Source organism: Musca domestica, unplaced genomic scaffold, assembly GCF_030504385.1.
Source record: "Musca domestica strain aabys unplaced genomic scaffold, Musca_domestica.polishedcontigs.V.1.1 270, whole genome shotgun sequence".
Taxonomy (NCBI): domain Eukaryota; kingdom Metazoa; phylum Arthropoda; class Insecta; order Diptera; family Muscidae; genus Musca; species Musca domestica.
The window spans coordinates 502,599-574,687 of NW_026712287.1; the positions used below are offsets into that span (position 1 = coordinate 502,599).

At 35.6% G+C, this 72,089-nt stretch overlaps 5 protein-coding genes and 2 pseudogenes across 8 annotated transcripts; 6 read left to right on the forward strand and 1 right to left on the reverse strand.

Moving 5' to 3' along the window:
* The first annotated feature begins 7,142 nt into the window (after positions 1 to 7,142).
* On the forward strand, positions 7,143 to 7,890 carry LOC131803180 (glucose dehydrogenase [FAD, quinone]-like; annotated as a pseudogene).
* A 15-nt stretch (positions 7,891 to 7,905) lies between these two features.
* Positions 7,906 to 9,118, forward strand: LOC131803181 (glucose dehydrogenase [FAD, quinone]-like; annotated as a pseudogene).
* A 1,228-nt stretch (positions 9,119 to 10,346) lies between these two features.
* On the forward strand, positions 10,347 to 13,882 carry LOC131803179 (arginine/serine-rich protein PNISR-like). Its single transcript, XM_059124263.1, has 9 exons — positions 10,347 to 10,814; positions 10,910 to 11,162; positions 11,223 to 11,370; positions 11,465 to 11,605; positions 11,706 to 11,808; positions 11,985 to 12,041; positions 12,441 to 12,553; positions 12,611 to 12,896; positions 13,078 to 13,882. Exons 1-9 carry the CDS (start codon positions 10,487 to 10,489, stop codon positions 13,827 to 13,829), a joined length of 2,181 nt encoding a protein of 726 aa, XP_058980246.1. The 5' UTR covers positions 10,347 to 10,486; the 3' UTR covers positions 13,830 to 13,882.
* Positions 13,883 to 16,143: 2,261 nt separating this feature from the next.
* LOC101895725 (transcription factor Ouib) lies at positions 16,144 to 17,940 on the forward strand. The gene is made up of 4 exons (XM_005182553.4): positions 16,144 to 16,376; positions 16,448 to 17,181; positions 17,240 to 17,485; positions 17,558 to 17,940. The coding sequence occupies exons 1-4, from the start codon at positions 16,260 to 16,262 to the stop codon at positions 17,718 to 17,720; spliced, it is 1,260 nt and encodes a 419-aa protein (XP_005182610.3). The 5' UTR covers positions 16,144 to 16,259; the 3' UTR covers positions 17,721 to 17,940.
* Positions 17,941 to 20,938: 2,998 nt separating this feature from the next.
* Positions 20,939 to 23,271, forward strand: LOC101895899 (ras-like protein 1). Of its 2 annotated transcripts, none has more exons than XM_020036441.2 (4): positions 20,939 to 21,073; positions 21,724 to 22,025; positions 22,085 to 22,341; positions 22,397 to 23,271. In XM_020036441.2, the coding sequence occupies exons 2-4, from the start codon at positions 21,887 to 21,889 to the stop codon at positions 22,571 to 22,573; spliced, it is 573 nt and encodes a 190-aa protein (XP_019892000.1). In that variant the 5' UTR covers positions 20,939 to 21,073; positions 21,724 to 21,886; the 3' UTR covers positions 22,574 to 23,271. The 2 variants fall into 2 exon arrangements, with proteins under 2 accessions (XP_019892000.1, XP_005182611.1); XM_005182554.4 differs by having other exon boundaries at positions 20,953 to 21,140.
* An 8,766-nt stretch (positions 23,272 to 32,037) lies between these two features.
* Positions 32,038 to 36,838, forward strand: LOC101896171 (uncharacterized). Its single transcript, XM_005182556.4, has one exon. It carries the CDS (start codon positions 33,750 to 33,752, stop codon positions 36,108 to 36,110), a length of 2,361 nt encoding a protein of 786 aa, XP_005182613.2. The 5' UTR covers positions 32,038 to 33,749; the 3' UTR covers positions 36,111 to 36,838.
* Positions 36,839 to 65,442: 28,604 nt separating this feature from the next.
* On the reverse strand, positions 65,443 to 70,538 carry LOC101887606 (fructose-bisphosphate aldolase). Of its 3 annotated transcripts, none has more exons than XM_005191746.4 (4): positions 70,381 to 70,538; positions 67,354 to 68,167; positions 67,098 to 67,297; positions 65,443 to 65,814 (listed from the first exon to the last, which is right to left on the reverse strand). In XM_005191746.4, the coding sequence occupies exons 2-4, from the start codon at positions 68,150 to 68,152 to the stop codon at positions 65,719 to 65,721; spliced, it is 1,095 nt and encodes a 364-aa protein (XP_005191803.1). In that variant the 5' UTR covers positions 68,153 to 68,167; positions 70,381 to 70,538; the 3' UTR covers positions 65,443 to 65,718. The 3 variants fall into 3 exon arrangements, with proteins under 3 accessions (XP_005191803.1, XP_019895259.1, XP_058980245.1); XM_020039700.2 differs by lacking the exon at positions 70,381 to 70,538 and adding an exon at positions 66,194 to 66,268; XM_059124262.1 differs by lacking the exon at positions 70,381 to 70,538 and having other exon boundaries at positions 65,759 to 66,268.
* Between the last annotated feature and the right edge of the window lie 1,551 nt (positions 70,539 to 72,089).

Consider the following 72,089-nt stretch of genomic DNA (forward strand, 5'->3'; position numbering starts at 1 on the left):
TTCTACAGATGGACAGACAGTTGATTGGACATCACTAAATCGACATTGAATCGTTGCTGATATCCATATATACACTGATTAAAAGTGAAACACACTGACTTGGTTCATTTTTGCTTTGAATAAAACGAAAATGACAGTCGTTGACTTAGGTTTTTTAACGTTATCTTTGGAACAAAACACTTTTTGACACTGTGCTTTACAGAGTAAACAGATTTGCCATATGCGGGGACATTGGCACTAGTTTCGGCATTTTTTATTTTTCATGACTTGGTTCGGTATAGCAGTGAGCCCTTCATATGATCTGGACCCATTGCAGCTGCGATCAAGCATTGTCCGCTCTTCTCCGCGGATAGTGCTTACGTGCATAGACATAGACAATTTTTCTAGAGAAAATAGTGTCCATTTGAACTCCAAGCACCAATCTTGAAGCAATGCCGTCTAACCGGGACGTACCGTGTGCAATAATGTTTTTTGTACAAACTCCTGTGCTCCATATCAGTTGCAAACGTCTTATCGCTCCCCAATAATTCCAAAAATGTAAATATTTGACTAACGCCTGCCAAATGTCATATTTCTATCGCTTGCCATGACGCAAAAATGTAAATAATTCTTAACTTGTGTTCAATCGGCTGTCCAATTAATGTTTTAAACCCAATTCTATTGTTCGATGACAGCTTTCTTCCCATGGCACTTGCTACAATTAGCATCGTGCGGTGTGGTTGTACCACCCTTTATCATACCCAATGGCAACTTTTGAATCGAATAGGTACAATAGTGTAGAGCTTGTAACAATTTGATGACCTAAAATGTTATCAGAATCAAAACATTATAATTCCAGTAGCAAAGTTGATGATAATCAATGTAAAAAAACAGCGTGGCCTAAAAACAGTGATTGTTATAACAATCAATGGCTGTAGACCATTATTAGGCATTACGACGATTATTAATTACAAACGTTTCAGCTGCGGGAAATAAGACCGAGCTAATGATGCGCACCGTAGATTATTTATAACACACATCGTTTTGGTAGTCACTCAGGTCATTCGTATCGAGTGCCAATTAATGTTCGTTCATCTGTACGTTGGTACAAAGGTACGGGTATGTATTCGTAATGCGGAAAGTTGTACCAGAGCATGTATGTAGTTCATTCCATGTTACATATATCGTTGACCTTGAATTCGATACGAACGAAGGGTCATTACCCATCTCATTGGCAATAATGAAACTGTTTAAAATGACTGCATATACATATGTTTGCTTTGTGTGTGTCATACTCCCCATTTTATTTAATTAATCCGGAAGCATAATAAAATTCACACCAACTTACTAATTCTATGGAATTTTTTTGGTGCAAAGTTGTTTAGCGGAGCGGATTCGGTAGCGATTATTCCATAGACATTTTCCTACCCAGTAGTATGGCTAAAAATGCTTCTGTGTGCAGCAGTACAGGACAATAAGAAAACTTATTGCTATAATTGCTGATCGAAATCAATTTTTTTTAAATATTTATCAGATAGCAATAGAACTGAACTATGCAATAGTATGGATCCTTTTTGCATTTAGATAAATAAATTCGATTATAGAAACTACTTGTTGCATATTGCATGTGTAGAGAAATCAAAATTAGTAGATTTTGCCGTCCTAAGGGCTCAATTGTTGTGGTGTAAAACATTGAAATGAAAGGAAAATTAATGTTGCGTATGGCCGCATTACAAAAAAAGTAACATCATTGCAACTTTCATTGTTATGTCAAATACCAAAGTGACACATTAAGAACATTAAGCTCTCTGCTTTTACTGTAAACATATATTCTTTTAAATAAAAGCAATGTAGCCCTGTCATGCCCATTGGTACCAAATTCATATGTTAGAACACTTTTACTCGGGTCCGGAATTGCAAGAATGCAAACGTTTTTACTGTGGTAAACGATTTTCCCTTTATGATATAGAAAAATTTCCAAATTAGTAGATTCTTGCAGGTTCTGCAACAGACCATTTGTGTTTATTTAATTCTACTTAGATTTGCATATATGTTCTATCCCCGAACTTCAAGAATGTAAAACGTCTTAATACGATAACCGACTTTTCCCTTATGATATCGAAAAAATTGCACAACTTGTAGAATCTTGCAAGTTTTGGAAAAGAGCTATAGCATGGGTAGTGAATCGAAAGTGCCGGTGTTATGTTTGAGATAGATAAAGCATTTGAAACAAGCAGCTGGCATCCCTTATTTTGTTAATAGACCCTTTATACAAAAAGAGAAATCGTGCAATAATCAAAACAATTCAGTGCAATATTTACATCCGACGAAAATGGTAAAACTCTATCATAGGTTAAAGTAAACTTGACACTAGTTTTTTGTTTAAATATACGTGTATAACATTCTACTGTAAAAGTTGTGATTTTTTTGGGTTTTATCTTATATATGGATTCAACGTAGCAAGGCATAATTTCCGGTCCGCGTTCTTAAGGTAACGATGTCTTATTGCATATTATTATCAAACTCATTTCAGGCTGGAGACATCAAAAAGATACAGGAATTCAGTGGACGTGTAATATTAAAATAAATAAGGAATGGGGAGAAGACTAGATATTACTTTCTTAAGGTTATACTACAATAACAAGTGTAAGGTTTCAATTTTGATTATTCGGGCATTTTTCATTATTTTCTTAAGATTTGTTCAAGTTTACGGCTTCTGCTCTTAAGCTCATTATAATATTATTCTCAAGTAATGTTGGTATGTTGGGATGTCAAATGCTTATAACAACAACTTATGTATGAATAAAATTTACCAATATTGTGACTAAATACATTTTAAAGGTGTATGTAACATGTTTTCAAAAGAGAATATCAACCTTTTAATCAGTCCTCACTTTAATCTGTCTTATTATGACAATTTTGACAGTACAATCCATATAGCGTCTACTGGTATTAATTGAAACATGGGTCATAGATACCAATCTATTTTTTTATTTTATGATTTGTCACGTCAAATTGTTTTGTATTTTTGTTCCTTATTTTAAATAAACAACTAATTTTACATGTATTTATAGTAATTCTAACAGCAAACTCCATACTTTCAAAAACTCATCGTACCTTAATTCACCACACGCTGAGGTATATTTATTAAAACAAACATAAATGCCGTTATGGGATACCCTTTGTTCAACCCACTCATCATTTCTTTGATACGCTAATTTTTTCCCAAAACAATATAAAAATATGCGCAAAACAAAGAAGACAAATATTTTCGCAATCTTCGCCAGTTAGTTGTTTAATCTGGTTTAACACTTCTTGCAGCTTGAACTTGAATTTTTGTGGAATTTGGCCCATATTTCGGCAAACGTCACCGAACCCCAATCGATCGATAACAACAACACCAGATAAATATGTAAGGGCTATGTGAATACGTGTGTATGTACATAAAAGACTCGAAATACGAGCAAGCATCTCTTTATGTCAATCACCGTGTTGTCGACATCGCCTTCTTCTTGGAGCACAGTTCTCACAACAGTTAATAGTCGAACGGGTGTCTAGGCAGACGCACGCATGCGTCCAGCAGCTCTGTGAGATTAAAGCAAAATACGTTTAATTGCCAAAAAGAAAAAAAAATATAATAAACGATTTCGAAAATAAACGCGGCAAAATGATCAGAACGAAACAGGTAAGAACGCCATAAGAATACAGTAAGCGAATTAGTGAAACTGTTCCCGAAGGCATTGTAAAATAGATGCGTCTGATAACCCTATAACTTGTACAAATTATTACAAAACAACCCTAAAGATCAGTGAGTGAAAGTAAATACAACAAGAATTTCTGATAGTTGAGTCGCAGAGATATTGCAAATTTAAACGGAAAATCATTCTAATTGAGAGATAACCCTTATCATCAGCTGACTGGAAATCTTCTGTTTTGTGGTCGATATGAAAATGTTTAAAAGCGCAATATTTAAACAATTTTGTATACATTTTTCATAAACACTCAACATTGCCTTATACCATCAAATAAATACTAGAAAAAGTGAAGCGATTTTCTTTGACTGCATTTTGCAATGTGTGTGCGTGAAAGAGGGAAAATTATAGTTCCACACGTGAGGTAAATTTAGACCTTAGTCTTGTGTTTAGCATTAGTCTTGGTGTTTCCATCCAAGGAAGAAAGCACAAAAAATATTTCACAACTTTTACATTTCGACGGTGTTGGGTCAAAAAATAAATATTTTTTAACATCTATATTTTTTGTGTGTTTGACACCAAAAGCTGACAACAGTTGGCCTTACCGTATCACCTTGTAAATGCATCTTGGTACACACCTAATGAGCACAATCAATACATTCAATTGTATGGCTTATCATGTCATGTCAAGTTATGTTATGTTTGTGCATATATTTTTCCAATTATACGAACATTAATGTATTCAGTGATGAAATAAATCTGTGCAGATACATAAAACACGATTTGGAAATGAAATTATGATCATAGAGGGCAATAGAGTTCATGTATTAATTGACAAATGTGTGACGTAGGCGATCCGCCAACTACAGCAACTATTATAAAATCATAAATGAACAGATCATTATTGTGTTCCTATACTTTTTAATGGTAAAACAAGTCCTGTACTATTTTAAAGGTAAAACAAGTATAAAAATTAAGTTCCATTGCCTAAGAAAACAATTTTATATAAAAGTATCTAGATGTTCCGCTGTGAACTTTTTATACCAGTGACATCGAAAGAGAATGCAGTTAATGTTTAAAAACAATGAAATGAGTGGCTAAAACCATCAAATACTGAATATCTCGAGGTATGTATAGACTTCAGTCAAATTAAGCTCTGATTTAAGACAATTTCTCTTATATAACCAGTGTATGGTGAGTACAAGTGCTCAACTTTTGTTGAAAGCAATATAAGTGTCAGATTTCTTTTCAACAAATATGAATGAAGTTTCCAGAATATATCATATATCAATGGTATAACAAGCATATGGAAATTATTGGTAGAGAATTATACTAATATCGCCTGAAAACCTAATTTGAATGTCATTCCTAAAATTGCAAAATGAAAGCATTAAAATTAAATATTTTAAGAAGTATGCGTCGGCATTGTGAATTAATAAACCGAATACCAAAAATTAAAATTTGAAATTAAAAAAATTAGAATTAATTGAGTGTAAACACTTTGGACATATAACTCTGATCCATGGTAGAAAAATATAGGTAGATGCATCAACGCTTGGGAACATTGATATGTCATAAATTTTTAAATGTCTTTCAAATATAGGTAGATTTTAATTTGTTTGCTTATACGACGTAATTCGGAAGTTAGTATTTCAAACAATTTTTACAAATTAATAACTTTTCATTCAACATTTTCAATCCCAAAATTGGTTTGACAGTTCATTGTACCAGCAGCTGTGTCGATGCGTCTACCTATTTTCTTCTACCATGCTCTGATCATGGTAGAAATATCAGGTAGGAACATAAGCGAAAATTACAACAAACAAAGCAACTTTCTTGGAAACTTGATATGTCAAAGTTGTAATCAGGGCGAACTTATTTGAAGCACAAAATTTGGGGCAAATTGTTGTATCCAATCAAATTATACTTGTATTACGAAATGAAAACAACAAACTTGTATGTGGTTGTTGTTAGGTTTATTGTTCAAAAACACTTGCTGTTACCTGTATTATTCTATCACGGATGACGATTTACATTTATATGGAGGGTATATTACTTTGTCATTCCGTTTGTAACTGCTCAAAATACTCATGTCAGACCCAACCAAATATATATATTCTTGATGGATCATATCGGTCCACATTTTCGTATAGCCCCCATATAACCGTACCTTTAATATTCCTTATTTTGATGATCTCCTTTTTGATGTTCGTAACGGATACTTCAACCTAGACAGAAAATTCCATATGCAAGTTCTGGTCTTCAAATACGAAAATACTAAAACAGTTCCGTTAAAAAATGTCGCTTATATCACCGAAATACCGAAAAAAGGGAGGTACCATTAAATGGGGGGATATACGAAGACCTGAACCTGCAAATGCAATTTTCTGTCATAGGTTGAAGTATCCATTACGAACTTCAAATAGGTCGGGCCGAACATAATACCTCCCAACATGAGGTAAAAACCGTTATTGAAATGAGATCGGTAGCCCCTTTATATGGGGCTATATCCAAAATGCGAGTCGACATTGCCCATTTACAACTCTAAGTGGCTACTGACAAAATGCACAACATATGCAAACTTCAATCTCATTGCGGTCAATAGATAAAACATGATTTTGGTTTTGGGAAAAAAAACAATACAACCTATTGCGTATGTATTTAAGTCAATTCTAACTTTGGGTTTCGTTTTTCACAATTTTATCAAACTTATACTACTTGTATTTATTGTAACTTTCTTGAATACATCACTCAATTGTTCAAAGTGCGTCACATCTCCAAAAAAAATCTGTTTCGAGAACGCATTCTAACTTTTCTAACTTTTTTTATGTACATTTCAGAGTAGTTAGGTTTAAAGTCTCATTTATCATACATTATGTGTTCGCGACGGCACCTATTATATTACTACATGAAGAAAAGTTTTCAATCCTTTTTGCAGGTGGTAACATAAGCGATATTACGAACAGATCATGTATTCCATGGATATGTATTTTCCCTTAACTTTTGTTATGTTTTATATATCGAGATCTTTTGAAAATATTTCTTCAAATAGGCCTATTCTGGAAGTTTTGTCGATTATTTTGTGTCGATTTATTTCAATTTTATATTTTAATGAACTCGACTCGTTCTGCGTTGCAATCGAATTGTTAGATTAAATAATACAACATTGCTGCACATCTTATCCGGAAGACATGTTTAGTTATATTAGCTCTTTCGGTACGACACTGAGTGGATGTTGATAGTACATGCAATATATTAGTACATACGAACATACATATGTAAACACATTTGAATGGGGAGAACGTGATGTGCATTTTAGAATGTTCTTGTTAATCAATCAGTGGAGAATGGGAAGAGAAGACGATCAGAATAAAAAACATTCAACAATTATTTTGTTTTTTTCCTTTCAGGCTGTTGCACAACTGGTTTTTTGTAGTAGGGACACTTCTATCTTGCTGTAGCTGCCAAAACATTGTAGACTTGGTGCGAGATTTTGAAACATCTTTGTTAAACACTAAGTTGCCGGATGCAAACGAGTTTTAGATGAATATGATTTTGTTATAGTTGGCGCCGGCTCTGGTGGCTGTGTTGTGGCTAATCGACTCTCTGAGATCCGTAACGCCACAATTCTGCTTTTGGAAGCAGGCGACCAGGAAACATTTTTAAGCGATGTGCCCCTGACGGCTGCATTAACACAAATGACACGATACAATTGGGGCTACAAAAGTGACCCTACGCCCAATGCATGTCAAGGACTAGAGGGCGGAGTTTGCAACTGGCCCAAAGGCAGAGGTGTGGGCGGCACCAGCCTAATTAACTTTATGCTATACTCTCGAGGTCATCATAAGGATTACGATCACTGGTCGTCCTTGGCAATAACGGATGGAGTTATAGCGATGTATTGCCATATTTTAAGAAGTCGGAGCATATAGATATTGACCATTTGAGAGACTCCAAGTTTCACGGTACTAGTGGACCATTAAATGTGGCCTATTCTAATACAGCAAAATCAAAATTATTAAAGGCGTTTCTTAAGTCTAGTTACGAAATGGGTTACAATATTACCGATCCAAATGGAGAAAGTCTGTTGGGGTTTGGAAGAGCGCAGGCAAATATTCAAAACGGACGACGCTGTAGCACAAGTAAGGCATTTATAAAGCCAATAGTGAACCGAAGAAATTTGTCAATATCCATGAAATCCTGGGTAACCAAATACTAATAAATTATTCCAAAAATGTACATTCGAAGCCAAAGGCTGTTGGCGTAGAATTCGTAAAAAATCGAAAAGATATACAGTTCGGGCCAAGAAAGAGGTTATATTGTCTGCCGGTGCTATTGCGTCTCCCCAGCTGCTTATGTTGTCCGGCATAGGTCCTAAGGAAAATCTACAACGACTGAATATTCAGTTGTAAAGGATCTCAACGTCGGCTTCAATCTTCAGGACCACATTACTCTGAATGGACTAGTATTTTCTGTTAATGACAGCACAATAAATGACCAAAAAGTTTGAACACAAAAGACATTTTCCAATACATTCTACATGGACAAGGCCCATACACAATTCCCGGTGGCGCGGAAGCTTTGGCATTTCTAAGAACGCCTAGCTCTAAATTCGAAGCCGATTATTCAGACATGGAGATCGTTCTTGGCGCTGGTTCATTGGTTGGCGACTACATGGGCACGATGAGAAATTTGATCGGAATAACCAACACCTTTATCAAGACGTCTTTGAGGATTTTCGGCACAAGGTAGAAGAACATTGTACATCGTATATATTCAATATATATGATAATCTATGCTCCAGGAAACATTCGGGATGGTGCCAGTTCTCCTAAGGCCTAAGAGCAGGGGTCGCATTTCTCTACGAAGCACTAATCCATTTCAATGGCCCAAAATGGAGCCGAACTTTATGCAGGACCCAGATGACATAAGGGCCATGATTGAGGGCATAGAAATGGTAAGAGTATTATATATGATCACACATTGAAGTTTATAATCTATATACTCCATGCTAGATAATACAAATAGCCCAAACCAAATCGATGAGTCGCATTGGTACACAGTTCAATACAAAAAAGTTTCCGGGTTGCGAAAAGCACACATTTGCCAGCAAAGATTATTGGAAATGTTGTCTACGACTTTATGGATCCAGTCTACAGCACCAATCAGGCACATGCAAAATGGGGCCAGTTGACGACCCAGAAGCTGTAGTGGACCAAGAGCTGAGAGTACATGGCTTAAGTAATCTGCGAGTAGTAGATGCTTCGATAATGCCGACTATTCCTGCTGGTCACACCAATGCGATTGTTATAATGATTGCCGAAAAGGCGTCAGACATGATCAAAGATTTTTGGCGTTTAAAGACCAAATAATGCAATAACTAGTCTAAGTAAAATGTGATATTATAAATTACTAAGTTACAGATATAAATGTTTATGTTTAATATATTTATAATACAGATTCCGAGATAACTACAAAGTATTTCATGGAAGTTATCAGTCTCTGAAAACTTAAGAGAAGGGGTGATTTTGTAGCTATTATCTTTTGACAATCCTGATTTAAACAGCTCACGTATGTTTCGTGTTTTGTTTCACAGTCAAATATATTCGGTTTGATCTATAATTCAACCATGAATTATCTTACGAACAAACAACGCTTTTAAATCATTGAATTTTCTTATCAAAATTATTGTTCTCTTAAGAAGGTTCATCGCGCGCTGATGAGGAAGCTTTATTTATCACAGAACCAGCTGTAATTTATTATAAATGTTGCCACCTAGATCGTGCTATTTAACGCCTTCAGACTATTTTATGAGGGACTATGGTAAAGCTCATGTCTATAAAAACGAGTCCGCCTCTATTGACGCAATGAAAAAAATAACATTAAACCACTTATTCGTGAGATACCGGCCGAAATGTTGGAAAGAGCATGACGAAATTAGATTAAGTGGATGGATCTTTTGAGATACAAAAATGGAGATTTCATGTATATTTCTGAATTGTGTTTTTTTTTTTTTGTTTTTTTTTTTTTTTTGGTATTTCCTATCATCAAGAAAAATTATCCATGTTCTGTCATCCAAGGTAGATCGCATTACAAACTAAAAATACTAAATACCGAATATCCGGAGGTACCTACTTACCAACTCACAGGGTGATATAACGACTATTTCAAGGATTTAAAATTTAATTCCCTAATGTTTATGAAAATTAATATTGAATAAGTTGTTCAAGTTTGAGGCTAACAAAAATCGAATAAATTAAACAACTTTGACATTGCTTCTTATTCAATGGTTTGAAATGCTCCTATTACATAAAAGCGAGGCTCTTTCATTGTTTCCAAATTCGAAAATAAATTTGTTGTTAAATACATTTGCGTATATTCTAACCCCGCATTAATGGATATTTTGAATTACTGTTGTATTCCAAGCTGCTAACGTACCTACAACTTTAAGCTCTGCCGGCCAAACTTCTAATACCATCCACCTAAATGTAAATGAACCTTTTAAAAATATTAAGCCCAGAGTAAACAGACGCACTTACTATTACCATGAATGTAGGCAATGGGACTAATATGACCTTGCCAGAGAAAGGGGAACTAATACATACCTTGCCACTGTGCTTTGGCTGCGTGCAGTGTAGTTAACATCAGTTCGATTGACATAACGCCCAACTAGTTGGTAACTCTAAAACGGCTTGTAAACAAATGTCATGTCAACGTCAAATTTTTTCTTATACATGCAAGAGGCATTTGAACAAAAATATACCAAGGGAAAAAATTGTAAAAATTGTGCTTTATAGAACAGTTGTGTGAAAGCTATGAACGGTCCTTATCAATTCATAAACCAGGCTGCCGTGACAAGCGCCATGGCATCTGGTCAAAATATTGATTGGGCTAGTTTGGCACAGCAATGGATAAAAATGCGAGACAGTGCTTTAATTTCGGGCAATGAAACGAATGCATTTTCCACACCTACAACAAGATATGAAGAGGAAAAAGGCGAAGCTGATATGGATATGGATGAAGATGATCAAATAGAAAAAACCTCAGCTCCGAAATATATTAGTGATTCCATTATGCAACAAAGCGTAGAAACGGGTTCCACCGCACCATGGTACATGGATAAGACCAATAGAACAGATACAGGTAATTGTCGAAGATGTTATATTATACCCAGTCTTTGCTTCATATTACGAATCTTTAAGATATTTTTCTAAAAAAATGTTTTGCTTTACTTGCAGTTGGAACAGATCCTGAAACCGCATCGCAAAACCAATGGGATAAATGGAATAAACAGCATACTTCGAAGCAGGCACATCAAAATATTCAAAATAGACGGCAAGTTAACCAAACTGTACACATCCCCTCGCTGTTGAAAATGAATGTTCCTCATCCGAATGAAATACGCTGTTTATCCGATCCTTCGAGTGATTCGAACAACGCTTCCAACATAATGGATGCGGCTAAAAGAAAAGGACTGCCAGCGTGGATAAGGTATCAGAGCTTGACGTTTATAATCTGAAATAAATAACTTATTGTAAGGGAATATTATAGGGAAGGTTTGGAGAAAATGGAGAGAGAGAAACAGAAGCAACAGGGCAAGTATCAGATAACAGAGAATGAAAAGTTCCCTACTGGAGGCACAGCTTTTGCAAAACCGACATCATCCAAGGAAAGTGAAACAAATGAGCTCAAGGAAATGGTAAAAAAAATTATTTTTTTAATTTAAATTAGATCAATTATTCTCACAATTAGCAGAATTCCAACTAAAGGTTAAATGTGCCGAATATTTTTAGGGAAACGAATATGATGAACAAGACGATACAGTACCAAGCTCAGATGTCATTGAAAAGGACCTCAATGAAGATCTATTAAAGGAGGACATTGATGAATCAGAAGTAAGTCCAGAAAGATACGAACAAAGACTCGAGAAAATGGTAAGTTAGACTTATATAAAAATTTGGTTCTTACTAGTCAATATAACAAACTTATGTTATTCATTTAAAAAACAAAATCTCTTAAATTACTATTTAATAGATGATTGTTGTACGTCAAACATTGACAGAGCTTTTATTAGAAGTTACGAATGAAGAAATTTCAAAGCTAGCAAACGAAACTCTGAAAAACTACAAATTGAAAGGTATTTAATATGATTCAAATTGTGTTCATATATATTTTTAATCCCCCAGCAAACAAATTTTTGTGTAAGTCATATTGAAACAAAAAGTTCGACTATCGAATATCCTTTACTATCAATTTGTTTAAAATTTATTATTTAAAACTACATACATATATACGTTTTATAAAACTCCAAAGCATCATCGGCACAAGTGGTCCACAATAGCGCTTTGTCTGATATAACTGGCAAATTAGGTAAGTTGTATCTTTATATTTTATATATCAGTTCGTGTTTATAAAATCGACTATAGGAAATATAAAAAATTGTATGAAATTAAATATTAAAATTGCTATTAAAACACAGTGCTAACCTAACTGCACTTAAGATGTGAATCAATTGGTACTAATCAGAATTAAAATACAGTTTCCGTACAAACTAAGTAAATAATAAAGGTCGACTAGAAAATAGAAATATCGAAGCACAATAATGTATTCCCAGTAATTACATATTTTTCGAAAGATAGAAAACAATAGAAGGGTTTTCAAATCGGCTTTTTTATTACAATTGTCCGGAAGATCAATAGATTTAGAAAAGCTTTATATGTAACCACTTAAAAAGCAATAATTAGCTTAAAATAAAAAAATAACTTATAGGATTAGCAGTTTATGGTCATAGCTCCAGTGATGACAGTAGTGACGATGATAACGTGTCCACTCTAAAGAACGGCATTTCCTCGGGTGGTAATGATTCCGAAGAAGATATTAAGGTACAGTAGGAAAGACAAATTTTTAAACTAGTATTAATGGTTAATTTTATTGTTTAGGCATCTCTGCGTTTGAAGAAAAGGTCGTTTCAAAAAATTGCAACTGAAATTGAAGAACGTGTCTCTGCTGCTGCCTTTAGAGAAGCTGAAAAGTTGAAACAATGTACGCAAAATGACGAAGCGAACGAGATTTCCCGCAAAACATTTGGGGTAGAAACAAATGTCTGTTTGGAAAATTCGAAAATGGTAACAAATGAACCCGAACCAGGTAGCAGCAGTAAAATTGTTGGTAATATTATTGATGAATCTGGTGAGGCAACTGAAACAAAGTTACAAAGTATAAACGGTGCGTCTGTTACTAATACGAGATACATACATTTAAATTTTCTGAAACATTTTATTCTTTGCAAATTAGCAGAGTTTTTCCAACCGTATATGATATGAATGTATATCACAAGAATAACAATAATTACAGATATATATTGAGCCTGGAGAATTTTAATACCTACTTCAAACTTTTTCCCTAGGTAAACGACATAGGGATCGAGGAACTATAAAAGAACGTACGACGCGATTTAGCGATAACCGAGATAACAAATACTTAACAATTGCAACCACTTCCACCTGTATTACGGAAGCACAATCAACCCCGACTTTATGCAACATTACAACCTCCCAGGTTGCAGCAAATCAAGGCTTAGCACTATACAATATTAACACGTTAGTGCCAAAACACAACTACCCAAGTATTGTTGCGAACAATATGAAAAACACAACATCGACAGTAACAGGGGGAGGGAGAAACAAGCGTAACACAGATCCAGACCATGAAAGCGAACATATTGACAAGTATTCAAAGAAAAAATATTATTCCGATAAAAAACGTACACGCTCGCTTTCACGGTCCCGATCACGATCACGATCACGATCATCGTCAAGTTCTTCAACATCTGCCACGAGTTCAGAATCATCAATAACAGATTCTTCGGAGGACTCAAGTCGTTCCCACTCCCGTCGTTCGCACTCAGGACGTTCGTCTTCCAAAAAACGAATTCACCGTGACCAAAGGAGCGAATCATATTATTCATCTTATGGAAAAAATCGTAGTTCTTATAGTCGACGTCGTTACGATACTGACTCGGACGATGAAGACGAATCTTATAAAAACCGACGCAAAGCTAGCTCTCGGTATTATTCAACCTCCCATTCTTCGCGAAATCACAGAGAAACCACTAGACCTCGCTCGAAGTCGTCTTATTCTTCCTCGCGAAGGCACTGAATCGGTCAACAAAGTTTATATTTGTATTTTAATTAAATTATCATAAGTTTTACTGTAAAACAGTACTCATTGCACTGCGATCAATTAATAAATTAGACTTTGATTTACTGGCACACTCATATTTTAATTATATTTCATGGTAACAGATGATATTAAATATTTCCCCCGGTTATAAAAATTTCATTTTTGCCAATTACATAATTACATTTAGGTATTACAGCGTTACATAACATTCCAAGTAGCGTACACAAATATGTGGTAAAAATTGATATTTTTAAAATTAACTAATTGTTACTTTTTCCAAGTACAAACATTTACATTTTTTGTATTATTCGTTTCTATTTTCGACACACAAAAAAGAAGATTGTTTTGTCAGTGCAGAAATTTTTGAGCCTTAACCCTTTCAGTGTCAATGAAAATTTTTGTCGAGATAAAAATCTGAAATTCCGTACTAATTTACTAAAATGTGCTCAGAAATTCGAAAACGAAACTAATAGCATGTTTCCATTGAAAACCGAACAACGTTGTTCGCTCTCAGAATTAGGTACACGAATTAACCCGTTCACACGGCACGATTCGTAATTCATAGTAAAATAATTCATTTTTTCAAAAATTTTGTTTGTAGATTTTAATGGGAATTTATACTAAAATACATTAAATTCTCACTAATATGAGTAGAAGAAATTATTGTTTTTCTCCCAAAGATTTATTATATCATTAATTTTATAATTTTCATTCATGTTTTCAACTTTTTGTGTAAATGTTGACATTTTAACATATTTTTGTATTTTTCTGTTTTTTAATTCTGCTGGAGAGACACTTGTCAAACATTTTTTTCTGCCGATACAAACATTTTGAAAATATTGCCTCTTTTGTTTCCAGTTTTCTGTGGAAATTTCAACTCGTGGACAAAATGCGTACCTCGGATGAGAGAGAACACAAAATTTACTTTCGTTTGAATGTACATACGCTATTCAACATTGTAGTTTTAATTCATAATTTTCAGTCTTCCCAAAAATTATCAAAATTTCATTAAATTTTTCTATTTTCAATTTTTAAATGTCATAATTTATTTTTTCGATAAATGCTCTCATTTGTTAGGGATGGGACAAATTTTTTCGTTGTTCTGAGAGTGATTTGATTTGAACAATGTAAAAATATGAGTGTTCGCTCAGGAAATTTTGTGTGAAGAATTAAGTAGTTTTTTCATAGTTAAGGGTCAAACAACGAATAGAGAGCGAATCAAGTGCAGTGGAAACGCCACATAATAGAATAGAACTGCAATATTTTTAAATAGCGAACGTGTCTGTTATTAAAAATATCAAAAATAACGGTTCGTAAGAAAAACAAAAAAATGGCAAAGAAAGAGAGTACTTTTAAATGTCAAATATATTTGACAAAAACACTGAAAGGGTTAAAACTTCGTACGCTAAATGTATTGCGGATTAATTTTGGCAATTTTAGAACTTACCTCTCGCATTTATACAGGACAATTTTTCCGTAATTTTCAACTCTGATCAGCGCAATTTGTCATTGTTATTTATATTTTTGTATAAATATAAAAAACAAAAGGAATTGCAAATGCGAGCAATGTTTACCATTTACATTCCTCTACACCTCTCTCCCACAAAGAAAACTTGCCTAAAGCAAATTCGGACTTTGTATAGGTCCTTTTGTTGACTTTCCCAGTAAAATTTGCTCAGAAAAAAGTCTATGTGGAAGCACACATTTTCTCTGTCGATGGGGAAAAATGTTGACTTTCCCAGTAAAATTTACTCAGAAAAAAGCCTATGGGAAAGCACACATTTTCCCAGTCGATGGGAAAAAAGCAAAAGTCAACGAACAGCATATTGAAAAACATTTGTAAGATAACAGCTGATACATCAAATTATCTTTGATGTAAATCTTAACAACAGAAATAGTTTGATGGAGTTTAGTTTATTTGTTTTTACATTTTTTTTACAAAAATAAATGATAATAAAACAAAACTTGACTTAGTGTGCTCACCCGTCTGCAAACAATATTGATATATTGTACAAAATTGTACAAACTATCGAGTAAACGAACTTGCATGATGCAATTCCAAAAGGGCACGAAAATAATGGGCGGAAGTAATATTACCTATCTAAATTAAGACGTGGTCTTCTCTTTGCGAATGAGAGTAAACCCCTGGGGTGAATGGGAGGAAACCCCTAGTGTAAGCCCACACTAATAAGTTTATTTGCCTTTAGCTATTTGAATTTTCTGCTATCCGACTAATCGTGAAGTCAGTCAATTTTGATTCGATTACTCGATACTTGTCAAACAGCTGATCCATTTGAATGCAGATATCCGACTACCAATGACCACTTTATACTCATTTATTCATTTATAGAAGACAAACAAATATTTTAACATTATTTCCATTGCATATAAACCGATTTATAAGCAATGGAACATATTTGTCGAACATGTGCAAAAGAGCAAATTAATGGGAAGGCTTTAAAACTCTTTGATCGTAGACACAAAGAGCTTCTTGCTCAAATTGAGGATATAACGGGGCTTTTGGTACATTCAATGCAAATGTGAAGTTATGCTAATGCTAAAGTTTTGTTCGCAACATATATTTTTTCTTGCAGTTGGAAAACAGTGGTCTTCCGAAGTTAATGTGTTCGACATGCCATCAAAATTTGCGACAAGCATATCAATTTCGAGAAAATGTCATAAGGGCACAGGCTTTACTATCTGACCAAATAAAGGACGAGAGAACAGTCGGAGAATGCAAAAATTTAGTAACAACAGAGTTCTTTCACGTTTGTGTAAAAGAGGAGGAGGACCCAGTTAAATCAGAGACTGATATAATAGAAGAGAAGGAAATTAGTATTGAAAGCCAAGACGGAAATGTACACAGGAAAGAAAGCGGCTTCTGTGTAACACATCAAAAAGACACATTAGAAATAAACCCAAATGAAGAAGAAAATTCCAATTTAGACGATAGGTGGTCTACCAGTGATAGCACAGTTGATTTAAATTTATCCAACAATACACAGTCAGGCGATGAAATGACCTTCCGCTCCGATACATTACAGCTAAATAATGTTATTAGTACGCTCGAGGAGAATTCGAAATCGACTTCGCCAAAGCGTAAAAAAAATAAATTTCAAAAAAGAAATAAAATTGCAACCACTCTATCGCGACGGGGAGAGGAAGAATCTAAAGAGGAATATCCCATAGTAGCGAAAAAGCGTAAAAAGGAAAAAGCAGACAATCCCAATCGTTTTATATGTGACCAATGTGGTAACTATTTCACTTGCAGTCACTATTTTAAACTCCATTTGCGTAGACATGCTGGCGACAGACAATGTGCCTGCGAGTAATTGGTGATATTATTCGTTACTTATTCATAAGATATAACATGGACCTTTTTATAGGTTGTGTCCTGACAAATTTTTCACCAACTCCGAATTGAGAAGGCACATGAGGAAACACACTGGCGAGAGACCGTTCGCTTGTCAGTTTTGCGATCGAAAATTTACCGACTACAGCACAAGAATCAAACATCAAAGGACACATACAAACGAAAGGCCCTTTACATGTTCACAGTGTGGCAAATCCTTCACCAGTACCTATATTCTAAAAAATCATATGCTAACTCATACAGGCGAAAGGCATTTTAGGTTTGTACAACTTTCAAGTTTGCAGTTTGCAATCTCCCGTTCCATTCCGATCTCTTTTATCTCCATTTGCAGGTGTGATGTGTGCGACAAAGCATTCGGTAGAAGGACCCATTTAGTGGTTCATTTTCGTTCAATTATGCACAAACAAGCTCTTGAAAAGATCAAAATTTCCCAGGACAAAAATAAAACGGATCAACGGGAAGTTAGCGTCGATATTTCGTCGTTATTAATTTAATATCAAAATGGTATTAGTATTAATTACTTGTTTTAATCATTTTTGTAAAACAATGTGTGAAAGATAAAATACATTTTAAAATATGAACAGACAAACAGATTCATCCAATTGTCAGCTTAACTTATAGATTTGAACTAAAAATGACAACAAAATATATTTGTTATATGTCGAAAAACAGCACTAAACAATATATGCTGAATTAAGAATCTATATATATAAATCAATTGTTGTTCGTTGGTAATGCAATCAGTTGAGAACGGGTGGGCCGATTTGAATAATTTTTTACAAACAATCGTCATACCCCGTGTTAGGTTTTAAAGAAAAAAATTTTGACCACGACTACTTTTACGCCCACTATTACGATTTATCTAAAATCTTTATATTTGCCAAAATAGTGAAGATATCGGTTTGAGAATTATTACACGAGATGCTGTTGGCTTTCCATCCAACCCTAAGTACTTATTTAGGGGCTGAGAAACGCGCCTACTTTTAAATGTATCTCTCTATATGTAAAAGAAAGTTGTGTTAGTTACTACTCTTATAATATAAAGACCGCCGGTGTGATTTTAACGATTCAGACAAATTTGGAATTGCCTCTTGGCAGAAAAGAATAAAATCCAAAAAAATCGCGTAAAAATGTGAAATTTGAACATTTTCATTTTGACTTTTAAAATGTACAATAGTAATGTTTTATATTGCCTTTTTTTCTATTTTGATTTACTATTTTCGAATGTACATTTGTATTGTTTTTTTTTTGGTTTTTTTTTTTTTGAATTCTAAAATGATGTGTAGGTTTTTTTGGGTAGTATAAAGCCACAACGGATAAAACTGTTATTTATGGATTTTATGTATTTATTCGAAATACCTAATAAATACATAAAATCTATAAATAACAATTTTATCCGTTGTCGCTTTATATGAAAATTCTAAAATCGGGAAAAATCGACAATTTTTCAATGGAATCGAATTTCAAAATAATAGTATATTCTACCGACTAACTTCGTAAGGACCTTTAAAAATTTGCCGCAAAAAAATCAGCGAACCAGTTGAAGATTCTTTTTCTTTTCTGAATAATATTAAAAATGAAATGAGGGCGCAATACGATGTTAAATGCTTTCTACTCCAGGACCTACATCGTGCTTCAGCTGGAAGATGCGAACACATTTAAACAAACAAAAATGACCGAAGAAGCGTTATGGGGTTAATTTCAAAAAGTGGACCTGCTTCTTTCATATGACAATAAATTGTCAAATGAGAACACAAAATGCAAAATACATTAGGACTGCAATCAGTCAAATGCCGACTATAAAGAACGCAAAATAGAAATTCTACCTAAACATTCAAGATACCTTTAATCGCTTTGGCAGGTCATGATATGGGTCATAACCCCTGATAACGGAACAACCCGATTTCAAGTATATTCTACATTTTAACCATATTTTTCGTACTAATTTTAGCTTATGTTGATAATTTAAGAAGAAACCATCTTTGCAAAAAATTATCACGTTTTGGTATCACCATCATATGATTTAAGGTATTTTCGGGGTCTTGGCCACTTTTTTCATTTTTTAGCCCTTCTTTGTTTCTAAGGGGGAAGAAAACCTCTTCTTATAAAATGTTTATTTCTCGAAAAAGGGCGCATCTTAGTCTTGAGGCTGGGGTAAAAAACCCTGGGGTAGAAAATCATTTTCCTAATTATCTTCATAGGCATTTATTTAAGTATAGTCCCCACATTAGTATACCCCCAAGTCCACTTTCCCAACCAATGTGTGGTCAGAAAAGAAAGTTTGGTATTCTATTGAATTTGCAACCCCCAAGAGAATATTGGTTGGGAACGTAGATTTGGGATGTACGTCTATATGAAATAATCTCCGAAATGTCAATCTGGGACTCATTAAGTCGGAAATTGTGGCAGAAACATGAAAAAAATACGAAATTATAAATTAATTTTATTGGATCTCCACCGCAAAATTTAAATGACAAACAATTAATGCCCATCTTACGATAATCGGAGCAAAAGAGTAATTTTTGGCTATTCTGACAACATTCTGCCTTCAAGTATTAGGTGGACAAAACTGAATACCACGCAGTACGGAAATACAAACTTCAAATTATAGCTCATTTGAATGCTTTTACAATTTATTTCAATTTACAAAAATTAAGCTGAATTTTCACATGGGGCTATTATAGATGTTCTTTATCATATAGGTATTTAACACTCAAATTAAAGCCTATAGCTGAAAAATAAGATCAGGCTATTCAAAAAATATTTACTCATAATCAAGTCATTACTTATTATCAAAATTGGAGTAATTATATTGGAATTGGAGTAATTGAGAGTATTTGTACATTTTCAAAATTATTCCAAATTTTTCGATTTCATCATGTACTTTTCATATTTCTTTTATTATGAAACAATTTTCAACTGACAAATATCCTACAGTTTTTGTTATTGTTAATGTTTTAGAATTGAGTGACTCTAATATTCTCACTCAAACCCCTGAAACGATATAGACGACATCTGCTGATTCGATTTTTTCGAAGATAAACGGTGAGAGCATTTCGTTGTCTATATATAGACGACATCTCCTGATCCGATTTTTTCGAAGATAATCGGTAAGAGCATTTCGTTGTCTATATTTTAATTTGTCTATGGTGTTTGTAAATTCTTGCGGACAAAATTCTTCTTGCAATAGGTGTGCAATTTTACAAGTTTTATAAATAAAAATAAAATAAAATGACAAGCTACCCTCATATTTAGTCCCATAGTGCAAGAACTATTAAATATTGGCAGCTAAGGTTTAAATTTCATATAATCAGCTATTGAACTTAGATAATAGAATTAAGGTAAAAGTACGTTTACATATAAATGGATTAACCCACTGGATATGGATAGAGGGGAAAGGAAATGGGAAAAATTATAAAGGAAATGATGACCATTAAAATTGTTAAAAACAAATTGCATTATGTAAATCCAAAAGGACTTACGTACATTTTTTTAAGAATTTTTGGTAGGCAACACTGAAAAATTACCGTGCTTTTGCTAAATTGGCGGTAGCATTTGAAGCCCCGTTGGATTCACTAAAAATGTTGTAAAGTACAAATGACTTACTGACAGATGTTGATCGACAAATCGTTGCGTGTGAACAACAATACAATGAACCAACTGGTTCCATTGGCACTAAATATCGTTTGTACGTTTACATACATCCATGTCCCAACACAGTTACCAAATTTATGCATCCCTGATGCGTATCAATAATTTGAAGATAGACAAAGTTGACATTCTTTTTTATTGTTTAAAAAAGAAGAAAAAATTGTGCTCTTGGTATCTGCGAGAATTATTTGATTTGGTAAATCATGTTTCTGATGGTGTTTTAACAAGTGAAGTGTTACAGTAAAGAATTCTGCACAACAAAGGTATCAGTGAATGGATGAACACAAATGAGTTGTGACATTTATTTCATCTTCTCGGCAGAGATTAAATAATATTTTTAACAAAAACATTCTTTAGAGCAAAGCAACTGTTTGGAAAGTGACTCATGTAATCCTCAGAATTTCTTGCGTTAAAAAAAATAAAACAACTTGAGCTTGATTGCCGCTCCCTAGAATATTGCCTCCATTTGTAAAGTGTGAGGATTGAGGAGGCTGGAACTTTTAGTTGGCTTTTGCTTGTCGTCTCCCACACGGCATACAGGCCATTGAGTGATATATAGAGAACCTGAACAAGTTGAATTAGTTTTCGACAAAGGGAAAACAAGTTATTTGTTATTTAATGTAGTGTTTTGAAAAAGACATGCATATGTGTGAATGTTCGTGCGTATGTACACACATTGTGTGTACATGCCCATGTAGGTGATTTAAGCTATTGCCGCTACTTAGATGAAATGTGAACACAATATGTGTATATTTTTTAATTGATGTCTGCATATTAATGATTTTACTTCATTTTGTGTTTTTGCTTGGACTTTCTTTTGTCTTCTTTGTGCTCATTGCTCTGCAGATAGAATTTCTCGCACGCACACACCTATCATTGGGAAGAGCGACGGCACAACTGAGAGGAAGACAATAAACAAACAAGACAGATCGAAAGTGGATATTTGGTGGGGAAGATTATCATCTGTTGGATCGCACAAGTTGCTCGAAACTTAATAACATAAACAGAAATGACGGAATACAAGCTTGTGGTAGTGGGTGCCGGAGGCGTTGGTAAATCAGCTTTAACCATTCAGCTGATACAAAACCATTTTGTCGATGAGTACGATCCAACAATTGAAGATTCTTACCGCAAGCAGGTAGTGATAGGTAAGTCTATATTCCTACATTACTTGTAGAGCCCTCTATTGAAATTTGTATTTTTGCAGATGGTGAGACATGTCTTCTGGATATCTTGGACACTGCCGGCCAAGAAGAATATTCTGCAATGCGGGATCAATATATGCGCACAGGTGAAGGTTTTCTGCTGGTATTCGCTGTAAATAGCGCGAAATCATTCGAGGACATTGGCACATATCGAGAACAAATTAAACGAGTGAAAGATGCTGAGGAAGTGCCAATGGTTCTGGTCGGCAACAAATGCGATTTACAGGCGTGGGCCGTCAACATGAACCAAGCAAGAGAGGTAATAGACATAATTTCAACAAACAGTGCGAAATGTTAGCATTTCCTCTTTACAGGTCGCCAAACAATACGGTATTCCATTCGTAGAAACCTCGGCCAAAACACGTATGGGCGTGGACGATGCATTTTATACTCTGGTTCGCGAGATACGCAAAGACAAAGAACATAGGGGTAAGAAGGGCCGCAAGACGAACAAACATATAAATCGCAAGTTCAAATGCGAACTTCTTTAAGTTCTGTAGATGGTACATTCGTTTTTTTCATTTTTGTCAAATGAGAGACTACATAGAATAGGAATATGCAAAAAAGGAAAACAAATTTAATGGTTCTAGGCCACGGTCAAAAAATTAAGAATTGTAAGTGCTAATTTTGTTTTCTTTTAGCTTTTTTATTTGTATATTTCATCATTAACAACGGAAAATTAAAATGCCCCATTTTTTTAATGCCTTACTACATATTGAAGTAGCGAAAGTTCTGAAAAGTATTCTGTGTTCTCAACGCACAAACAAGTGTAATTTCATATAGCAGACAAACAAAAATATTTTGAAGTTTTTAAATTGAGTTCGGTGCTACAATCACATATTTTTTAACATACAAGTTATATACATACGTATATTTTTGATATTATCATAAAATAAAATACTTTATTAAGATTCTTTTATGAAAACCCAAAACTTGATGCATTTTATTTTATTATTTATCAACGTGTTTAAGTCTTGAAAGCACACACGGCATAGTCTCTATGTCCATCGACCTTAATTTGAAAGCTAAAATGTTTAATCTATAGTTTTATTAAAAAATGTAAATTTAGGTTAAATTTGAGTTATGTGTGTACTGAATTTTACGTTTAATAAATATGAAAATCAATTATGAAACGGAAAATAAAATGTGATTTGCATAAAGCAATCGCAATTGAGATATTTATTAAATACATGGATTGTGTCTTCTTTAGAAAAAAAATAATAATATTGTAAGTGAGGGTGGTCCGAAACTTATAGCCGACATATTACTTATAGAATTCGTATGGACCGAGGATCTTCAAGTGTATAACAAAAATACCATTCTTCGTCTTTTTTTTGCAATTAGCATTTAGCAGTCTAATGTATATAAAATTTGACCGGAGCTGAAAACAGAATTAGGATTCATAATCTTTTTAAGAACTGTTATGTTAACTTTGAAATAATGGCTTATGGCATATATGTAGGTTTGGCTGGACAGGTAAAAAGGTGCAGCGTGTCCAGGGGGATATCCAAATCTCAGTTGCGAAAAAAAACTATTGTGAAGACTTACAAAGTTTACAAAAATTAAATTCCAGTACAATAAGCAGATTGAAGCACGCTTATGTCAAAGGTTGGTCGTGGAGACTGCTTTACAATAAGTTTTCGGCTACATTGAAAACTCTAATTTTAGTCTGGCAGCTTTCAACGATATGTTCTTTCCATTCAACAATGTAAAGTTCTGGTCAATCCATAATGGTCTATATATCTCTAGCATTTCCTTTATCCTAAATCAGAATGATAAACTATATCTTTAGAGAAAGTTCAATAAGAACAACTGCCGGAAGAGGAACATTGTAAGGTGAATTCTCTGACCATTTAGAACAAAAACATAATTTATACTTAATTTTAATTTAATAATAATTAAATATAATTAAATAATTTAATTTAATAATAATTAATAATTTTTATACTTAAATATGAAATGAGTAATATTTATAAAAATGTTAATAACAGGATAAAAATGAAGTTATGCCATTGAACAATGAATTCAAGGCAGGATAAGTTTGAGAAAGTTGTGAAAAAACGCATTTTTTCAAATTTTATATAATTGGAAATAACACAAGTAGCTAAATATGACATTTGATTTATCCTTGCTTTCACTGTACCAAAGTTAATGCTTTTATATAGGGAAATGGTTTTAGAAAAACTTGGGCTAATATTAACCCAGGTAACAATTATTATGTCGATGAGTTACAAACGGGAATATATATGTTTATAAATATTTGCGGGTTTCATTAGTTTGTACGTTGACAACAATTAACCATAAAAATGTGTTTATGGCTTATTGTTCGACTATAAAGAACGATACTTTACCACCATACTATGGAGGGAATGTTAAGTTTGTCGTTCCATTTGTAACTCCTCGAAATGAGCATGTTAGACCCCACAAAGTATTTATTCTTGATTAGCACAAGATGATATGCATGTCCATCCGTATGTCTCTCCACCTGTGGAAATCAGTCTAAATTCCGAACGGAATTAAGTAGGTGAACAAAATTTCACTGAAATGTATTTTAGGTCCAAAGATTTTTTTGGTATTAAAAATGGTTCACTATTTGTGTTCTCAGTACGTCTGAAAAATCCTTGCAAAAAACTGTCCATATAGGTTCTAGTTTCGGTAGGATCCCCTATAGAGATCATTTTTAAAATATTGAGATCATAAGAACACATAATTTTCATCATTATTTTTCGTGTACAAAATAAATACCTAAGCCCTACGAAATGGTTTCAAAAGGCATTTTTGGCTACGTCAATGCATGGAAGTGTTTCGTATAAAAAAATGTAAAAAAAATAGTTAATGTTTATAAATGTTTTTGATTTTAGAAAAATTTTAAAACAGTTTTTTGTGTTCATTGAAGACGAAAGTTACAAAAAGAGTAATCCCTCTGGTTTTTGCTCCTTAATATATACACTGGTGGCCAAAACTAAAGCAACTTAAATCGCAAAGACAATAAATGTCCTGTAACTTCTACAAAAATAAACAAATCGTAATTATTTTTCCAGTTTTAAATGAGGGGTTTAATTCACTTTCAAGAAACTAAAAATAAAAATACAAAACTAAGTTTGAACGAAAAATAATATGTAGAAAACTAAAATGACCCAATTTTTGCTTGGTCAAAACTAAAGCAACTTTTGATTTTTTATTTTAAAATAATTAAATTTTGGCTAGTAGTCGATAGCATAACCAGTATTTTTGATAGCAGCTGCACACCTACGAGGCATTGAATCTATAACACGCTCAATTTGATCCTTGGGTGTGCTTTCCCAGGCACCCCGAATTCTTTAGAAAATGTTGTGCTTATTTATTTCCGAATCTCTCTTGATCTTCCTATCTACGATACTCCAAAGGCTTTCTAAGGAGTTTAGGTCAGGTGATTGTGCCGGTCATAACAAAACATGAATTTTTGACTCCCGCAACCAATATTTGACAAGTTTTGATACAAGTTTGGGATCATTGTCATGCTGAAACACACAAATCAGCCCAATATTTTACTCAGCGTTAGGGAACAACGTGATGTCCAACACATCTTTGTAAACAAACGGATCCACAACTTCCTTTATTTTATGGATAGACCCAAATCCATAGAAAGAAAAATAGCGCCACGCCATTTTTGACCCTCCCCCATGCTTCACTGTACCTTTGCAACACTGCGGCTTGAGTCCTTCATTTTTTGGTCTTCTCACCGTAAAATTTTTCACGTCTGAGCCTTTAATATTAAATATGAAATAATGTTTTTTCCATTGAGCTTGGTTCCACTTAATATTGTCGTTTCCGAAAGCCTTTTTGATTTTTTCAGATATAAATGGTTTTTTGATGTCTTACGGGCACGCAGACCAGCTGCCACTACTCGTCTACGCACTGATCTCGAGCTTATATCCAATGATTGCTCTCTCAACAATCCGGTTGAACTCTTAAATGGTTGTTTTTTATTTCTCTCACAATTTGTGGATCAGTATGGGCTGAAGTTCTTCACGGCCTTCATCCGACTTAGTGCACACACATAATTATGAAATCACATAAATATTTATGAAATATTTCTCGGAAATCATTTTCTGTGATATGTTGTTTTGATAATCACTGATAATTTGCTGTTTTATTCAGGTACAGTATTTGTTTCTAGCCATTTTTAATTTTTTTTTTTGGCAGTACTTAAAAAACGAAAAGAAAAACATATACTGTTGTAAAAAACTTCTCAAAAAGGATTTATGACAAGCGAAATTGTCGAAGGAAGCAAAAAGCGATAAATATCACAGTAAAAACAACTGAAATTGCAGAGGTTATATGAATGTACAACAGAGTTGCTTTTGTTTTGTCCAAGCCAAAATCGGGTTAATTGACTTTACCAAACATAATTTTTTTATATAAAAATGAATTTTGGTTTTAAGTTTTAGGTTTTTAAAAAGTGAATAAAGTACCTAATTTAAAACAAGAAAAACTTTCCCATTTTCTTAATTTTATGAAAAAGTTACAGGGCATTCATTCTCCTTGTAATTTCAGTTGCTTTAGTTTTGGCCACCAGTGTATATATATATATACATGGTTGTGTGATTCCTCAGTTCCAACTATATAGAATAGGTGCCGGATGATTGCAATTTTGGTGTAGAAAAATAATTGCTAACTGCATGGTAATATGGTTCATATGCCATTGCAGGCCTGACTACGTCGCTGATTTTAGTACTTTTGCTACACTTGATCCTAATACCAAATTTCAGATTTATATATATATATATATATATATATATATATATATATATATATATATATATATATATATATATATATATATATATATATATATATATATATATATATATATATCACACAACCATGTCGAAATAAACGCACAATTTAATTACCACATCCATTCTGTAGTGCAAACAATTACAAATTGCTCGGGTACAGGAGTGCGACCAAGGTTATATTCCCCCACAACACTTACCCGATCATCAAATGCCAAAAACTTGGCGCTGGAGACAGTAACATGCAATATTGAGGTAAATGAACTGCATCGATATCACACATCTCCAATTTCGAATATAATTTGACAACTGTTCGAGTGTTTACAATTTGACACTCAGAAAGAAACATAAGAATTCAGCAGAAACGATTGGATTGGTATCGTTGACTTATATACATATAAAGCAGACAAAGGAATAACGAAAAACTGCAGTCTCGAAATTGTCAGCATACTGCAGCTAGGTATTTGTGTAAATTCCGTAGCCTGTAATACCTTACCTAAGCGGTTGAAATTGCTTATGAAATCGTTACAACAGAGTTAGATCCACCTGGTGACAGTTTTTTTTTTGTCTCTACAATGTGTCCTATCTATATTATTCTTTGTCTTAGTTGTAAAACGTCACATATTCTTACCGATGACATCGCAATAGGTGGAATTATAAAAACCCCAATTTTTGTAGGTATGAGTCATCTCTTTTTTTTCGTAGCCTATTATATCATGCTGCCGGTGAATACTTCTATGTGACAGCAGTGCATAAATGTAACAAAGCGGAACTTCAAATTTCTCTTTGATATGTGAAACAACCAGCACATAAGAGACAAAATGTATGGCCTGGTTGTACGATCTTTCTCAGGTGACGATGTGAAACATACACACATACTAACAGGAATAGCTTTTTTTCATTACGAAAGGCATCATTTTTTCCCTTTAAAAGTACGGATGGAATGTGTGCAAAAAGTCAATAAAAAATGTCATTGTTCAGGATGGAAATCTGATACCTGTAGGTGTTATCTCAATTACGAAAGGCTATCAATGAGAGCATAAACGACACAGACACACCTTCTATGCAGTTCATTAACCTGTCCCTGCAAGATATGTCTTAAGGAAAGACGTACACTTTTAATTCCGAAAGATGTCATTCATCCGAGTGCTAAATTCATGCTACGGTTACTGGAAGAATGTCCTTTGTGTGCTCATCACACTACAATAGAGGTTGACTCTGTTGTATTCGGGGAAGTCGTGGTCAACGGACATCTTATTTTCGTATTTTGTGCATACAACTTAAAAATGTCTGTATGTATGTTGTAACGATTAAGTTGAGTATTTTTTCCGATGTGCAATTTTCGAGTGTGGGAATAATATGAAGGGAGCCTTCCAGGAAGTACGATGCCGGCAATTACATCCTCTTCCTCTTATTTGCTTATTTGCAATATACAAAATTTTTGTTTATATCTGATATTGTCGATGCATACATTCCCGCACCCAGATAAGTTTAATTGATCCTCCAGGTATTCAATATATTGATGGCTTTTTCAACGACTGTGTTTCAAATTTGTCATTTAATGTTCGCAACAGATACCAGTCACCCTTACAGACAATTGCCTACGCATGTCCTCGTTTTCCTTTGGTCCCCATTTAACGGGACTTCCCGATATTCAGTATTCTAATGACATTAGGTACTTCCGTATATGCTGTATTTTGAATATTTCATATCAATTTCAAATATCTTTAATTTTGTTTCCAAATTTTGTATTTATATAAAGTCGAATTTGACAAAAACCTAATGTAGGTTATTATCTTTTTCCAGTTGCTGCCAAACAATGGCACTTTATGGTATTTTGAAGACTTTATCTGCGCTTGGCAATCGATGAAACATTTGCTAATATTTAATCCTGATATTTTATTTTTCTAAGGTTACTTCTCCTAATGACACCAGAAATGGCTACAAACACAGCATAACGTCAGGCTGGAAGAATGCAAATTTATTTCAAAAAAAAAAAAAAAAATCATTTTCGCGTTGATCCAAACAACACCAAAAGTCGGATATCATCACACCTTATAAATTAAACAGGCCGGTTTCGAGACATCAGCTACATAACATAATTTGTCGGCACGATTGTGTTTACTAAAAATACGTCATTTGCATAATTGTGGAAAATTCGGTATGACCCAAATTGTTGTTGTGGTTGATATTTTTCTTGGGTGGGAATGAGTGAACTGCCACGATTGAGGCAACCGTACCAATTGTAAGAGCACCCGATTTCCTTGCCTTATCAGGTCAGGTCGATTCTGTTGGTTTAGCAGCTTGTTGCAATGACAATATTAGCTTTGGAATGGAAATTTTCAAATACACTACATGTGATATGCACATATGCATTAGATATACACAGTCGGAGTCAACAAACTTATCGCCAATAATGCGTGCACTTAGCAATTGGAATTTTCCACCTGGAAGTGAAACTGGTGATCAAGATTGTCTTAGAGAGATCGCAATGTTAGAACGTTTAAAGAATAAATAATCATAAATCGATTTAGGTTTGAATGCTTCGAACATTAAACACACTCCGCCATGAGGAACACATATACCAAATAGGGCATTGCAGGGATGCGACTATTCACCGGCAATCCTAAATGACAAGATACAGCCAAGCATATGGAAATTGTGACAAAAACCATCAAAATCGTAAAAAACTTTAAAAATATATTGTTGTTGCAAAATGGTCAGGCTTTATCCCTTTATTGTTGTTTTTATAAAAACAACGGTTGTTTATTAGTGGAGAACGATGGTAATGTTTACCAGGGGGTAAGGCAGGGAATACCTAGGTTTCGGAAAGAGCCACCAATCCTCATCAGTTCCCTTGTTTTTTGTCTGGGATATTCTCCCCAGAAGTTATTTTAAAAACAAGTAAAAAACAAAAAAAAATGTAAATCCGAAACTTGAAGAAAAATCTGTTTATAATGTAGCTAAAATCATCAAAATACCGAATATAGGGGGTAACGTTATATGGGGGCTATACGAAGACGGGGACCTGCACAGACAATTTTCTGGCATGGACTGAAGTATCCATTCCGAACTTCACATGCGAAATTTGAAACAATCCCGGTAAATAATGTCATTAAAAGCATCAAAATACAGAATATCGGGAGGTACGGTATATGGGGGCTATACGAAGACGTGGACCTACATGGCCCATTTTATGTTTTATGCTGAAGTATCTATTGCGAACTTCAAATACCAAATTTGAAACGATTCCGTTAAATAATGTCGCTAAAATCATCAAAATACCGAATATCGGGAGGTACCGTTATATGCGAAGACGTGGACCTGCACAAATAATTTTCTGTCTTAGGCTGTAGTATCCATTACGAACTTCAAAGGCCAAATTTGAAACAATTCCGGTGAATAATGACGCTAAAATCATCAAAATACGGAATATAGGGAGGTACCTTTATATGGGGGCTATATGAAAACGTGGACCTACATTGCCCATTTACGAACTTAACCTGCCTACTGGCAAAGTATACATGTGTGCAAAATTTCTATCTCAATTTGTTCGAAAGATAGCGTGATTACAACAGATAGACACACAGACAGACAGACGGACATGGCAAAATCGTCTTAGAATTTTACGCTGATCAAGAATATATATACTTTGTTGGGTCTGACATAAAATACTACGGTATTCCGAACAAACAAGCCAACACTCTTCTTTAAAAATATAAATATCAGTTTTTATGTGTGATGTGATGTTTTGAATGTTAAATGAAAGATTCACATGTCTAATGAAGCAAAGGGTGTTTACGTTGCATATCACAATGCCCGCATCACCCTTGCCCAGTTGCGAAAGTGAACAACGGTGATCCACAAAGATTTATCATTTATCTCATAAAATGTGAAATTAGTCTCAAAGTCATTTTCAATTTTTGCAGACCACAACATGCCTGGGAATATTAGATCTCGTGGTTCTGTGTGTTATGTACCGATGCACTCTGTCTGGGATGTTTTTCTCAATTGGCATAAATTTGACCAAACTGTACGTAGTCTGATCATAAACGTTGTGAAATTTCCTCGAAAAACTTTCAATAGGAACCCATTTTGAAAGTGTAGCCGATAATGTGATTTGCCCTAAAATTGGATGGGAGAGTGATCTAGTTTTCGTCTAATTTTTTTAATTATACATGAAGACAAGAGCGTTTTTGGTGATTTGAACCCCTCAAGGTATTGGGACTATTCCATTGAATTAGTTTACATTCGCTCCAAAAATATTTTATGAATTTCATGGCAATGTATGTTTTGATCCATTTCATTCTGCAAAAGGATTATAATGACTTTTGATCGGATCCACGATATAGCCAACCAAAAAAATCTGTTTAGGTCCATTTCATATCCTAATAAATTTGAAATTTTTGAAAAAAAAAATGTGCGAACATCTCCAAAACAATAGGCTTCTATTGTACATCTAACTCCCTTCCAAATATCTAGGCTCAGTATTTCAAGGTGTTTCAAATTTTCGGTTCAATCAAATTTGTATAAAAAATGAAACATTTTTTTAACATCAACCATTAATAAAATGCGATGACTGTGTATAACTGGAATCTGTAAATAATGTCATTTCCGACTGTCGTAAGTGACATTTTGAATTGCAAATATTCTCAATTGCAGTCCACTGTGTTGTTATTGTTTAAATTGTAATCATGTTTTGAATACAATCCAAACGATCTATTGCATATTACAAGGGAATTCCCCAGAAACCGGTCATCAGAGAGTCTTTTCGAAGCAATGATCAAATCCAAAACGTCGTCGTTCGCACACACACACACACACACACATCTCCGTTAACATAAATTCTTGAGTGTATGTACTAAGTTGGTTTGATTCCATTCTCAAGCAAAGCAAATTGTACTGACTGACCTTTGTATCGTTGCTTGATAGGAACTGGATTTTGAAGCTGTTTCTGCGACTGTTGTTTCTGAGTGTTACCTGATCGCATTACCCGCTTTATTGTTACACTTTTTGGCCTAGCTTTGACGTCGGTTTTTAGTGAAATAGGCTTCGATGCAGCCTTTCGGGAAGTATTGCCGGATGAGCAGACTTCTGCAGGATTTATCCGTTGGAGTGTCAATGTTGAAACCAGCTTTGGAGTCAAAGCGACTTGGGTGATTCGTATGTAAGACCCATTTAAATATATGGAGACGAACATTTAACCCGAAGACAGCTTGAGTGGTAGTAGGCAAAGGCTATAGTCGGACGGGACCGACCATGTGAGACCGCGCTAAATAGCGGTTAACTCTTTCTGGTAGCCCCGCTACGAGCCACGATTTTGAACAATCATTACTCGCATATATCTGAAACTAAAGAACTACATTCTTTCGATGGTGTACTGACCCAATCGAATAGACAGCTTAATGACTTGCGGTATCCTCCTGGCCGGATCAAAGATCACACTATTCTAATATTCAGTAATACGTATGTGTATAAAACTTTCAATTATGAGTTGAAATAAATTGCTGATCACTCATACCCACACAGACACATGCATTTATACGTCCACATGCACATACATACATCTATTTGCGGTTTACCATACCCATACCCATATAAATATTTGTAGGTACATTGATTTCTGTTTGGGTTTCTTTCTGTGGAAAACTAAACAGCCAAATGGAGACATTGTCGCCAAGACGCAGAAAGAGGAAAGGGCCCCATCATCAGCCACTGACAAGTCTATGCCAACCAATTAATCAGCAATGCTGGTTCGTCGTCGCTTCTCTGTCATTTTGAATGAATTTCGCGAGACACCACAACGGAAGCAGTTGGGTCAGCGAGCAAGAGCATTGCGAACAGTGACATCTCCTGCCCGCCAAAGAATCGCAGTAAAGAGAACAATGTGTGAGTCACAACGGGAACCATACTCAAGAGTCGGAGGAAATCATCGTATCGTATGGGAACTATGGTCAGATGCGGTCGGTCTGTCTGTGCGATCAAATGAATGATCGTGGGAATTGCCTGAGCTGAGCCAGCAGTCAACCGTATCCCATCTCTTTGGTACCAGTCATTATCGGAGAGAATTTGCTTATAGCTTTCCCAATGTGGCTCTCTGTTTCTGTTCCACGTACGTCGCACGCTCATAAGACAATTTGTGAACGCTCAACTATCAGTTGTGCTTGAAATGTTTAAGAGTACGGATCATTGTCGGCAAGTTAACGCGTAGCGTATGCGAAAAGTGCATCAATGTCTTTTAGGCATACGAAAGATACAAAACGGAAACGGTCAGAAACTACTTCACAAAGAAAAGAACAGAAAACGATCGGCAACTTGACAAACATCAAATAACAAATAACAATTGATGAAAATCCAAAGCATACCAAAACTATCCGTCGAACAAAGGCATCCGCAGAGCGTTTGACAATTCTGAGTACGTTTATGCTCCCAACGCGAATATACGAATGAGCGTATATAATATCTATATACATAGACTACAGCGTTGAAACAGATATACGTACACACATAGCTATTTTTCGCTAATAAAACATTACGTGTAGGGTTTGAGGCACGACGCTCGTGTATTGTCTGAAATATAAACACCATCACGCCAACAACAACTAATACAACAAAATCCAAAGCAGTGTTCACAGAATTAAATAGAAATCTAAATTGAGCCAAGCGACCAACGACATTGTTTGGAAACCAAAATTGAGCACTGGAATTACAGTTTCGGGAATAGTTAAGTGGCGGAAAATTACGCCAAAGTGATGCCTGAAAATACGTAATCAGATATTGTGAATATACGAAGAAGAAACAGCAGGTTTGAGAGACGTGCGGAGAATCGAATATCGGATGATTGTAAAAGCGTGCTCTGCCCAACAGCGTGTATGTGGAATGCTAAATAATGGCAATAGACTTCTTGATATTAGCTGTGCTTCTAGTGTCGTTTGTTATTAACTTCTTGGCTCTGGCTGCCTTTTGGGCGACACCCGGTCTGCGGTCGACGGCCAATCGCTTCACCATCAATCTTCTTATAATAAATCTGACTGGCTGTGTTTTACTAGCACCTACCTTGTTTCTCAGCTGTGGTGGTAGTGGCGACGTAGGTGCGGACGGCAGCGACGACGGTATAAGCAGTACAACCGGTTCTAATGAGTCTGGATTGAATCTTTTGTTGGGCGACGAAAATGATGACAGCATTGAATTTTATTCCAAGCCTGGTAACCAGCAAATGACCATTCGGCACAATGGCCGACTGGTTGAGAAGGAGGGCATCATACTTAGAAATTTCAGCCAAGGCTCTGCAGAGGACGGGGCTGATAGACCGCGAACAATTGAGACCATTTACAAATGTAATACAACATTCTGTCGTGAGCTCACCATTGACGAAGGGGTCAAGTCTATCGTCATCACGGAAATAGAGGAGGAAAATATAATTCCGCAACAGGATTCCAGAGAGGCAACTGGGGAGATCCCCGACGTTTTACACCATTCGCTCTCAACACGGTCGTGGTCCATAGATATGGCAGCTGCACTGGGTGCAATGGCGGTGTTGCTAATAGTGGGCGACACATGGTGTGCCGTTACTGACCCTTTGCGTTATCATAGCCGCATTTCGGGAGTTAAGTCTTGGATATTGATAGGAGTAACGTGGACTATGGGAGTTTTGTTTGGAGCCCTGTCCGCCCTAAGAGAAATAGACTTCGAGTCCGAAATCGTCATTAGGAAGGAGAAACGTCCTGTTCTAGAGTCATCGGTTTTCTTTAGTTTCGACTCTGCTAGTAACATTTTTAGCGTGGTATTTTCTTGTGCCTACTTTTTGCTGATAATATTGCTGCCATTTGGATTTGTGTGCGGCATGTACTGGCGAATCATAAGCGAAGCTCGAGGTAATGGTTTAAGGATGCGTCAGAATGGATCGTCGCCCCTTTTGCAAAGCGCAATAAATCTAACACAAACTCAACAAGGTACGCCACTGCAGCCACACTGTAACAGCCTGTTCGTCCATCGAAACTCTTTAGCATCGACGTCATCGCAGGGCGGGGGTTTACAAATGCAGATTGATCTGTCCCCCATCAAGGGATCTCCGACTCGGCCACAGAGAGATCCGAGTGTCAAAATGCGAATATCAGATGATACCAGGCCTCATCAGGAGTTGCAAAACATTATATTAACACTCCAAACGCCTAGTGGCGAGTGCGACACCAACTACTCTGTTCGTGTACTGGAAAGTATAACATCATCTCCAACATGTTTATACAATGATCATCGTGAGCCAGGCATACGTCAGGTGCATTCGTCGCACAATCTCCAAAGGAATTCTCTTGTGGCACACAACGTGGCCCCTGGGACATACCCTCACCATTTGTTGGGTAGCCGTTTGCCACAGAACATGCCCGGCATTCATTTGTTGGGACAGACATTCCAACAGAGCCAACAACATTCCCCAACATCGTCTCATCAGCCGCATCATCACTCCTTGCAGATACCACCCATGCACAGTTCATCGAAGACTCTGAGTTACATGTCTTCCCTGCGGCACAGGCTTTCTAACGCCTCGTCACTGTTCAAGTACCGCGAGGAATCCCGAGCAGCGCGAATCAGCATACTGGTTGTTATTATGTTTCTTATTTCCTACCTGCCCTTCGGTTGCCTAGTGGTCATACAGAGCAGGATGCCCTCTGCCAATTTCCGACAGTCGAATGAGTTGGCAATTTTTATGGTATTACTTGCTATCGCAAGTTCGCCTTTCATATTTGCGTATCGCATCAAAAGAGTAAGGCGGGGTGTGAAAAGGCTGGTGAGTTGCGACGATCGGTGGATCAGTAGGAAAATACAAAGGCACAATAGCTGCAGCAGCCGACTCAGCGCCAACTTGAATAGGAACAATAGCCGCGTATCTGCATATTCTTCTAACTCGACTGGCGGTCATCTAACGCCGCTGAGCACCCCGACCAGTCTACCTCATCGATCCAATAGTTGTTGCCACACGTTCATTAACATGACCATGCAGCCAGAGAATGCAGCAACTAGCGACCGCAAGTCGGGCAATGTTGGTAACGACTGTGAATGCAACACCAAACGGCAAATCCCCACTTTACAACCCGGAATCACTGTAGTCGAACAAATCCCACTGAATGACAGCACGATGCCATTTGTCCGTGCTTCGATTAAGAGCAAATTCCTGCAACTATTCTTTAGGCGACCGACGCATTTTGACTGTGTTGCTGTTCCGATTACCAGAGCCGAACATCGACCCGTGTGATCGCATTGCACTGTTAGTTTGCAGCATATAGACACTGCTCGGCTGCTGGATAATGCTGACAGTGTTCTTGTATCCAGAACCATGTCGAATTTAACGGTACTGATTCCCTAACATGCCGAAAAAGCCTATTGTTCCATTATGTCTAGGTATATCTATTAAATGGATATTTTATTTCCGACACATACACTTCCACGGCATTGACAATATTGACAATCATCGTGTCCCGACTGATTTCGTAACACAACACATACGAGCGCAAAAGACAGTCACGATCACAAAAATACGCGTGCGCCGAGAATTAATTAAATTCGCAGATTGCGTGCTGGCACAACACGAAATTCTTTTCACATGGTCTCGCGAGGCAATTAACCCGCTGAACACAACAAATGAACTCCTAAAGAGAGCAGCAGAAAAGAGAAGAACTACCTCGTTGCCCTCAGTTTGTCCCCAGAAGAGACTTACAGACAAGAAGAGAATGTCTCATTAGCCTGAATATACCGGAAGAAATGGCCATGGGGATACATCGAACTGTTTCCCCGACCGAGATGTACGTTTACAACCATACCATCTACACACACACATGCACATATGTAAATACCCCATGGAAACACCTATGTACCTACCTATCCAAAATCTACATTGTCAAACAATAACAACCAAATAACACAACCCTTTGCCAGAGCAAACAAAACAACGCAGTAAATTAACAAAATAAAAAAAAAAACAAATGGACACAAAGCTTTATATGTTTATTTCGAATTAGTTAGTAGTTTAGTTCAAAAATAACAATTTATTTTAATTTAAGACACTTGTGAAAGGAGACCACAGTAATTGTACAATATATATGCAACTCCAGCCCTAAAACGAAACAAAGAACATGAAATATCGCGTATTTCGAATAAGCAACAAGATTCTTCAGGTAACAATGAGGTGAATCTCAGCGTAAAAAAACATTATTGTAATTTTCTAGCATTTTAAGCATTTCAAAACCATAAGTTATTTAATAATAAGTACAAACTCAAACTAAGTCAAGACTTTTTTATACTGTTGTAAAACCAAAATAAATTTACCTTTTTTTGTGAAGACGTAGCCAGGAATCTTACCTAAATATATGGAAAATTTAATAAAATGTATAAAACACCGAAAAATACTCTTTTTTTTGAAACTATCCTTGGCCTAAATCTATTGAAAGCAATTGAGTGATTTTCTCACTTACGCTATTGGCTAACTTCAATTAAAAACAAGTTAAAAAGCAGTAAGTTCGGCCGGGCCGAACTTTTAATACCCTCCACCATTTTCAACGAATTTGGAAATTTTTAAAAAATAAAATCCTTAAAAAATTCTGTTAAAATTTTAAAAATACCGAATATAGCCGTTATATTGGGGTCTATACGACGTGGACATACATATGCATTGTTTGTCATAAGCCATTAAGCAAATTCGAAACTTGAATTAACGGCGAATAATGTAGCTAAAATCATCAAAATATCGTATATAAGGAGGTGTCGTTAAATTGGAGCTGTGCGAAGACCTGGACCAGCATAGACAATTTTCTGCCACAGGCTGTAGCATCTATTACGAACTTCACATACCACATCTCAAACAACTTCAGTGGGTATTGCACCTAAAATCGTCAAAATACCGAATATAGGGAGGTACTGATATATGGGGCCTATACGAAGACCTGGACCCGCACAGACAATTTTCTGTCACAGACTGTAGTTCCTATAACGAACTTCAAATACCAATTTTGAAACAATTCCGGTGAATAATGTCGCTAAAATCATCAAAATACCGAATATAGGGAGGTACCGTTATATGGGGGCTATATGAAGACGTGGACCTGCACAGACAATTTTCTGTCTTAGGGTGTAGTATCCATTTTGAACTTCAAATACCAAATTTGAAACAATTCCCGTGAATAATGACGCTACAATCATCGAAAACCCGAATATCGGGAGGTACCGTTATATCGGGGCTATACGAAGACGTGGATCTGCACAGACAATTTTCCGTCTTAGGGTGTAGTATCCATTTTGAACTTCAAATACCAAATTTGAAACAATTCCCGTGAATAATATCGCTAAAATCATCAAAATATCGAATATAGGGAGGTACCGTTATATAGGGGCTATATGAAAACGTGGACCTACATGGCCCATTTACGAACTTAACCTGCCTACTGGAAAAATAAACATGTGTGCAAAATTTTACCCATCTATCTCAATTCATTCGAAAGATAGCGTGATTACAACAGACAGACAGACAGACGGACAGACAGACGGACATCGCTAAATCGACTTAGAATTTTACGCTGATCAATAATATATATACTTTGTTGGGTCTGATATGAGTATTTCGAGGAGTTACAAACGGAATGACAAAGTTAATATACCCTCCATAGTATGGTGGAGGGTATAAAAACGGATTCATTCTTTAACAGTTAACGCTATCTTTTATAAATCATCGGCTATGTGGCTACAGAGGCTATATAACGTCTGATGCGGGTCAAACCTGCGTCATCGAAATAACGATTTAGACCCCAGGTTTCTTTGGATCAAATTGTTTCAGGACATTTCAAATTTATCTTCAATTTTTTTCTACCAACACAAGATTTAGTGTTAAGATGGGATTTAGCGGACCATTCCTTCTGGTACCTCCCCCTCAAAGGGGTAACAATTTTGCATCCAATTCTCTTCAATTTTCACATATTCTAATATTTCCTCTAAAACAAAATCGAATCCGATCTTGTGTCGTAATTTTCAATATCTATATCTCTCATACTTGTGAAAAAAAGTCTGCGATTCTTTTCAAACTTGATGTAAATGCGGAATATATTGGCCCACTCTTTCTCGTACCAACCCCACAAAAGCGTGACATTTTGACTCACAATTATTTGCACAAAATTGGGAATTAATGTTCGGTTTGTTAACAATTTGGCACATCCCAATTTAGTCCAAATCGGGCACGTTGTAATATTAATATCAGATTTAGTTCAGATGAGAAATGGATAACATTGGTAAACTCCTTCAATATCTTTCTCCTCCATAAAGGGTCAAAATTTTGAATGATCATAACGTAAGTCAAAAAGTATTTTAAAAAAAGTTGACATAAGCAAAACGCACTGACTTTTATACCCTACAACAATATGTGTTGGGGTATTATAAGTTTGATTGGACCAAACATTATGTAACACCTCGAAATATTGGTCCACGAAATAGAAAACTATATATGGATCTTCCTATCTCGGCTAGCTGAGTCGATCTATCTATGTATGTCCGTCCGGCCGTCTGTTTGTCTGTCCATGTTAATTTGTTATCACGCTACAGGTCGCAATTATAGTCCGATTCTCACGAAATTAAAAATGAAAGTGGGTTAGGGATTATTAGATTTAAAAGAAAACATTACATGGCTACGTGTCCCTTCTTGGCTACCTACTTGGCGCATCGATATCTGTGTGTGTGGGTTATGACCTTTATTATCCTACACATTATCGTATGCGACAGCGCACAAGATCACTGAATTGTACACATGTGATATTTTATGACCACTGGGAAATTGACAATTTTAAAATATTTATTTTTAATGGTTAGATTTTCCCAGCGCCTCAGACGCACTCAAAAGTATGTACAAAATATTTTGTACACTAAGAATATCGCCAATAATACGCCAATAAAAAGTGAACATTATTTGTTACATTTTTTCAATTGTTGTCATATTTTTTTATCGCATGTGATTTTTTTCAATTAGACTTACAATTTTTCTACAGTTCTACACCCCGCAAGACTAAGCGTTGAGGGTATTCTCACGAAATTATGCATGGGCGGTAGGTTTTGAGTCTTAATTAAAGCCTATTGCATTTGAAGATGTACATTTAGGGGTTCAAATGGACCAAAAAATTAAAATTTTCATGAATTTGCAGTCGCTTTTCAGGTCATAATTGAAAACCAATCCACACGGAATTCTGTATGGGAAGAAAGTTAGGGACAAGTCAGAGGTCACGCATTTTGGATTACCATGGGATTATATTAGCGGGTTTAATATTCGTGTGAAATTGTATTGAATACTTATCAGCACTACAAAAAGCGTAAATATAGGGCAAGGTCAAAAACCCCGGTGAAAAACCAAACGTAACATTTGGGCAGGATTGTATTTCATTATTTCAAAAACGAAATCTACCAAAATGGGCTCAATTAGAAAGGTTGCTCAACTTCAAAGAAACTAGAAACATACAACACTATGATGGGGTCTTATAGTGTCAAATAGACTTTTAAATAGGCAATAGTTGGTTTTGTTTATTTTTCATTTTATCACAAAATTCTTACATTGGGGAAAACCCGCGAAGCAATAATGGATTTTGGGGTTATTCCACAAGATTGAATCTAAAATCAAGGCAGGGGTTGTCTTTTTTTGGATAAAACATATTTTATTCTGGAGAACTTTTACCAAAGTCCTGAAAGTCATTACCATCCATTGCTCAGACATAGATTACACAAAAATCTAACTGCCTACGCAATTTTGCTGTCACAATGCATTACTGAGATTTGACGAACTAAAGATGAAGAGAAGTTAAATAAATCAAAGTTTGGACATTTTTTTAAGCAGAATATGTCCACAATGAAAACCCGACAGAGCCTTCTAATGCCGAAAATCAGGAGGTGTTCTCATTCACATGGAGCCTATAGCAGATACTGACCTAATAAGGACTCGAAAAGTCATATTGCAAATAATTGGGTTCTGTTGAACCACGTTGTTCGGAAATGCATTATGAACATCAAAATAAGTAATTAAATTCATTTATTGCTATTTTTAGATTATTTTTTAAAAAATATTTAAATATTATGTAATAGGCATTGAGATGAATAGAAGAAACAATGACTTCATATATATTTTGTGTAAAGCAACATTAGTCCTTGTTCGGATTATCCTGCGTTATAAAAGACAGGATTATAGAGTCCACGCTCCGTTAGAAGTTTATTATTCTGTTCTCTTGTATGTCAATTATATAGTTTTTCTATTTTATTTTCATTCGCTCCGTAATGTCAAAAAGTGTTAGCATTCACTGTTTTGAAAATGCTAAGCAGTACCCACTTCTGTTACCTTCTCTACATATTAACGCCAGATCTCTGTTTGTGAGTACGCTGAGATATATTAAGTAGAGCCTCGCTGAATTGAGCGTTAGATTATTCTTCACATCAGATATTGTATCGGTAGAAATGTTGGGATGTGCCATGTTTGAAAAGAATCGGATGCTTATTTCCCATTTTATGAGTGTTATAGTTAATGTTATACACAATTTTGACCGGTTGTGGGGGAGCTACAAAAAGGAGTGATCATACCAGATCTCGCGATGTAACATATTCAAATGCAATCGGACCCTTTTTTTACCTGAGTCATGTGATTATTTCAAAATGTGATTCTTTGTGTGGGAGGTGCCAGAAGCGGTTGACCAAATTCCACCTAACCTAGGCCTGAAAAATAATGCGATTTTATGTTTAAACTATCTTTCTATCATGCCTTCATATGTTGATATCTGTAGAACTCAAGGAGTTAAAGCTCTCATTTATCAATGATATCTGGTTCTTCTTTGCAAATGAATTTCTGTGTAGCGATATTCCATTTTTGGAATTATATTTTTTTATTCGGAAAGTCAAGTTTTAATAGAAGATATCTAACGGTTTGGAAACTTCAGTTTGCAGGAACTAACTTTATCCGAATGGACCTTACTTTAACAACAGGTCTGATTCCTGACGTGAGGAGGCTGGATGAAAAGTGACTTATATTTTTGACTGCGACAAATTGTCAAACAATTGCTTCAGTGGCTAAGTATTTTCAGTGGCTAAGTATTTTCAGTGGCTAAGTATGCTTCAGTGGCTAAGTATTTTCAATCTCTTAAATTCTCGCCAGAACATAGAACGTAACGACCAGCAGTCGCCAACCTGGCATAACAAATTTTGCCACCGGCTTTGTTGGTGTTGTCGTCCGTGGGAGTCATTTGAGCAAATCCAATTTTATACCGACTTAAAAGCTGACGAAGAAATGAAGTCATTCACTCGCTAAATAGCAGTGAACGGTTTTTAGATTTATAAATAAATACACCAGAATCGAAATAAGATGGATGCATCGCTGACTATACGGCCCGCTTTTGGTTTCAAGCGTCTGCAAGTGGGATGACAGCATTTTACGTTCGCTGATTTGTAAGTACCGTTACTCGATTACGTCAAGTCACATGTACGAGAATATAACAAGTAAAACACAATGATGCGTGATGCAAGTGCCAGCAAATAAATCCGGTGATGTCCATGCCATGTTTAATTTCAATTTGTATCAAGTATAGCTACATATTTTTGACTACCACGAACACTACAATGTTCCGCAATCCGTCACTATTATTCAGTTATGTGATCTTGGCAAAATTAACACCGTTTAAGTTTTATAATTAAATAATATTATAATTTTATATTTGTTTACAGTTTATTTCTTACACATGGTTATTAATAAAAATGGAAAATGTTATTTTATCTCAATATTGGAAACCTCCAAAAACAGCAGCAAACAGTAAAAACAATTATTTTTACTACATTTAACTAAATGTTTGTAAAATTCGCAGCATTTTTTCGAAGTAATTAGTTCTCCCCAGGTGCGCCAACCTTTTGGTGAAGATACCTATGGTAGAGTTACATAACATAAAGTATTTGTCTTGTAATTTTCGGAATTTTCATTTGCCTTACCTTTCAAATAACCCCCTTTTGTCATATTAAATATTTGGTCTCATTATGAAAATGTCGAAAGAATTCCTTTGACAATGGAACCCAAAACACGTAATCCAAGCCAAACAATTAAACATCCCCAAATCAAATGTTTTAGCCGAAAACCAAAAAAATAAAATAAGATCACATACACGCATAACAATATTAACTGTGCTCTACTGAGTGTCCCTGATGTGGCTGCATACATTATTATATTATTGTAAATAATTTAATGTTTGTTCAAAAAGGTTGAACCACAAATTCAGCGAGCCGCATTTTAATGGTCAATTTAATATGTAATAGTAAGTATTTCTAAAATACCAAATATTAGGTGGTACCCTTAAATGGGTGTTCAAGTGAAACGTAATAGAGGATGGTACCCATTACATTGAATTTAATTCGGAGGAGAAAATATTTAAGCAACATCGCCTTCGGCCTGTAATATGCCGTGGACATCATTGATATTTGGTGGGCGATATTAGTTTATCGTGCACAAAATGCATCAGCACTGCGAAATTTCGTGAAGGTCGATTCATCATTCCTTCGCAAAGTTGTAATATTCAATCGATAAGAATGAATCGGCAAAACATATCATAGTAACACCCTTGCCAATTTTTTTTAGATATACCTCCAATTGCGATCTGACTGGTAACTGTGCGAAATTCCAAGTGGAGGTGATAGCATTCGGTTAGTATACCAAAATCCCCAAGGGGTTTGGGTTCCCAGGCCAAACATTGTTTAGGGCTCATCATATATATATATATATATATATATATATATATATATATATATATGGCTAAGGCTCTCTCTCTCTTTTTCAGGCTTTTGGGTTGCATTTGGAATCATTTTTGCAAACTATACCGGTCCTGAAAATTGCTGAAATTAGAGGATAACTTCATATGCGGGTTATACTACAACGTGAGCCCATATTAATATTTTTTTTTTTTTGCAAGGACGGTTGCTACTTACTAAGAACTCAAATTACAAAATATGGCTATAGAATGCAAAAAATATTAAATGGGGGGATTTTTGGGATCTGGGTTCTCAGGCTGGGAAACATATTTTCCCATTTTATGGGAGTTAAAATAATTAAAAATGCTGACCCTTTGTGGAAAGTACCAAAGGGAGTGGACCGTCCATCTCCAAACTTGATCCCAGTTTGTAATAACAGTACAATGTACTAGATTGACTCCAAATGTTCTGAAATGGATTTCGTCCAAAGGGACCTGGGGTCTAAAATCGTCATTCGATAAAATACTTTTTGCAGTATCAAATGATTGTAACCATATGGATGACAGTATAATAATTGAAAATGTGGACATTGATTTGATTGGAGTTGATATTAGGACACAGCGTTGTAATCGCAGGCAGGCATCGTTTCAAATCAGAAAGGGAAGCACAACAGTTGGTTGGACCTATATGATAGACTGCCCTACACTATACATGTTTTGTAGAACTACCAGCAATAAAAATATATGGATGTTGTGTCCACATCTGAATTGATTCTTTCAAAATTTAGGATGTATCTGATATAGTATCCCAAATATCACTGTTATGGACATCATATGGATATATCCGATTTTCACTAAAATTGAAAGATTTGCTTCTAGACTGGGCACGGTCAAATACACCCAAGTCCATCCTATTCATCCAATATAGAATATAGAGAATCGTCATTAGACGCACCAACGCTTCTTTGTATCTTTGACCTATAGATGTACTAAATAGTAAGTAATTTCAGACAATGGTAAAGACCAAAGACCTAAAATGGTAAAGCCTAGACAAAATGCATTTTGAGCAAATGGTTTGTGTCCACAATACATAAGATAACAGCTCATGACAGAGGCATGTTAATATAAAAACCACAATTTCAGAAACGAATGACAAATAAAACTTTGAAAAATTCAAAAATGTGGTTTCAAATTTTTATTCCGTAGCTCTTTCTAAAATTTTCATATTGCATTAGCGGTTTAAATCAATTAGCATTGGTAACTATGTTATTATGATATCGTAACAACAGAGGTATTTTCACAGGGTTGCCATATTTTGACTCTGTTTTGTCCTATCTTTACACTTCTATGTTTTTGTAAAGACTACACAAAATACATATTGAGCAAAGACATAGAAGTATAAAGATGGGACAGGCAGAGTCAAGATATGGAAACCCTGTGAAAATACCTCTGTTGTTATGATATCGTAACAACATAGTTAGCAATGTTATGTGATTTAAACAGCTTAGGCAATATGCAATTAATTGTGAAAGTCTATGGAATATAATTTTGGAACCCAATTTTTGGATTTTTCAAAGTTTTGTTTGTCATTTTTTTCTATAAATGTGTTTTTTATATTAACATAGACCTGTCATGAACTGTTATCTAGATAGTATGGACACAAACCATCTGCTCAAAATGCATTTTGTCTAGTCTTTTGGTAACAGCTCATGACAGAGTCATGTTAATATAAAAACCACAATTACTGAAACGAATGACGAATAAAAGTTTGAAAAATCCTATGGGATAATTATTACTGGTAGCAGCAAATCCCAGCTCATTTGATTTGAACAGAGTCAAAATATGGCAACCCTGTGAAAATACCTCTGTTGTTATGATATCGTAACAACATAGTTAGCAATGTTATGTGATTTAAACAGCTTAGGCAATATGCAATTAATTGTGAAAGTCTATGGAATATAATTTTGGAACCCAATTTTTGGATTTTTCAAAGTTTTGTTTGTCATTTTTTTCTATAAATGTGTTTTTTATATTAACATAGACCTGTCATGAACTGTTATCTAGATAGTATGGACACAAACCATCTGCTCAAAATGCATTTTGTCTAGTCTTTTGGTAACAGCTCATGACAGAGTCATGTTAATATAAAAACCACAATTACTGAAACGAATGACGAATAAAAGTTTGAAAAATCCCATGGGATAATTATTACTGGTAGCAGCAAATCCCAGCTCATTTGATTTGTGGTAATACTAGTGTCAAATTCGATATGAAGTTCTATGATTTAATTCCATTTCTTGATATACAATAGGTATCCACTTTTTGATATAAAATTTCACTGCCGTTCATTGTGAATTTTTTGCCTAATAATAGGCAGTGATGCGCTGTAATGCTTTACAAAACGCCAACGTCGATGGTGCGGAATTTTTATTGCGGCAAAGGAACAGCGACACCACAAACAGCTAACAGCTCTGACACTTGTTGTGCAATAAAACTTGCGGTTACCTGTATTATTCTATCGTGGAAAATACAAAAAAGGGATTTCAAAATCTTATTTCGTTGGCCTTTCCCATAACTTTCATATGCCTTAGCGTTTAAATCAGTTAACATTTGGTAACTATGTTGTTATGATATCATAACAACAGTGGTATTTTCATAGTGTTGCCATATTATGACTGTGTCTTGTCCTATTTTACACTTATCTGTCTTTGTAAATTTGCTACCACCATCTGTTATTATGTGAAGAGAGTGCGAGAAAATAGGTGTGTCTGGTTAATTTTCCTGCAGGAATTGTCCAGCAACATCTTTCTGAGAGGGTAAGGTAGTTTTATTCTCTTTTGCAAGGAAAATGCGAAAAGTAAACAGACGGCATTCCTGCAGAAGCTTGCAACTAATCAGCTGATTTGCCAAAACAAACCAATTTGTCCCCCATTAAAAGAAAGGGAGCACTACCAATTCCACAAGTTTTATAAATAAAAAGCAAATTGCCAATAAAATAAAAATATTAGCAATAAAAGGAAGATAGATTTGAGCACAAAAAAATAAATAAACAAAAATAAGAAACATCTGATTGAATGTCGATGAATGAGAAGAAGAAGAGTTTCAAGAGATTGCAAGAAAAAATTTGTCCAGCAAGAATTTGCAAACTCTCACTGAAAGAACTGTCAAAATTTCTCTCTCCAACCGCTCTCTTTTGCAGAACTTTCGGGTTAACAGGTGACTTCCAGTAACAATTTGTAACAATTATTACAAATTTTGGGGTACCCAGACACACCTATTTCTTCTTGCAATCACTTGCAACTCTTCTTCTTCTCATTCATCGACATACAATCAGATGTTTTCTATTGTTTGTTTATTTCTTTTTGTGTTTTCAATTTGAAAATATTTTTTTGGAATTAGCAAGATTAATTGTTTTTAAAGAACAACTTTACAAAATGTGAAAAAAGTAAACATTAATACGTAATAAGGAAATAAAATACTATTTCCAAAATCTTTAAACAAGCGCCATTAGCAACACGTTTAAAGGAAAGGATTTTTTTATTGCTCATATTTGTATTTTATAGCTAATTTCCATTTTATTTATAAAACTTGTAAATTTGGTAGTGCTTCATTTTTTTGAATGGGGGACAAATTGTTTTGTTTTGACAAAACAGCTGATTAGTTGCAAGCTTCTGCAGGAATACCGTCTGTTTACTTTTCGCATTTTCCATGCAAAAGAGAATAAACGTACCTAACTCTCTCAGAAAGATGTTGCTGGACAATTTCTGCAGGAAAAGTAACCAGACACACCTAATCTTGACATTTGGTATACGAAATGGAAAGTAACATAACATCGAAGTCGTAAAACTACAAATTACGGGGGGAGATAAAAAAACTGCTATAATTTTTATATATATTTTTTAAATTTTATTGAATAAAAGCAAAAAATGTCGGAGATAGTATTAAATTTTAGAATAAGTTTAGATTTGTACGAATTGGTCACCATTGGCACGAATTATGGCCTTCAAACGGCCAATAAAACCATCACACGCTGACCGAATGTTGCTCTGCGGTATTTTGACCCATTCCCGGCGAAGCGCTTGCTTGAGGTTATCGACACTTTGGTATTTCTTAGTGCCAACCTTCTTTCCAAAATACTCCAGGCACGATAGTCCAACGGATTGGTATCCGGAGATTTTGGTGGCCATTGTGCGCTGAAAATGAAGTGAGGAACCTCATTTTGTAAGCATTCTTGGGTGGCGCGTGCTGAGTGCGATGGTTCTAAGTCCTGTTGGAATGTCCAAGGTCTGCGGCTAAAATGTTTGTGGCATTCGGCATTTATTCTGATGCCACGATCAATTATCAGCTGTTATAGCGGCCCACACCATGGCCGGCGCTTGAGTTCTGGTGGTCAACCGAAGGCATATTGGTATATTTTCAGCTGACCTCTTTGGCAAGTGAACACGAACATTTTGTTTGTTTGCAAACTGCTGGACATCGAATGTTTTCTCATCGGAGAAACCCAAATTCGGCAGCCCTCTTTAGCTCTATTTACTTTCAGTTGCGGTGTAAGTTCTTGTACTTTTTGGAATTTCAATGGCTTTACCCCAGGCTTATTTTTCAATATTTGCCGAATGGAAAATTACGAAATGTTCAGCTCACGAGCCATTTTTCGGTCATTGCGACGCGGGTTTTGATCAAGTCGCTCGTTTACTTTTCGAACTATTTCTGCTGATGTTGTTTTCTTTCGTCCACTTCCTTGACGTCGGACTACGCTACCAGTAACACGTAACGAGCGGTGGTACGTGATACAAAAGATTTATTCACATTTAAATGCTGGAGTGCTCTAACGATACCCACTTGTGGGTTTCCAGCCAAATATAAAGAAATCGCACAATCACGCTTGAAATCCATAACTTTTTTTCTAGCAAATTCTCGCCAAAATGCTTTTGTACGCTTGTAAACAATATAATGAGCTGTCACTGGAATAATTTTAACAGCTGTCGGACGAGTGGCTTAGAAATTACAGCAGTCTGAATTTGGTTACAGTTGTTTCATCTCACCCTGTATATGATTTCAATAATTTGATTTCACATATAGGTTATTATGTACTTTGAAATGTGCACTTAACAAAAGCAATCCCTTCACGAGATTTAACCTGAAACCACTCTAATACGCGCGAGTCCATTCACAAGAAACATTTTTAATTTCGGAAATTTGTGACTTGAGAATTAATTTTATCATTTAAATGACAATTAACGCAAACCCGTATAAGGAGCTGAAAACAATAGACGAATACTGACACGCACCTACAACATTTGAAAAACTATTAATTTCATTAGATGGATTGGATTTGTAAACAAGACGTGGGAACGCAAAAAGTATTTGAAATGAGGCTAACCAAATGATGTGTCAAAGTGTATCCGTTGCAGGTCAGTAACCTGAAAATCCTACATTTCCGCATTAGAGCCTAAAAAACTCAAGAATACGAACAAATTATCATTATTATTATTATTTCCACATCTAATTGAAAGCCAAGAGTTTTCTTCTGTCTTTCAGCCTGTTTTCGTGACAATATTTATAACATTCGCTCGCAAGTTTGTTGAATGAAAACATACTTTGGTTTTTCGAGCAAATCTTTTTTTCTATCAGTTAGATACACACCAAATCCTTTTACTAGTTTTTTTTATGTACGAAAGAGACGGTAAGGAATGACCTGTCGATTTGAACATAAATTGATTGTCTGTTACAGAGTATGTACGGAAAAGTTTAAGACGTCTGTCAAACTTTGTTAGGTCCCTGATCATTGTAACATATTCGCAATGAATCAGCAGATGAATTGGCCAGAGGCGGATCTGAGCCAGTAGATCTAGAGATTGATAGCTCAGTGGAGCCACCATTGTGTCACTTCTTCCAAGTATAACATCAGCACTACCTTGGGAGATTTAATCAGAACTGGCTGATTGGAAGTGGATGTAATATCTCCAAAAAATATGGCCAGTTATCTCCGAGCGGAGATCAACTTCACCCTATTCGTTTCTTCCTTTCTTTCTTCTAAATTTCCCTTCTACTATATTTTCTTATTTTACCCTCATTCTACATTAAACTTCTTCTCTAAATAGGATGAACACAATGGGCGACAGCAGGTCACCGAGTGGAGGGGTTGTATTTTAAACAACCACGCATCCTTTAACCTAACCTAACCTAGGCTCATATCTTGATTTTTTTTCTGTACAAGTTGTCATTCCGTTTGTAACACCTTGAAATACACATTTTAGACCCCACAAAGTATATATATTCTTCATCAGCATAAAATTCTGTGTCGATTTAGCGATGTCCGTCCGTCTGTGGAAATCACTCTAGCTTCCGAATGGAAGTAGATTGATAAACTTTTGCTCAAATGTATGTTATGTCTGCAGGACTTTTGGGCCATGTAGGTCCACGTTTTGGTATAGCCCCCATATAACGGTACCTCCCGATATTCGGTATTTTGATGATTTGGATGGCCCGTCCGAACTTACATCTTTTTTACTTGTTCTTATATCGCGTGTTCAGACTGCCTTCAGGATTCTTCACAGCTAAGTGAAGGGTAACTTTGTGTGGAGCCTTGCTAAGAAAAGATTATCTATTCTAGTAAAAGTTACATTTTTGTCTGTAAAGGTCCTTCAGCACGAACGAGACAGTGCACATTCTTAGGAAAACAATTGGTCTCCACCAATTCAAATTTAAAAGACTCGTAACTATGCTAAAATTAACAAATTTTCAACTGGGTCTTTTATAACATTAAAAAACTGTCAAAGACAAGAATATTATTCTAAAATAAATATAATTATGCAATTCTTTACGATGTCGGCATGTGGGTAGAAAACATGCATTTGGATTGCATTATTACTAACCAAAAATGAAAAATCTTTAAATAAATTCGTTTGATTTAAATAAATAAATAAAAATTAAAATATTTTGGTATGTCTATTTACAAATATGACCATTCACAAACTGACATCTTTTCAACCTGATATACCTTAGAGGTTTGATATCTATAAAACATTCGATGAATTTATTTATTTGATTATTGAAATTGTCTACGTTATGAGGAATAAAATGTACAGTCACATGGTCAAGACAGTTTAATTAAGTAAAAATTAAACTGGTTTTTATATATATTATTTTTGGGCCTACAAAAAAACCGATGCGTCGACTAAATGCCATGCCGACTAAAATTGCAAATTTTACAACGCCAATAGAAAGTGTTTCAAACTTTGTTATTTATTTGGAAAACTAAATAAAATTTCAAATCTGAATAAATTAACGCCGATATAATTGAAAAATTCCATTCAAAATGGTGAAAGATTAAAGGAGCGGAAATCCTAAAAGTGCCGACTACGGGTATACTTACCCAATGAAACTTAAACTGTCATCTGTATTTCCAATATTCCTTCTCAGATGCGCACTATGCTCTGGCGTTTCTAAAATTGGTTCTCTACGAAGTCTCGCTGCTCTTTTGCAAATGAAGGTCTACTGGGTTTGCACAACGTATAAACGCTTGTATACATTTGATGTGATTCTCACGATTTTTTACACTGTTACAGTCTTTAATATAAGCAAATGTCGGATGAATCATGAACTGTTCATGATTCCTCTTTGAACGGTGAAATTCTATTAGGGAATCCTGAACAGTCCCTTATTTTTATTACCACATAAATGTATGGCCGCCAATATGTTAAGTTTTCTAATATATAAGGATTTTAAAACGTGAGCGAGGTCGAATATTATACTCATAGTCGTATTTTCTTGTACCAAATAATATGAATGTATTTTCATCATTTTACCTGGTTTAAATTGAATTAACTATTATTGAAGTTTATAGACCATATCACCAATGGTCTTCAAATGAATAAATGTTTTAATAAAGCACGCATGGTCAGTCCTCAAACGGCTAAAATGAAATAGAGAATAGATGTTCCACAGAATAGCATACAAATTCTTGAATCGATACGTCCATTAATTTAGAAGAAAAGGCATCTTAAAAAAGGAGGCGTGTGTGAGCTACCACGCCCCTACGTTTTGGTATAGTTCCCACATAACGCTACCGCAGATTTAAGGTCTTTTGGTTGATTTAAGTCGAATTTTCCGTAAACTGGCAGATTATGTTTCCAGCATGTTATGCCAGACATCCTTGCATAGAGCAATCAGCGCCTCCAGATATTCGGTAATTTCATTATTTTAGCCACAGAATTATTTTAAACTTGGACTTTGGAGTTCTCAATGGGCATTGCCCCATATAACGGTACCTCCCATTATTCGGTATTTTAATGACCGTTCGAAACGTTCTAAAAACTAAGCATCTGAGCGGCATTTTTCAACAGGTTTTTTTGCAAGTTTCTTCCAAATGGTTCAGGGTATTAAAATTTCGGCCCAGCCGAACATAGCTACTTTTTCAATTGTTTTGTTTTTTATAATAGGGATGTGGACCAAAATTGCGGAGTCAATTGTGTGCAACAGTTAAATCGGAAAATAGAATGAATGATGGACGATTCGGGAGTCGAGTATATCACAAGGGTCTTAAACGCACATCGCCCACGACTTCTGAAAAATCAATCTTCCCCAACATTAGGGACAGTTATGCAGTGCCACAACCGTGGTACCATAGAAAATAAACAGTTCGTAAAAATTCAATAAAAAGCGATTTCGATAAGAATTAATTAAAATCATCAGGATGTTCACAATTACTTTATTATATTAATCTTAAAATTAAAAAAAAAAAATCACAGAAAATGCAATTCCATGGCAAAACTAGATAATATAATCGTGGTACACTTATTGTACGTTGGGCTCATTTCATTTTCTGTAATTTATCTCGCCATATTTAATGGAATGTTCTGTGAGGTGTTAATATCCAATCGGACTTATGAATGCATACATTTCGGCCATGAAATGTCTAAAAAGTTTAATTTGGAAAACAAAAAAATTATAATTCCTCAATAATTCTACGACAGTGTTGGTAACACTTGACCCATCTACTATATTTGAACCCGTGGAACATGTCGCGCTGTTCGAGAATGTCACAGCTCATTGTCTTTGAACAGATTACAAACTATTGTGATTTGATTACAAAAAAAAAAAAAAAAATTGGGCGACATTGAAAAAATATTTTTCATTTTGGGATACAATTTTGTGTTTCTCTTTATTTTGCATAAGCAAACCACTTCTCGAACGTCGGAAGAATGAATGCTTTCGTGAAAGACATCGAAACCTCCATATGGTGGATAAAACTCCTCGGTCAGGTGTGTCTGGAAGGCTTTACATGGTCCCCAGAGAGGGAGATACAACGATACAAATAAGTCAGCCGAGATCTGAAGAGTATTCGTATTAATGCGACCACCGATGTCATAAACTAATTCAGTATCAATACTGTGTTCGGAAAGCAGCAAAAATCTTCTGGCAGAAAATTTTGCGAAATATTCACAACACTGTCATCATGCTTTGCTGCGACAACACCACACAACTGAGACCATGCTGTGCTGTAAAAACGACTGCCAGCTGTAAAGTCGCCGTACTCAGAAACATAACCCAAAAATCTTGTAGTGGCGTGCTGTGACGTTTTCACAGCCACAGATTAGTAAATTTTGAAGCCTTTGACAACAGGCAGCAAAATCAAAAACTTTTTTTTGAATTTTTCAATTGCGTTACAAGCCTAGCACGAACTGGTCCCGGAATCGCTTCTTAAATCTATTTTCCTGATGAACTAGCACCGCCCATTTCTTAATCTAGATTTCAATGGAAAGATGCCAAGTCCAACTAGTGCTAACAGCTGAAGTTTCCAATTTTAAATACTATAATTTGTGCGTTCGATTCATTTTACTTACATGAATATGAAAGTAGAATATTACAAAACAAAAGTTCAATTGCTCGTTCAAGCTCAAGGCAAAACGCCAACGATCGCCTAAACCGAAAACATTGAATCAATGAAATAAAATAACTGTAATCGTATTTGCTAAAGGATTAAGTACGGCAGATATTATTTGTTTTGTGGCAACAACGCTTTCCATTTTTTTGTACCTACCCCCTTTATTGCCAATCTGCTTATTATGTGTTCTTATCACATCACAACAGTAAAATATACATATGACATGTACTACGTACGTATGGTCTGGAGCTTTGGTACAAAAATGATTCTGAACGCCCCGCCAGGGCAAGGAAAATGTTGACATGTATGTGAAAAATTCTGAAAGCGATTGCTTGGGCGAATTACACACGAAGAAGAAGCCGCGTGTTTGAACACCATAATGCATATAAATCCGTTGGAAAAGTATTTCAAATTCCCACTATAATATACGTGCGAAATCCTATTATATAGTATGGAATACTGAGTGATAATGAACGGAAACATTTCTTAGAAAAAATTATCCGAAAAAATTATGTAAAAACGTTTCAAACTTTTATTATTTGGAAGATAAAAGTATTCAACAAGAAATATTTTTTGATATAAAAATGGAGTTTTGTTGCTGAATTTTACTGACTGCCATTCTACAACCAGAAATTATTGAACTGTTTATATGTGAACGAACAAATAAAATATTTTATTTAAATAAATAAATTCAATCAAAACCAGTAAAGAAAGTCTTAAAGTCGGGCGGGGCCTGCTTTATGATACCCTACACCACTTTGCTAATTTAGTAGAGCTCCACATAACAATTAAAAGTTTTGATGGGAGAATTCAATCATACACGCTATGATTATAATTAAAAGTTCAAAGGACTAAATATGCCGAAGCATTTGTATCTTTTAAATTCGGACTTGTATTGCCCATTTGTTGCACAATTAATTTGAAGTCGGATAAAGATATATATGGGAGCTTTATCCAAATCTGAACCCATCTCGATAAAATTTGGCAAAGATATTTCTGAGATGTATTTGATATATTTCCCTGAATATCGTTGTTACGGAGTGCATATTGCGGTTGTATGTAACAAATATAACAAATCGGATGAAAAATATATATGAGAGCTATAGCTATATCTGAACCGATCTTCACCAAATTGATCATACTAGCTTCTAGACTCAATTCGGTTGTAAGCACCAAAGTCCATCCCATTTGGACAAATATTAGACGTTTGGAGCACAATAAAAGGTAAATCGGACGAAGTTATATAGCATATTCAGATTAAATGAAACCTTTTGTAATTCAAATGAAACTTTTTGCAGCGGAAATGAAACCTTTTGCAGTGGAATTGAAACCTTTTGTAGTGGAAATGAAACCTTTTGCAGCGGAAATGAAACCTTTTGCAACCGAAATGAAACCTTTTGCAACCGAAATGAAACTTTTTGCAAATCAAATGAAACTTTTAGATTTTTCGAAGGAAAAAAACAAAACATTCTTATTTTTAGCAGGTTTAAAATTAAATGAACTAATTATAACAAATATATATTTAAAGAGGTATTTTTATTGATTATTAATGTCTATGTTTTATAAAATTATTTCTTAAAGCTTCCATAAAACGCAAGTGTAGATGCAGAAAGATTGAAAAAAGTTTTTCAAGGTATTTTTTCCAAAGGACCCGAATAAGGTACCTTTTTATAACCTCCTCCATGGAAAGGAGGGTATATTAAATTTGTCATTCGGTTTGTCATAGACTCCATAAAGTATATAAAATCATGATCAAAGTTTATTTACTGATTTCCACTTATCTGTCTATTGAAATCACTATATTGATATGAAATTTAATTTAGAGCTTTGAAATTTAGAACCACATTGAATTGTGTGAAGTTTCAATAAAACATTACATTGTGTACGCGATAGAGCGAACCATTCAACAGCCCACATAGCAAGACTGCTCTATCTCCATAATCAATAAAGCTGCGAAGCGGGAATCCTTTATTAGGTACGATTAATATATACTATAACTATAAAAAATTGTCGTAAAGCTTAATTTCGCATTTCAGTCCTGGCCGTACCTATAAAGGCCAAAATTTGTTTGAATTTCTCTTTTTAGCGTATTTTAATTTAATAATATGGAGGCATTTTATATCAAATCATTTGTTATAAAAATAATTGAAAATTTTAGAAATAATATAAAAATGTAGATATTTATAATCAATAAAAAATCCTCTTTGTCAATATATTGGTTATCATTAGTTGAATTAATTTTAAACCTGCTAAAAATAAGAATGTTTTGTTGTTTTTCCTTCTAAAAATCTAAAAGTTTCATTTGATTTGCAAAAAGTTTCATTTCGGTTACAAAAGGTTTCATTTCGGTTGCAAAAGGTTTCATTCCCACTGCAAAAGGTTTCATTTCCACTGCAAAAGGTTTCAATTCCACTGCAAAAGGTTTCATTTCCGCTGCAAAAAGTTTCATTTGAATTGCAAAAGGTTTCATTTAATCTGAAAATGCTATATATGGGAGCTATATCCAAAACTGAACCAATCTCGATAAAATTTAGCAAATGTATTTCTGAGCTGTATTTGATATATTTCCCCAAATATTGTTGTTACAGAATGCATATTACGGCTGCAGAGGACAAAAATAAAAAATCGGATGAAAAATATATATGGGAGCTATAGCTATATCTGAACCGATTTCGATCAAATTTGGCATACTTATTTTCAGACCTAATTTGGTTGTATGTGCAAATTCCTATACTATTCGGGCTGATATTACACGTTTGGTGCACAATAAGAGGCAAATCGGACGAAGATATATATATGGGAGCTATATCTAAATTTTGACCGATTATCTCCAATTTCAATAGGGTTCGATAGGGGCAAACCTATTGGGGCCAAACAAATGATTTGTGCAAAATTTCATCTGGATCGGGCAATAAATGCGAACTGTACTTTGTTTACAAAAATACATTGACAGACGGACGGACGGACATACATGCATAAATCGACTCAGAATGTGATTCTATTCAGATCATCAAAAGGAACTATGGGTCTATCTCGTCTCCTTTTGCCTGTTACAAACAAATGCACAAATACATAATACCCTGACCACCTAGCGGTGTAGGGTACAAAATGTGACACCACGCCGAGCAGCGATATAATAAAACCATGTGTTTCATTTGATATATTACCAATGATCATGATAATATATATTTTATGTAGTCTCTAGAGAATATTTCCAGGTTTTGCAAATATGGATTATGGTATAAAAATGTGGTGCTCGCGGACAACCGATGGACGCTTGCTTAAAAAAGTATTAAGTGTTGAGTGTGGTGATGTGGGGCATCTACTGGTACTTTTTTATTTCATTCATTTAGTCAAAGAAGACCACGCCCGATCTATTTCACGCAAGTTTCTCTAAATTTAAATTCATTTGTTCATTTATGGTCTGTTCCAGAACTTCAAGAATGTGAAAGTTTTTACTGCGATCACCGATTTTCCCTTTATGAAATTGCAAAACTAGTAGATTCATGCAGTTTCTGGAACAGAGCATTACATTTCAAGCCAAAACAAGTAAAAAAACATTAAGTTCGGCCGGGCCAAACTTTTAATACCCTCCACCCTAGGGTAAAAGAACATTAGAAGAAATGTGGCAAAAAACATTAAAATGCCGAATATCGGGAGGTACCGTTATATAAGGGCTACACCAACACGTGCACCTATAATTACAATGTTTCGCCACACGAACTAGGACCCATTATGACCCACAAATACCAACTTTTACACAAATCCGTGAAAAAATGTGACATAAATCATCAAAATACCGAATATCGGTAGGTACCGTTATATGGGGGCTATACCAAAACGTGGACCTATACATGCAATGTTTTGCCACACGCTCAGGGACCCGTCATGACCCACAAATACCAATTTTCAGATAAATCCGTGAAAAAATGTGGCATAAATCATCAAAATACCGAATATCGGGAGGTACCGTTATATGGGGACTATACCAGAACGTGGACCGATATATCTCATTTTCAATACCAACCATCCTAGGGACAATACACACACTTGTGCCAAATTTCAAAGGTCTACGTCAAATAATGTGGGCTCTATCGTGATTTCAACAGACAGACAGACGGACAGACAGACAGACAGACGGACAGACAGACGGACATCGCTAAATCGTCTTAGAATTTTATGCTGATTATGAATATATATACTTTATGGGGTCTACGACGAATATTTAGAGGTGTTACAAACGGAATGACAAAGTTAATATACCCTCCTACCCATGGTGGAGGGTATAAAAAGACCACACGAAAAATATATATCTATACAGCTGTAAGTTTTAAAATTAAGAAAAACATGTCTAATATAATAAGTTATATTTATGTGCTATAATATTTCTAACGGTGTATTAATAAACACTTTCCTCATCGACTAATCTGAACACACACAAGATTAACCCACTGTATCCAATAAACCCAGTGGGTTAATCTTCAACAGTATAGATGCACTAAACGCAAAAGTGTTGTATCGGGCATAAACAAAGCTGCTCCGGAAAAGGGGTAATTCAAGGGGAAAAAAATTAAAAATACAAATTTTCTTTGATGATTTTACAAAACATTTTTCAACAGTTGTTTCTATAAAATAGTTTTTGTTCTCATTTTATTTTTTGCTTGGTTATTTCTAACTATAGGTGTGTCTGGTTACCCTAAAATTTGTAACAATTGTTACAAATTGTTACTGGAAGTCGTCTGTTAACCCGAAAGTTCTGCAAAAGAGAGCGGTTGGAGAGAGAAATTTTGACAGTTGTTTCAGTGAGAGTTTGCAAATTCTTGCTGGACAAATTTCTTCTTGCAATCACTTGCAACTCTTCTTCTTCTCATTTATCGACATTCAATCAGATGTTTTATATCGTTTGTTTATTTCTTTTTGTGCTTTCAATTTGAAAATATTTTTTTGGAATTAGCAAGACTAATAGTTTTTGGAGAACAACTTTACAAAATGTGGAAAACGTAAATGTTAATATGCAATAAGACAAAAAACGACTATTTCCAACATTTTTATTTAAAAAACTTGTAAAATTAGCATTGCTTCCTTTGTTTTAATTCTCCTTATGAGGGACAAATTGGTTTGTTTTGACAAATCAGCTGATTAGTTGCAAGCTTCTGCAGGAATACCGTCTGTTTACTTTTCGCATTTTCCTTGCAAAAGAGAATAAAACTACCTTACTCTCTCAGAAAGAAGTTACTGGACAATTCCTGCTGGAAAAGTAACCAGACACACCTTATGTAAATTATTTGAGGCAGAAAAGTTATTTTCAAAAGCACTAAAGAATTTATCTTTAGTCATTTTGCTCATCTATGCCATTGATTCAGAGAGAGAAAAAATACCTATTTCTCCTAAATATTTCAAAGAAGGAGTCTGCTATGTTTTCTTTATAATTTAAATACTATTTAACTAACTATAGTAAAAACTTTAAATTAATTACAAAATATAGAAAGTTTTTAGTTGATTGAGCTTTCAACAACGGATATAACGAAATGTTGAGGATGTTGGGGATTTACTTGAAACACACAAATACACACACAAATTTGTGGTCTTATTTATTTCATAAAGTCCCCAAAATTTTAAATGATATAACTCTTCAATATATAAATTTTGAGAACTTATTTCGTTTCCTAAACTTGTAAAATACGTACAATCTAGTAAAAATATCCCATTACACTTACTGGGCGGATGGTCGTTACGAAATTTTCATAACATATATCGATTAAAAAGTGATTAGAATAGAATTCGAAATTTTTGCTGGTCGAATACTAACTTCGAAGTTGTTATATGCACCGGAACCAAAAATGATTAATATTCCAAAATATGCATATAGAGAATAGCTTAGAAATGTGTACAACAGAGAGCTGAAACGACCCTGCAAAAATTCAACCACGGCAGTGGGTTCTACGATACCGGATTGCCCCGAAATAACAAGATCCCAGTTTTGGCCAGCGGCTGCCAACCCAGTATGTTCATGTTTGTTCATTTTTCTGCATTGGGAGCAGCATATCCCGGAATGCTTGCTCCGGATTTTATTGGTCCGTGTCGGGGTTGAGGAAAACCCCGGACCTTGGTTCTGCTCGGTTTGTCAGAACGTCATCCACCACAGATCTGTTTCGGTGCGATGCAATGGATGTAGAGAATGGGTGCTAACTAACGGACTAAGGCGTCTGCGAGACTACAGCGAAAGGGATTATGTTGCGACTTGCTGCAGTAACGTAGTCCCCAGCGAGTCCACTTCTTCGTCGTCCTCATCAGAGACGTCGTCGAAGTATGGCACTCCACCGCAGTCTCCAGAACAGCAACCAACACCGCAGCACCTAACGCCACATGTTGCTGTTCCAACTGCGGATTGTGCATCAATCTTGCAATTCAATTGCAACGGACTTCGAGGCAAAATAAATGAGATAGTGGAATTTATGAGTCGGAGGAATATTAAGGTCGCAGCGGTGCAGGAAACCAAGCTGAATGAAAATTGCAGCCTACAACGTTGTTATGGTTACAACGTACTAAGGAAGTATCGCACCAGAAGTGGAGGTGGGGGATTAGCGTTCCTGTTACACCATACTGTTCAGTACAGACCTATCTCGCTTGAGCTAGTCTCTAGTGACCCATACATGGAATGTATGGGGGTAGCAGTCAAGTGTGGAACTGCCGAGGTAGAGGTGCTTAATGTGTATATCCCGCCGATTAATAGCTGTGAACCGCGTTATTTGCCTGATATTAGCCCATTGTTGGTAGGCAATAACCTAGTCTGGTACTAGGGGATTTTAATGCCCACCATGAGTTGTGGCATTCCGTCCTAGGTAATGACCAGAGGGAATCAGCGCTGGCAGAGCATTTTTCTTGGCTCAGACCATCTCCCGATAATCGTCTCCATAAGCAGGTCGCCCGATTTCATAACCTCTGAACGCCGCACTTTCCTTAACCATGGGAAAGCTCACTGGCCAGAGTTCAGAGAATTCACCAACCGGCGCGTCAGAGAACTGCCCAACCCTTCTGATGTTCGGGTAGCAGAAAGGATTTTCCGAAACATCATCAAAGCTGCAGCCGCTCGCTATATACCTGCTGGTCGAATACCCGAGATAAGACCAAACTTACTAGCAGAGGCAGCGGGATTAGCAAACGAGCGTGATAATATCCGTGATTTGACAATGGAAGTCAACCGGTTGGTACAGGAGCATAAGAGGAAAAAGTGGCTAGACCATCTAAAGTGCTGCAACATTGGAACCGATATGAGTAAGCTGTGGGTAACGGTTAGGCCGCTCTCGAACCCTGGAAAAAAAGGATGATAGGACCTCAGTCACTTTTAACGACGTAATGGTGACTGACCCGAAGAGGTGCGCAGAGTATTTTAACCGACAATTTGTCGAGCACCCGGAGATCGATAGGGCGATGCAAAGAGTACTACGTCGTATCAGATCTCTTCCCGCCGAGGAGGAACCACCACAGTTTACGATGGGTGATGCTGCAAATGTCATCCGTAACGCAGTCATCCAAAGCTTTGTGCCCGGACGGAATGTTGAAGCAGCTGGATACGCCGGGAGTCGAGTACTTAACGAAAGTTCTCAATTTGTCGCTAGCCACCCACATAGTGCCCGAATCCTGGAAATTGGGCCGGGTGGTCCCGCTACTGAAGCCAGGCAAGGATGCCAGTAAAGGCAAATCGTACAGGCCGATTTCGCTTTTGTCGCCAATAGCTAAGAATCTTGAGGCTTTACTCCTCCCTAGCATTAGAGGAAGCTATACAGTTGCCAACCACCAGCACGGATTCCGACCACAACAGCAGTACACCCCATTTCCACACATATTAGTAGAGGACTGAACCAGAACAGGCCGTGTGACAGAACAGTGTTGGTAGCCCTTGACCTATCAAAGGCATTTGATACGGTCAATCATGCCACACTGTTTGAGGACGTGCAGAGAACTATTCTCCGGCCAAGTTTGAAACGTTAGATAATCAACTATATGTGTGGACGCCAGTCGTGCGTGGAATTCCGAAACAAGAAGTCCAAAGCCGGTAGAGTGAAACAGGGAGTTCCCCAAGGTGGGGTGATATCTCCGGAACTGTTTAACCTCTACCTTTCCGGAATTCCTCGCCCTCCAGACAGCATTGAGATCGTAACGTATGCGGATGATTGTACGATCATGGCGTCTGGCCCAGTGGTCGATGAAATATGCGAAAGGCTGAACCCCTATCTCGCGGAACTTGCCGCATACCTCCACGCGAGGAATATAAAAATATCCACCACGAAATCAACGGTCACACTCTTTACCACATGGTCTGCGTAGATTAGAACACAGCTGAATGTTCAGGTCGAGGGGAATCTAATACCGACCACGAACTACCCCAAGATTCTTGGGGTCACGTTCGACAGCATGTTCAAGTCGTCCGCGCAAGCCACAGCTATCTGCGACAAGATGAAAAGCTCTTGTGGTGCGGACAAAGAAACCATGTTGACCTCTTATAACGCGATAGGTCGGTCTGTGGTCAGCTATGTGGCTCCAGTGTGGTCTGTGAATACTAGTGCTACGCAGTGGAAGCATATCCAGACCTGCCAGAACGCTGCCCCGAAAACTGCGACAGGGTGCATTCTCATGACACCAGTGGACCATCTACATGAGGAGGCGAAAGTCCTTCCCTTACGTCAGCATAATCATGTGCTTTCGTTACCGTGCTTGGGTGTTACCGTGAGAGTCATCCCAACCATCATATGGTGGATAAATCTCCCCCACCCAGGCGTGTCAGGAAGGACATACATGATCTAAAGAGAGAGGACCAGCGCTACAAGAGAGAACCTCTAGATCAAGAAGCCTATCAGGCAGGTCTGAGTGGTATTCTTACCGATGCAGTCGCGGATGCTATAAGCAGTTATAAAGTGAATGCCGTCCTCGGATGGTGTAGTCGTCTCAATTCGTATTGGGCACGAATTGAAGAGGATGTGCGTGACGCCTGGCCCGGCGTGCGATACAGGCCCGCACAATACGCTACACCTCTTTAATTGCACAGCCAAACCTACCCAACTCACTCAACAGCAGAACGCGAACACATGCATGTACTACTGCTACAATAACCACACTCGGTTTCTTACATGATTTTAGTTGATGCATTTGTTTAGTTTGATCTGAATGAAATGACCGTTTTCGCATCGGATCGAATCGAACGCTGAGTTTGAATCACTTCACTCACAAACAAACACTGCAATCACAACAGTGATTGTCTTCTTTGAATCGAGTTCGCTCAGCGTCATTGTTTATTCAATCAAGTTGGGACAGCTTATTTTGACTTTTAGTGCGACCGAAATTGTTGCAAGTAGAAACTACACACGTGTATGTAAACGAAAAGGTCGATGTTTGTGAAAAATCTTGACCAATATTGTAAAATAAAAAAATACTTAAAAATTTTTTGTTTACTGAATACCAATGATGTGTTTCTTTTTTTAAAATATTAATTCTGAATTCTAAAAGACCAAAAACCCAAATAAAATGAAAAAATGTCTGTTTATTAAATATAATTTGTATCGATTTCTTTAATGGAGACAGCTTTTAGTATGAAATCCTTATTAAAATTACTATCATGATTTCGCTCAGATTCGAACATTTGTGTTTTAATCAAATCACTCACTTATCTAGGATGAATCAAACCGATCAGACTTATCACAGATGATCGACCCGTTATGAACAATTCAACATAAGTTCGTAAACAAACAACTCATGTGACTGTTTGATTGCGAACACAAAACTTCGATCAATACATGTTTGATCACAACTTTTTCGTTTGGCTTGTGCAACTCGAATGAACATGTTACATCTGACCGACTGATTGATTGCAACCCACTGATTTTGTCTGTGGAAAAACGTACTGAGAGCCACCTACACACAAAAACAAAACTAACTTTTCGTTGTCTATGGTGGCATCTGCCGGGAGAGGTAGACATTAAAACGTTTTAGTCCACATCTTTGCTGTCATTTTGGTTGAAACCCAATACTAAATAAATTTTTTGTAGCGTCGAGTAAAAGACACGCATAGTTTTATAGCATCTTGTAGAACATTTTAAAATTGCATAATCAGGTTAAAGTTTTTTGCACGTTGTTGATTTTTCTTTTTACACTGAATAAAAAATTCCGCAGGCAAACCGCGTTTTTACAATTTTAAACACTGCAGCGTTACTTAAAATATTGAACTTCCCCCCATTGTAAAATGTTTTGTACGTCCGTAATATCCAAATGCGCCATACCTTAAATTCTGTCCACTATTTACGTTGTAAATACTGATAATTTTCAAAATTCACCAGTTGTTATGTATGTATTGTTATACCCTCCACCATAGTATGGAGGGTATCATTCCGATTATAACACCTCGAAATATACATTTTAGACCCACAAGTTATATATTCTTGATCAGCATTAAATTCTATGTCGATTTAGCGATGTCCGTTCGTCTATCCTTCTGTCCGTCTGTGGAAATAACTCTAATCACGAAATGAAGTAGATTTATACAATTTTACTCAAATGTATATTATGTCTGCAGGACTTTTTTTTTTATTGAAAATGGGCCTTGCATGTCCACATTTTGGTATAGCCCTCATATAACGGTATCTCCCGATATTTTTATGATTTTATCGACATTATTCACCGGAATTGTTTCAAATTTGGTATATGAAGTTCGAAATGGATACTACAGTCTAAGACAGAAAATTGTCTGTGCAGGTCCACGTCTTCGTATAGCCCCCCATATAATGGTACCTCCTGATATTTGGTATTTGAAGTTCGTAATGGATACTACAGCCTAATACAGAAAATTGGTTCTACATGTCACGTCTTCGTACTGCCCCCATATTACGGTACCTCCCGATATTCGGTATTTCGATGATTTTAGCTACATTATTCACCGTGTTTTTAGGTTTCGCATTTGAATATTGTAATGGCTTATGACAAAAGAAACTTATGCCGGTCCATGTCGTCGTATAGACCCAAATATAACAGCTACATTCGGTATTTTTAAGATTTTAACAGAATTTTTAACGGATTTTATAGTTTCTGAGAATTGCCAAATTCGTTCCAAATGGTGGATGTTATTCAAAGTCCGGCCCTGCCGAATTTAAAGCTTTTTTACTTGTTCAATTACAAACATTCAATTTTTTTGTATAAAAGTGTTAACCAAAATTCTACGACTCAATCGACGTTTTTCACCATACAATTTGAGAAATTGAAAATTTTCAACATTGACAATTAAACTATTGCATTTTTGTGTGTTGAAAATATAAATGAATAATACAAAAAATGTGAATTCCGATTACAAATGTTCACATTTTTTGTATTGATTTCTTTTTTCAAAAAAAAAAAAAAAAAAATTAATTTTTAAATTAAAAAATTAAATTAATATTAATTGTCAAAGTTGAAGATGTTCTACTTTGAAATTTTAAATTTTATGCTAAGCTGTGAAACCTACCAACTAATAACGTTATAAAAATTGATAATTTTCAAAATTCACCCAAAGTTATATATGCAAATTACCAGCATTTTCAAAAAAAAAATTCTTTTAAAATAAAGCGAGTTAGTGAATATTTAGAATTGGGACGTAAAAGCTTTGACCTTATTTTCCTTCTTACCTGAAATGTTTTATGGTCACAACATCCAACATGAATCGAATTTAAAAAAATATATAAGACATTAGTTCTACGTATGGCACAAGGCCTACATAAGGTCTGCCAAGAATATAACATTTGACAACAATTTTACAACAAACTTAGTAGTTTTTGCACTATCGTGATTTGATTCTCTTTGAATTTCAAATCATTATATTTCTTTTGACGGCAAACTTGGTTGTCAGATGGGCATACTGGCCGATCTTATGTAGGCCATGGTATTACACTAATATGGCGGCACTAAGAGTATTAACAAATATATCTGAGTAACAACAAACAATATCTGTTTGAATCAAATGTTCAAGCTTATTTTTTGTATGTTTTTTATTGATTTCAGATGAAGGTACTCTATGTTTATAGCGTGGACTTAACGATAAAATTTAAACAAGTTGGTTGCGCGTTGACGTTGCAGTTTTTTGCTTAATATAGACATTTAAATTTCTAAACAATGTTGTTGTCTCCATCAAATAATAGGCTAAATGTATGTATTACTTAAAAATAAATTGCCAAACAATTAACTTCCAATCTCTTGTCATTTAGAACAGGTTGACCTACCATTTAGTAGGCATGATTGGCAACGAATAGTGTAGCGTCGGCACCAGCGCCAACTACACTGCCGGCAACGTATTTACCAACAGCAGCTTCGCCATTACCCTAAAAAATATATATAAGTTTTAAAAATTGAATTGCACAATCAGAACAAAGAGGACAAAAGCTCCGCAGTCTCTCTAATTTCAAAACGCTTTAGATATAGGTGTCCAGGTAAATTTAGATCTTATTCCAAATTCGCATTTCTTATTTAGTGTCAAAATAGGTAAGTCAATGCATAATCTAAGCGTACTGTTTTTGTTTTAAATTATAGAGAAAGGTCATGTCTGGGAATCAAAACTGCAAAAGCCTGCTCAGTAATGTATAAAATTCCAACGGGGAAACACATGGGGAATGTCGTCATCGGTTCTCCTTCATAATAATATATGCGAGAGAGGAAGGCCAATTTTTAGTGTTGTAAATTTTAGTACTTGTGCTGGGCTACAAATAAACTTGCATTTGCGGCAAACGACGGAATTGAGCCAGCTTCATACTTGCCCTGGCATGCAAGAGCGTTTGCCTGCATTTTGTAAAAAAAATAAAATATAATGAACAAAAATAAATTATAAAATAAAAAAAAAAAATAAAAAGCCACCAGAAACAATATCAAGGCATGATGCAATTATGATTGTACATATTAATGTGCGTATTTATAAAGATGATTTTAGGTTGACTTCTGTAAGGTTTCATCTCAAATGCGTGAGTTTGTAAATGTAGCTTTTCTACTATGTATAAATCTGCTGCCCTCTTTTAATAAGGATAATATGAATAAGTTAACTCATGCAAAAAAAAAAAAAAAAGAATAATTATATTAAAGTTTCCATTCCAAAGGTGCATCTTTTATAATAAATATATACTAATGGGAGACGTCATTTCGAAAAAAGGAAATAACAGATTTGGTACAATTTATGAGACTTAGGTGTATATAATGTCATCGAATACGCAAATATGTACTATCATCTCTAGACGATGATTTGTATGTGCAGTTAGATGATTATATTATTGGAAAGGAAACAAAAATTATGTAAAGTACATGCAATACAAAATAATAAAAACGAATGTGAAAAAAATAAACAAATAAAAATATAAAATATGCATTCAAACACCGATTTACAGTAAATGCATAAGAAAGTAATGAAGGCAACCATTTCCCATAACATTGCCGCCAAATGAGCGAGTAAGTTGTCCAAATATCACATTTCAAATGTCATAATTTTGTCATTCAACCTTAAGGCAGTTGCATCGTAAATTGACTGGAATTAGGATAACCCTTACATCGTTTATGTCGTTATTGATCCCATATAACCCATTGCAATCGTGAATGTCGTTAATTTTTCTGCTGTACTTACCTTGGCGCGTTTAAGCAATTCATTTTGTCCAGCAGCAACATTTTCTTTCTTTCCACCCCAAGCGCGGAGGACGGAAGCTTGCAAAGCACGACCATATGAGAAGGTCAATGCCCATGGTTTCAACAGAGGAACGTTGTTAATGGCGTTCAAGTGAACAGAAGCTTCCTCTTCGGATTGGCCGCCAGACAAGAAGGTGATACCTGAAATGGAAATCTAGTTCAAGACCAATGCTGCTATAATTACAATTTTCATTTACCGGGAACGGCAGCGGGAACGGTGCGACGCAGAGCTGTCACAGTTGCAAAAGCAACTTGTTCAGGAGTGTATTTTTTGGCGCAGGATTGGCCAGCTGTTACCATGTTAGGTTTCAAGAGAGTACCTTCCAAAAATACATGATGGTCGTTCAAAGCTTTGTACACAGCAGCCAAAACGGTTTCTGTTACTTTTTGGGCACGATCCAAATCATGGTCACCATCGGGCAATACTTCAGGCTCTACAATGGGAACAATGCCTTGCGATTGACAGATAGAAGCATAACGAGCCAAAACATTAGCGTTCTCCAAGATGGATTGGTAAGATGGGGTGTTCTTGCCAATCTTCAAAACACAACGCCACTTAGCGAAATCACAACCGTCCTTCTTATATTGGGCGCAGCGGCTGGCCAAGTCATCCAAACCTTGGGTGGTGCATTCATCTTCGGAGCCCATCAATGGTACAACACCTTTGTCGACCTTGATACCGGGGATAATACCTCGCTTCTTCAATAATTCCACGAAGGGAGTGCCATCATCAGCCTTTTGGTACAATGTCTCGTGGAACAAAATAACACCAGAGATATTTTCAGATACTTTGGGGTCAGTAGTAAACAAAAGTTGGCGGTACTGGCGGCGGTTGTCTTCAGTGTTTTCGACACCGATATCCTTCAAACGCTTTCCCATTGTCGAAACAGATTCATCAGCAGCCAAGATGCCTTTGCCGGGGGCAACAATTGCCTGTGCAATGCGGCTGAGTTCCTTTTGCAATTCTTCGGAGGGATAGCTGAAGTAGGTAGTCATCTTGAGATTTTTTTTCTGCAATAAAAAGGAGAATCGAAATGTGAAATTTCAACAAATAAGTAATAATAATTGATTCTGATATACATATTTGTAAAGCGGAAACTAGTTATTTGTGTATTAAATGTTGTATATTTAATTGTTTAACTTTGCAAACTTCAAGTTATTTATGTATAAAATTCGTAATTACGCATCGCTGGAAAAGTTTTACTACGCAGGTACGTAGGAATTATGTACACGCCTATCATGGAAATAATTCTAAAGAAGGGCAAGATCTCTTTACATACATCTATACCAACGTTGTTATAAGTTTAAATTTGAATTACCTATTTTATGTTTGGTTTCCAAAATCAATATCTTATCTTCACTTTTTCCTATAAATAATCTAATCTAATATAGCGTTACACTTACTAAACAACCGTTCTTAAATATCTGTCTATAATATCCAATAGTTACTATTAATAAAAGAATATGGGATTGCTGTTAAGACTTACAGATACTAACCGTTTTTCTCTATGAAATATAGGGCTTAGTTTGATTTGAGTACAACCTGCTTGGGTAACTTTCGTCTGAAGACTGATGTAACAATCAGGCATTTCATTTTGCTTAAATATTCAAAACTCCAGCCCTTTTTAGTACCCCATCCCTATTACTTTCTCCACTCACATCATTTAGTAAAAAACCGGATCATGCGCTGCAGATTTTTCATTTTGTGTACAAAATGAATGAACAACGAAATTAGGCACAATATTCATTAATGTATAGTCTTTGGTAACAAAGATGAGGGTGGAAAGACCTGTGGGGTAGTTCGAAATTCAACTATGTACGTTTTGTGTGACATTGAAAAGGTCATATTTATTTCAATGTTGCAGGCTCATAAAGAGAGCGCAACATTCTTCTATGTTTGGCCGAATGTGTACTGTGTATCTGCCGAAGTCACTAATACGTATGTGTGTATACGTATTATATAGGGTGATGCTGGATAGACGTATATGCTGACACCTTGACATTGAATACACGGTCCAGTATTCTTCACATGTCAATGTTTTTTTCTTTATAGTCATAAATGCCAATATGTCCGTATTCACACAGACACACACTTTTGCATATACCTATCTAGATACTTATACACTGAAGATGCATTGTTTATATACAAGAAAACAACTTTTACTTTCTTTTAAATAGCTCTGCAACAAATATGTTTTCGTAAACATTACAAAAGCTAGACATATTAATGAACAAAATGCGATTTCTTAGGGTGTCCCCAAAACAATTCGGCTTGTGTACTTCAAAAAACGGCGTCCACCGCTGGTCATTTGAAATATAATAGCAATAACACTAGACCTCTAATGTAATTCTTGGTCCTTTACACCGTTTACGACAAAAATCATTACCTTTCGAACGGCATTTAAAAACTGTCTTTAAAGTATTAGTGAATCGAACTATTGACATTGACACTGTTTTAAACACTCTTTGTTCCCTAACAGAAAATATCGAACCCTTTTTGAAACTGTATAATAAGAAAACCACTGGACATTTCCAACGAGATCCGGCCTCACAAAATTCTAAGAAGGAATCGAAGATATGAATCAATTCAATACTATAGGTTTGACTATTTCCTTCCAGTTCTCAGTCAAAGCCATCAGATTTGCTAATAAAACTTGTGTTTCAAGCTAAAAGCTGGATGAAAAACTTGTATGCTTTGCCAAAATAACATGCTGATAAAGGTGTTTGTATGTATGCATGCATGTATACACTTCATTTGAATACCACGTTGCGTATACATACATATGTTGAATGAATATTTTAAAAACTGAAGACATGTTTGAAACCTTGCGTACCTATCAAAGACGTATTTTATACCAGTTTATACGGTTATTTTCCAGCTGCAATCTCATTGCGGAAAACACAACATGGATGAAATACTGCTTTGAAATAATTTCCAAAATAAAAAAGTTCCCATTTCAAACCAGAGTTATTTACACCAGAGTTATTTGTATACAGCGAACTCTCCTACAACAGATGTGGGAGGGCGGACTGCGATCTCCCACGGGTCAATTGGTTGCGATTACGAAATACAATGTAATTGTTTTTACACTTTTCTGACGTGACTACACAAACACACTCTATTTTTTGCCTGAAATTCGCGTTAATCGTATGGCATTGCTCACAAAAATTCCTTTGGTGGACAATGTACACTTTACCACTTTCACTATTTTTGGAGAACTTACCGCAAAAGTAGTCCAAGAAAATATAAAAATAGATATATAGCGATTCAAACTCCTTGTTCTGTCTGCTGCCGCTGCTTCTCTTCTGGAGGAGGACGACTGAAATGCGACTTATATTCCAAATAATCTATAGATAACAAACGTCAAAGTAAAAGGTTGTTTGAAGGTCGTATGTATGTTCACGCCGTTGTCAGATCTACATTCATTAAGCGACAGGCCGCCGACTTCATTTAAAACATAACGGCGCGAAATGTTCATCACTAGAAATGATATCCCACGACTATTCACTGACGAATGATAACTTCTGTCTGATAAATCCCGTACAACGATAATACTACATGCCGAAAGAAAGCAGCGGCACACAGAAAATATCTTAATTGTTCTACAGTCAACATTGTAGGAAAAAAACTGTAATATTAAAAACTTAAGTCATGGTACACTGACAAAAATCTTGTTTCTAATTTAAACACCCCTACCTAATACGTGATGAGTTGAATACATGCATTTATATTAATGTTACCGTAATACGTTCAACGAACAAATGTTCGAAGCAAAATCACATTTAGACCATACCATTATCTCGATTTAAGTTCTTAATCCTCCCGAGTTTATCATGACTTACCATCATGGTAGAAGAATATAGGTAGACGCATCAACACAGCTGCTGGGACAATGAACTGTCAAACCAATTTTGGAATTGAAAATGTTAAATGAAAAATTATTTAAATTTGTAAAAATTGTTAAAAAACTCGAATTATAATAACCTCCTAATGACGTCGTATAGAAAACATTTAAAAACCTACTCATATTTGAAAAAACATCCCAAGCTTTGATGCATCTACCTGTATTCTTCTGCCATGCTTACCATGCAAAATTAAATAAATTTTAAACTTGTATTTATTTAGATACAAATATTATTCGGATCAACCCACATTATCGTAATTCATTGCTTAATCCGGGTGTATTCAACCAGATTTACCATACAAAAATAAATCTTCCCACCACCGGATTACTTTAAATCCACATACTAATGGGAGGCCTCTTTGTGTACAGCATTTGCACGGCATTAGTATTGCCATATACTCCAAAGTCGTAAATATTTCCGCAGAGGAAAGGTGTGTCTAGTTACCCCATAGGTGTATCTGGTTACCCTAAAATTTGTTACAATTGCTACTGGAAGCCGTTTGCTAACACCAGCGGTGCTCAAGAAGAAATATCTCTTTTCAGTCAAATTTCTCTTTGCTTATTTAAATCAAGAACAATACAGTATTAAGTCATTATTTATACAAATATTTTTTATCCATTTGCTTTCTAAATTATTTTGGCAAACATTCGTGTTTAAAAACAATTAAATAGAACCGTAAAATATAAAGAAAAACAGAATTTTAATTTTCTCTTAAATTATCTGTTTTTTCTCTTCATGTTCTAGAACACGGTTTTGAGCACCGCTGCTAACACAAACGTTCTGAAAAAGAGAAAGGACTTTTGGCAGTATCCAGAAAATCCCTGTTGGATAAATTCCTTCTTGCAAACACTTGCAACTCTTCTTCTTCTCCTTTCGGGTGATGTATAGTTGGGCAAGAAATTTCAAAAGATATTTATTTTGAAAAACGCAAGTTTTGTTTTTCGATTAATTTTTAATTTTTGTGTTCTTAATTTCTTTTATTTGCGGGCAAATTGCTTTATTTTGATAATCCAGCTGATTGCTTGCA

Bases quoted from the DNA above. Each gene is read 5' to 3' on its own strand.
- LOC101896171 (XM_005182556.4), top strand. From the start codon at position 33,750: ATGGCAATAGACTTCTTGATATTAGCTGTGCTTCTAGTGTCGTTTGTT.
- LOC131803179 (XM_059124263.1), top strand. From the start codon at position 10,487: ATGAACGGTCCTTATCAATTCATAAACCAGGCTGCCGTGACAAGCGCC. The intron at 12,554-12,610 runs GTACAGTAGGAA...TTTATTGTTTAG, and splicing joins ATTCCGAAGAAGATATTAAG to GCATCTCTGCGTTTGAAGAA. The intron at 12,897-13,077 runs GTGCGTCTGTTA...CTTTTTCCCTAG, and splicing joins AAAGTTACAAAGTATAAACG to GTAAACGACATAGGGATCGA.
- LOC101887606 (XM_020039700.2), bottom strand. From the start codon at position 68,152: ATGACTACCTACTTCAGCTATCCCTCCGAAGAATTGCAAAAGGAACTC. The intron at 66,269-67,097 runs GTAAGTACAGCA...TACAAAATGCAG, and splicing joins AATTGCTTAAACGCGCCAAG to GCAAACGCTCTTGCATGCCA. The intron at 65,815-66,193 runs GTAGCCCAGCAC...TATATTTTTTAG, and splicing joins CCGCAAATGCAAGTTTATTT to GGTAATGGCGAAGCTGCTGT.
- LOC101895899 (XM_020036441.2), top strand. From the start codon at position 21,887: ATGACGGAATACAAGCTTGTGGTAGTGGGTGCCGGAGGCGTTGGTAAA. The intron at 22,026-22,084 runs GTAAGTCTATAT...GTATTTTTGCAG, and splicing joins CCGCAAGCAGGTAGTGATAG to ATGGTGAGACATGTCTTCTG. The intron at 22,342-22,396 runs GTAATAGACATA...TCCTCTTTACAG, and splicing joins ACATGAACCAAGCAAGAGAG to GTCGCCAAACAATACGGTAT.
- LOC101895725 (XM_005182553.4), top strand. From the start codon at position 16,260: ATGGAACATATTTGTCGAACATGTGCAAAAGAGCAAATTAATGGGAAG. The intron at 16,377-16,447 runs GTACATTCAATG...TTTTTCTTGCAG, and splicing joins AGGATATAACGGGGCTTTTG to TTGGAAAACAGTGGTCTTCC. The intron at 17,486-17,557 runs GTTTGTACAACT...CTCCATTTGCAG, and splicing joins ACAGGCGAAAGGCATTTTAG to GTGTGATGTGTGCGACAAAG.